This window comes from Excalfactoria chinensis, chromosome 1 (genome assembly GCF_039878825.1).
Source record: "Excalfactoria chinensis isolate bCotChi1 chromosome 1, bCotChi1.hap2, whole genome shotgun sequence".
Lineage (NCBI taxonomy): Eukaryota > Metazoa > Chordata > Aves > Galliformes > Phasianidae > Excalfactoria > Excalfactoria chinensis.
The window spans coordinates 21,513,485-21,585,573 of record NC_092825.1 but is presented as its reverse complement, the minus strand read 5'-3'; the positions used below and the strand labels follow the sequence as shown (position 1 = coordinate 21,585,573).

General features: G+C 39.5%; 2 protein-coding genes across 3 annotated transcripts in view; one reads left to right on the top strand and one right to left on the bottom strand.

The window, feature by feature from the left end:
• Positions 1 to 22,271, top strand: part of KCND2 (potassium voltage-gated channel subfamily D member 2) — a 256,522-nt gene extending 234,251 nt beyond the window's left edge. For both annotated transcript variants that reach the window (XM_072327644.1, XM_072327637.1), the window contains exons 3-7: positions 4,707 to 4,869; positions 12,407 to 12,505; positions 13,974 to 14,069; positions 17,196 to 17,443; positions 18,972 to 22,271. In XM_072327644.1, coding sequence (XP_072183745.1) covers positions 4,707 to 4,869; positions 12,407 to 12,505; positions 13,974 to 14,069; positions 17,196 to 17,443; positions 18,972 to 19,149 — 784 coding nt within the window. In that variant the 3' untranslated portion in view covers positions 19,150 to 22,271. The remainder of the gene's footprint in view (positions 1 to 4,706; positions 4,870 to 12,406; positions 12,506 to 13,973; positions 14,070 to 17,195; positions 17,444 to 18,971) is intronic.
• A 4,842-nt stretch (positions 22,272 to 27,113) lies between these two features.
• Positions 27,114 to 71,358, bottom strand: TSPAN12 (tetraspanin 12). Its single transcript, XM_072343840.1, has 8 exons — positions 71,217 to 71,358; positions 70,670 to 70,806; positions 57,639 to 57,721; positions 56,894 to 57,029; positions 41,242 to 41,316; positions 36,335 to 36,442; positions 33,029 to 33,172; positions 27,114 to 28,721 (listed from the first exon to the last, which is right to left on the bottom strand). Exons 2-8 carry the CDS (start codon positions 70,733 to 70,735, stop codon positions 28,416 to 28,418), a joined length of 918 nt encoding a protein of 305 aa, XP_072199941.1. The 5' UTR covers positions 70,736 to 70,806; positions 71,217 to 71,358; the 3' UTR covers positions 27,114 to 28,415.
• Between the last annotated feature and the right edge of the window lie 731 nt (positions 71,359 to 72,089).

The window sequence follows — 72,089 nt, the reverse complement described above, 5'->3', positions numbered from 1 at the left end:
TTCTAAATACATCTGTTTTTCCCAAGCTCCTACAGAGCTCACATTTCTGTGTGTGGTTCAGTCTGCATTTCAAGCCTCCACATCTGCCATGCAAAGCTGTAAAAAATCATGTCCCTGTTGCTCAGGTTAATACTCTGAAAGATCCAGTGTTTGTTTTCAAGATTTGCTGTGTCCACTTGCAATATGGTAACAAATATGCAGACATGTTCTATTGCCTGTTAAATACAAACAACTGGGACAAACATATGTTCCTTTAAATCCATCCATTTAGTATGTCCCTTAGTGACCAGAGAGCCACGGACTGAAGCAATAGCACATGTCTGAGCTGTCTGGACTATGTCCAGTAAAACCAATGCATTTGTTTGATCACGTCATTTCTGAGTTGTGATTTGATAAAACTTGACTGACATATCTAGTTTGTCACATCCTTTTTACTTCCTTTTTTGGGTAATGTTGAACGCCTCTGATGGATAACAGGGATAAACATGGCATCTCTTTTTCCTCACTTCATCCAGGGCTTACAATATTGTGATGACACTTTTGATGTTGCAAAATTAGATTGTCAGTAGAAATCATAAATGCCCAAAGACCAACGTGGGCTTTGGCCACAATGAGACATATATGGAACAGACTATATATAAAAGCTCTGAAAAGGTTGATTGAAAGTAGGAAGAAAAACAACACAAAACCACACTTACAGAATATGTTTGCAGTGACAGTCTGAATAGCAGGGAGACAAGGAAAGTAGTTCCACATAAAACCCTGAGATAATTCTCTTTTGAGAAGCCTCTCTGTGAATATTTCCTAAGAAAAGTCAATATTTGTTGTGTTTCCATCACCGAAGAGATCATATTTGTGGCATTTGTCTTGCAGATCAAGTGTTATTTTTCTCTCTTTAAAATACAGGAACCACAAAGCTACATCTAAAAATTGAATTATTTTTAGTGTAGATTTTTCCAAGGAAAGTTACAGATAGGGTGGAGGAGAAATTTTCCCTTTGTTTTCTGCCATTAACTTCCACTGATGATACTCACTGATATATGAAGTATGACTAAAGGTAATATTTAATCAGCAGGACGAATTTCAATAATAATTCTAATCCTACTGATGATAGACTAAAATCTGTGTCACTGTACCAAAGGAGAGCAAGGCTAGCCAGGGTAGTAAAACCTCCTTTGGTGACTGAACATATTTCACATGCAGTACAGGTAGAGTGATGTCTTGGCAGTCGTATTTTCTGAATGTAATCTTATTTAAACCACACCAAAACTGTTTATCAACAGGAGAACAACTAATTCTGTTAGGATTATTAAAGATGTGAAAAGTATTATTAGCATTAAACAGTGGACAAACAGCATTATTTTTGGAAAATGTCACAGTCGTACAATTCACTCAAGCTGAAAAAGAAATAAAAGCAAGTTATTTCAAAATAGGTGATATATCCATCTACCTTTCATCTTGCTCAGAAATGATGAAAAAACATTGCAAAATACCTTCACATATCAAACAACATTATTTTTTTGTTTGTTTGTTTAGTTCCATAACACTGAAATGCCATGAAAAGCTGTCTCCCTGTATCCCTAGGTAGGTCACACACAAACACTGAAATTTTGGAGATGTATATGCTAAAATTCCCATCACCATGCCTAAAACATCAGTTTGTGGATAATTCACATAATTATGGTGTCATGTATTCAACAGGGTGATACATCCCTGAGCAACTTCAAACCAAATTAGAGCTAGAAATGCCTTCAGTACACAGCAGCTATTGGTGGTAATGTAGGCTTATGACGGTTCACCACTTCCACGTTTCAAGTGATAATTTTACTTATCTAAATATAGGCTTAGTAATCTAGTTTGATAGGTCTGTCATAATGGTACTAGATGTGTATAAATTTTGTATTTCAAGTTCTGATAGCATCAAGTGTGTGTAAATATATCCTGCCTTCTAAATAGCTTTCTGTTGATACACTTTAATTCAATACTTGGATCATCTCCTAAAGGAAGAAGCAAAACACCGGCAGTTCCTGTAAACCAATAATATTTACCACTGGTCTGATCCTTGGCCTTCCCTTCTAAGCAAACTTCAGGCCATCCATCACACCCAGGTGCTCACAGGGCAGCATGGGGGTGCTGGGCAGACCCTCCCACCCTGCACCAGCAGCATCCCTGTGCTTCCACTCATTCACCACTGCTGAAAAAAGCAGAGTGCAGTAGTCAGGTGTCCAGGATCCTGTTCAGCAAAGGGACCTCGAAATGCTGATTATCCACCCACAGGCCCAACAGTTGGATATGTGTCACCTCTGAGAACGGTTGGTTAGAATCATAGAATCATAGAATCATAGAATTACTCAGGTTGGAAAAGACCTTGAAGATCATCAAGTCCAACCGCAGCCTAACCAGTAGCCTATCTCTTAAAAAACAACCACAAAACAATACCACAACAACAAACCTCTTCTAAGTCATATCCCTGAGTACCACATCCAAGCGGCTCTTAAACACATCCAGGGATGGCGATTCAACCACCTCCTTGGGGAGCCCATTCCAGTACCTAACCACCCTTTCTGTAAAGAAGTTCTTTCTAATATCCAACCTAAACTTGCCCTGGCGCAACTTGAGGCCATTTCCCCTCGTCCTGTCACAAGTCAGTAGTGAGAATAGACCTGCCCCACTCTCACTGTAAGAACCTTTCAGGTACTGGAAGACAGCAATAAGGTCTCCCCTCAGCCTCCTCTTCCTCAGACTAAACAGCCCCAGCTTCCTTAGTCTCTCCTCATAGGGCTGATTCTCCAAGCCCTTCACGAGCCTCGTTGCCCTTCTCTGGACCTGCTCCAGTACCTCCATGTCCTTCTTGTGCTGAGGTGCCCAAAACTGGACACAGTACTCGAGGTGAGGCCTCACCAATGCTGAGTACAGGGGCAGGATGACTTCCTTAGTCCTGCTCACCACACCATTAGCTTAGGAAGACAAGCACCAAAAATACCTTTGTTCTAAGGTGCAAATGTTAATAGCTCAGAAAAGCTCTCTTTCCAGTGTTCTTCATTTTATGCATCCTGTAACTGAGACAACCTGTATTATTAACTGAGAAGATGGTTTCTATTACCTGATGTCATTTTATCCACTCCTGCATGTCACAAAATCAGCAATTACCAACACTGAAATTCTGAGAAGGTGACTATTTTATTAGTACAAATAATAATATACCATTTTTCCTGTGAATGTTTTACACTTGGGCATGCTTTATAAAGCGGCTAAACATTTATTTTACACAACATAGGCACGGTCAATAAACTAAGACATGGCCATCTATATTATGTCTGCCTGGATGAACCTTATTTGAATCTTTGAGTTAAATACCTTCTTCTTAGAAAATTCAAGTCATTCATCTTCCCCCACAAAGTGATATATTATCTCCTTCACACACAGGCTGAGCTCTCATTGCTAGAAAGTGCTCTCTAACCATGGTTAGACAGCCCCTCTTCTCATGATTATGGGCACAATTTGGACCATGTAATTTGAAGAGTCCACTTCTCCTGCTTCTCCAGCTTTCTGCTGAACTACTTCTGTTTTCCAGATACCACTCTCCAAATATTATCCCTCCTGCAGTTTTATTTCTTACCTTTTTTCATGTTGTTGTAAACTCTGCAGTAGAACACATGCTGTGTCTCTTTACACAAGGACATGCTACAGTCTATGTTTATTAATAGTTTAAAACTCAGTTGAAACAGAATGGTACTTGCAGGTAATGTATCTCTTTATTAAACTCTGTAGTCTGTAATTACATCCTTGTCCTATAGAATATGGCAGTCTACAAAGTGCAAATAGCTGATTTCTCTTAATAAGCTTTCACTGGAATCTCTCTACATACTTCTTAGCAACGCTATAAGAAATATACACTTGCTGGAAAAAACAATATCCAGCATCATAAAGAAATGTGGTAAATTCCAGCCCTAGGAGTTCTGAACACTGGCAGGATTTGCAGTTCAAATTTCTTTAGTTGTTTGCACTTGTGGCTCAAGTTTCTGGGGTTTGCTTTTGGCTATGTGGAAAAATATTTAGACTATAGGAGGGACGTGTGGAGGTCAGATATTCTAGCCCCTCACTCAGAGAAGCCCTATCAACAACAAAAGATTAGGTCAGACATCTTTCTGTTCAGCCAAGTCTTGAAAATCTCCAAGGACAGAAAGTTAATGATCTCCTGGGCTCCCTGTTCCAAAATACACTGCCTTCCTAAAGGAAAGCTCTATATCAGTTTAGTGAGAATATAGATTATTCAGCTTGACATCTAAGTCAAGTCACATCTACCAAGTGATCTTCCTTGGATCTCACCAATGGAAAGCAATGAGTTCTTCAATCAAACAAACAGAGGAAGGACTTAGACCCTGAGAATTTTTCCATAGGCAGGTCTGTCTTCATCACAATAGAGTCAGCTTGGGAAGACTTGAGCAGCTAAAGCATAGATGCTCATAGTTGATCAACAGGATATCAAACATTACCTTAAAATTATGGGGAAAAAAAAAAAAAAAAAAAAAAAAGCATGCCCAGCACTAGGCTTGCTATGTAACAAATGAATGAGTGTAAAATATGACATCCATCAAGCGTTATTTGCAAGAGAAGTAAAATCTATTGTGCAATTAATTTATCTTAAAATTTGGTACTTAAAAAAGATTTTGCCTTTTCTAAGGGTTTTATTTTCTTCAACCCAGGTATGGTGACATGGTGCCGAAGACAATAGCTGGCAAGATTTTTGGTTCAATATGCTCCTTGAGTGGGGTCTTAGTGATTGCTCTGCCAGTTCCTGTCATTGTCTCCAACTTCAGCCGTATCTACCACCAGAACCAACGAGCAGACAAGCGCAGGGCACAGAAGGTGAGCTCTTCAATTTTTCCCCTTTTGATACTGACAGTAGCTTAAAGGTAAATTTTTATGTGTCTCAAAAGCAAGTATGATTTATTACAAAGATGACTGCTATATGTATACATTACATGCCAAGCCAGAGTTCCAGATGCAAATGCTGTGTTAATTTTAATTTAAATAAAAGTGGTTCATTTATCTTTTTTTGTCAAAATGTACAGATGTAATTACAGATGTAATTCATCCTAATTAGACCAGATCTACTGTTTTTAGGCAATAGCTGTAGTACTGCCTACTGAAAGCATTACTTTTCAGGAAGACTTTCTTTCCTCAAGAGTGATCTGAGAAAAAAAAAAAAACACAAAAAAAAAAAACACCAAAAAAACCACAAAAAACCAACACTGAAAACCTAAGCATTACTTCTAATGTCTATCTTAACAGCCAGTTTCACTAATCCACTTGTTTAATTCCCAGGTTAACTCTCTGGGGAGTTTGACTATTGGGAACTTGTTTCCTTGGCACTACTTTGCTTAAAAGGCTTCAGAAAAAGCTGAATCAGAAAAAGACAAAAACAAAAGTCTGTTGTTTTTTTTTTCAGCTTCCTTAGTGACCGATATCACTAAAATATCACCTAGCTCTATGACATTTTTTCTCCCTGGCCTACACGCACAAGGTCAAGAATCAGGAAGACCTATTTGCCAGGAAAGATGCAGCCACGACAGAGCAGCACCACTTTTTCTATCCCACATCAAAAATGCCAGATCCAATCCACTTTACTCAGCCTCCTGATGAAAAATGTCTTATATGGCTTCTCTTGACATCTGAAGCCCTGATAAGGGACTAGAGCTGTTCTGCTGTTTACTCTGTGGAAAAGGTTCATCAGCCAGTGGGCCCACAGGCTCTGAGGGGTCCAGTGAGAGTGGGATTCCTGCCCACAGAGGAGGTGTGCAGGATGGTCATGGCTGTGAAATTCACATGTTGACCAAAGGAACAGAGACTGCATCTGCTTCATATAGACAACAGCAATTACTTTAGAGACTATAACAGGAATAACACAAAATTTGTTATTCCTGGTCACCTTTTTGACTGATGACTCCATAGAAAGGAAGTGAAATAAGCAAACATGGTGATATAATTCTTGGAAAATCTTAGAATCAGGAGAAACTGAGGTACACTGCCAAAAAAGAGGTAGTCGTAGGCCTGGGATGAAGATGTTGTATCCTTTAAATAGCCACATCTTGAGAGAACTGGGAAAATGGCTACCAGAGAGAACAGCAGTATCCCAGAGACACTTAGAAACCTGATTTCAAACACAGGCTGTTTCAGTGCTCCAAGTATCATATCTCCCCTATCTACTAATTACACACATCCTTTTGCATCTTGTTTTGTCCTGTGTCCCAACTGTATACTCCCTTCTCCCACAACCAAAAAACATAGAGAGTACATAATTTTTACACTACATTGTTTTTGTAGAGAATTTTTCATTTCTATTACGTAATTGCAGTAAAGAGTGAAAGAACTGTATGTACCAGCAGAACACAGTGCTTCATTACTATGCCTCAGAGCATTGTGCCAGTCATGGATAACAGATCTGCTTGATCCCAGCAATCAATGTGCCTGTTCTGAGCTTTCATGACTGCACAGACAACCAACTTCAGATACACACAGCCTCCTACTGTATAATGTTGAATAAATTTTTCTATATCTGATTTGCACTTTACAGTGAAAAAGAGATAGAAATTGGAAAACACCTTATAAAATTAGATCAGCAGACTGGTGGATATTCCCTACAGTCTCTTCTTGAATAGAAACTGTTTAATAACCGACTTTCTCTCCTTGAAAAACAGTGAGCTCATTGTATGTCACAAACAGGAACGTGAAGTGATGAATGGCAATTCCGCAAAACCTTGTTTCCTCCAGTCCTCAAAACAATGCCAAGAGTAAGGATCGCAGATTCACTCTGACCTGGTTTATATCCTTCTTGCTATAGAAAAAAATAAATGGCTTTAAGGTCTGGTTAATGTAGCGCTGGGTATGTTTCACTCATTTATCCTATTGCAAAACTTATCTTCTCTCTCATTTTAAAATGACTGAGAGGATATGAACTGAGTATTGCTCTGAGGGACTGAAGGAAAAGTCAGCAGAAAGAACTTACTGAATACTGCACAGCCTGTATTTATCAATATTTACCTATGAAGTATAGACTTGAATTTCACAGGAGAGCTCTACTACCTCTGTATAAAGTGTCCAGGCCACCATGTTGGCTGCAAGCCATGGTCATACCCCAGCATGAGACACTGAGGTGATGGCCCTGCCTAGCCTGCCTTCCCTTACAAAGCTCCCTCCCATTTTGCCTCCCTCACTTGGCTGTTGGCTGCAGCTCAGCAGATTGCCCTGGCAGCAGAGGGGCCTGGTCTAGCAGGTAGAGATGAGCAACAACAGTGGTAAGAGAGCACCACCAACAGCACCACTGTGACTTAAACAAGCCTTTATTTTGAACTGAGAAAGAGCCAGTGCCTTATATCTGTGCAGAATCCCTACTATCTAATATCCCCTGACAATACAGTGCCATTCAAGGAACCTGAAATGACTCCCTTTAAAGGTGGCTATTATCATGGGAAAGAGTTCACGAAAACTACACAAAGCTTAGGACCCAATGTTACATTACTGCCTGACAACCATCCAGGCCTCCAGCAGGCCAGCTGTAACCCTGGACTCTTAGGTGGAGCTTTGGCAGTATTCTTTGTTAAAGTTGGGTTTGCAGTCTTTGTACATACAATCAAATATGTACTGAGAAACATAGTTGCATGAACAAGAAGAAGAAATCCAAGAGCAAATTAGAGGTAGTTTCTGAGTGAGTGAGACTCTGAGCCTCTGACTTTTGACTCTAGGATAAACTATATTTTTAGTTCATTTTGACCCAGGAAATTACAGGCCTGTCAGCCTGACCTGCATCCCTGGGAAGGTGATGGACAACATATGTTCAAAGTAAAGCATAAACCCTTGCAAGAGATGGTACCTCCTGTTTGCTTCAAGAGACTTCCATCTAGCTAAGAAAATTGGATATTGGAATTGTGGAAATTCCTTTATCAATATCTCATAGATAAATTCAATCAAGGTAACCTTTACCATGGATAAATTCAATCAAAATAGCCTTTAGAAATGACCAAACATTTGAGCTGTAAGGAAACTTGATAGAATTCAGTGAAGTGCTGAAAACTAATCCCAAGGAGACAGGAGATTTATTGAAGATCCATGTGACCACCAACATATGCATTTACTGAATTCTGCACTGTCCTTCAAGATTAGAAAATAAAATTATGCTGCACATCAATGCTTGAGAGAGGAAGGGATTTATAAACATATCATCGCATTTTAAATGCATTTTAAAGGAAAATCCTACTTTTAATTATGAAAATGCATTGTTGTAAAAGAGACCCCAATATAAACAATAAGTGAAAAAGAAAATTAAAAAAAAAAGGGGGGGTGGGGGGGGGAGACGGGACACAACAACAACAAAAACACTTTCTGTGCTTATCAGAACATTTTTTTCTATCAGCCTTTGATGTCCAAGAATCAGACCTTATCTGGCAATAGAGAGATATATAATCCTACCTACATACAGTAGTTTGCACTCAGGGCTTAACTAATTATTGTCTACAGTCTTATTTTGCTTTTACCTCAAGCAGATTTATTAGAAGTGTAGACAGTTTTGAAGAATGCTGCTTTTCTCAGCTAGAGACAACTGCAGGAGGTCAAGTTATTTTCATTTCTCATCAGTGCCTTCAAGTGGCAAATTTAATGACAGATGTGTTGTGACTGGTCCATACGGAAACAAACAGACGGAAACACAAATGGAAACACAAACAGAAACACGACAGCTAGCTCCAAAATCTGACTTAATGCACACAATTCTGATTCTTTCATATTATTATCGTCTTCTACTTTCACATTGCAAAATACTTCATGAAGATTGGCTGGGCTCGTATTTCATTATTTACTGGTTGTACAAGATGTATTTATCCGTCAAGTTATAAATAATTAAATACTAGATAAATATAAATAGCTTTAGGACAAATTATAATAACTGCTTAACAGCACCTAGCAAGCTAAATCCAAGCTCTTGCAGTAAGGAACTGTGCTACCAATGCAACTTATTTTAGCTTAGAGTATTAACCTCAGTGAAGCTGTAGAGATAATCAGTGGAATAGCTTATCTAAGACCTCTGAAATTCAGCACAAAAGCACTTGAGTCTACTGAGTTTGAATAGAGTGTGAAAGCAAGGTGCAACTCATGAACCTTTTTTAATTGCGTATCCACTAATGTACAAAGTAAACAGCGTTTTCCTTTCTACTGCATGCTGATGTTCTATAAATTATTTTCTATAATCTGAAGTTAACTATTAGCAATTACTGAAAATGAGAAAAATCAGAGCCTGATTGTTCACTTGAAAACAAGTATATGCAGTGGATTTATGAAAGACCAAACAAACAAATGACATACACAATGGGGAATAACCTTCAGATCATTCTGACTGTTGCTATAAGAGCCACAGAAAGGCTATGAAGGAATTTTCCCTTTTTAACTGTACAAGGTCATTAAAGAAATAAAACCTGTAAGGTAAGTACATTTTCAGTTTTTGATACCAAGACAATTAAGTAGTCTGTAGAGCTGCAGAAGGGAAACAAAAGGAGCTATGTAGGTACTAACTTTAAAGGGGCAGGCTACCTCAGTTCTTGCACAGCAGACAGAAGAGAGACTCTTGTCAAAAATGATTCCCAGTACCATGATAATCTGTGCCCTAAAGTATTTCTGATAAAATCTCTCTTACCACAGTTGAACAGCTGAGCGTATCTTGAGCGCTTAAAACTGGATATTGTAAATAACCCATGGCACAACGTTTAGTGCCAATTAAAACCTTGTGAAATTAAGTGTTTATCTTTTGGAAACTGACAGTCACCAAAGAAAAGTGTTATCCTTTCGGAAGATTTCAGTTATTGCAGTCATACCCACCTCTAGGTTACAAAGGACCCACCTTTAAGTTACAAAATTAGAAGATAAGAAATGAAGCAAAGCATTCAAAGGAATTCAGGGCAGTACAGGGGATGCTGTAAGAACTGAAGCTGATCATTAGTTCTGTTAGAAAGTTTCATGTTAGATTATTGTGGAATTTCATCCCAGTAAAGAAACTTTGTTTTAGCTCATGGTTTTTGCCCTAAACACCATAAAAACTACCAAAATTAAGGTTTCACATTGAGTGGGTAGCACAGAAAACCTTGTAAGACTGAAATAATTTACTTATGGCATTGCAAGTTGCACTCTGCAATAGCACCTCCAAAGCATCTCAAGCTCCTAATGAGGAACAGTACTAAGAGAGACTTTTCATATATTCTTGAACACAGCATGTGCACATATCAGCCAGATTCTAGTCATGCTTTCTATTAGCTGTCATGAATTTCTTGGCTCACTGTTGAGAAGGTCTTCTGTGAGTTTGAGCCTGTGAGTGCAAAGAAGCATGGTGTTGAGTCATTCCTCGCTGTGAATTATTAGTCATACCAGAGAGACGATCTGGTGGCTGCAGTGACTGGGCTTCTTCCCGCTATCTTAAGCACTGAGGGATTCTCAATCATTTCATGTTGACATTTAATACCAAAGAAACTGAGTGGATGGGACAAATATGCTCCCTTTGTTTTCTGGCAATACCAACTGAGGAACTGTCAGATATGGAAATCCTGATTAATATATTAAACTTAGTTTTCCAAGTTCTTCAGTTGTATCCTGTGCTTCAGCAGCCATTCAATTCCTGATGCTTTCAAAATCAGAAACCTAAGCTGGAAGGTAGGCCCAAACTCTCTATGATACATAAAAAGAACCAGCCAGAAAAATTACAGAACCAGAATATCATTCTAGAACTGCCACAAATGCTTTAATTTTGCATAATATTTGTCAAGAGGCTCTTTTCTTCACGCTTTCCTCTGCTGGAAGAATAACCCCTGCATCAGTACAGATTAGTGGCTGATCTGCTGCAATTCTCTGTAGAGAAGGACTTGGGTGGAAGACAACAGGATGGCCATGAACCAGCAGTGTGCCCTTGTGACCAAGGAGACCAGTGGAATCCTAGAGTACATTAAAAAGAGTGCAGCCAGCAGGTCAATTGGAGGTGACACTCCCCCTCTACTCTCCCCTGGTGAGACCACATCCGGAGAACTGTGCCCAGTCCTGGGTTTTTCAGTTCAAGAAAGACAGGGAACTCCTGGAAAAGATCCAGCAGAGGGCCAGAAAGATGATGAGTGGCCTGGAGAATCTCCTTTATGTGGAAAGACTTAAAGACCTGGGGCTGTTCAGCCTGGAGAAGAGGAAGCTGGGAAAGGATCTTAACAACACTTATAAACATGTAAAGGGTGAGAGCCCAGTGGATGAGACTGGCTCTTTTCAATGGCGCCTGGAGACGAGACTACTTCTCTGGAGACTATCAAAACCTGCTTGGATGCTTTCTTGCATAACCTACTCTGGGAAGCCTGCAGCAGGGAATTGGACAAGATGAACTCTCAAGGTCCCTTCCCCAGGATTCTCTTATTCTATAATGTTAGCTTCTAATTGTTCTGCAAATTAGCGAATTCAAAACATCCAATAAGACACTTTCTTTGGGATGAAGGTCACCTACATAAACAAGAAGGTTCACTCGAGTACTCTCAAATCAGATCTCTATCTCAGCAGTTGGATGACTGCTGTTTCTGAAAAACCAGATTATGGATAGACTATGATCAACAATGATGACTATTAAGTCTCATTATAAAAATACACATTAAGACACACACACAAAGTTTTAAAAGGCCTGGCAGGCATTTAGGAATATAAATGGGAGACTAAAACCAACCACTGCATTCTGTTATTCCAAAAACTCAGAAATCTCTGAGAAAGTAGCTTATGGCAGTTGCAACATTATGGTGCTCTGAGTTATTTCTTCCTATTTGAAGAGTCATTGCAGGAGCAGCCAAGATGGAAGCCATGCTCCTGATCTACAAGGCACAGACATCCAGGAAAAAAACACTAAACCAAACCAAAACAAAAAACCCCAGGACAGGAATCACTTACATGCTGATCATAGTATCATCATAGTATCATAGTATTGTGCGAGTTGGAAGGGACCTTAGAGATCATCGAGTCCAACTCCCGGGATTCGAGCCCTCTGTGTAGCAGAGCGGCACTTCTACCCCCTGCTCCACAGGGGGGGATTCGAACCCGGGCCCCCTGGTGTTGCAAACGGGAATTCTACCGCTGCGCCACCCCTCTGCACCCCTCTAATCCCCTCTGCAAAATCATTGTTCTTCTCAGCTGATGCATACAAACAACTAAAAACGTGGAGTTTTTTTTTGCATTTCTATAGCAAGATATTTGTGATTTGCTCCACCTGGAGGACAAATGCAATGCAGCCTTTCAGTGATTATGACATTGGTATTCATAAGCAGCTGGTTCCAATTAGTAGTTTTAGATAAACAGAATAATGGATACAAGTGCATGTGACACTCTCTTATTTTGTCTGTTTATGCAGAAAGCAAGACTTGCTCGAATTCGTGCAGCAAAGAGTGGGAGTGCTAATGCCTACATGCAGAGCAAACGGAATGGCTTACTGAGTAACCAGCTGCAGCAGGTAATGTGTTTGTATCCTCCACCTCCACGCTAACAGCTTAATAACAGCACAGCAGCAGTTCATTCTATTTCTCGCTAGGGCATGTCAGCTTGGGTCTTTAGGCAATGCTGTCTTTAGAGGTAGATTAAGGAAAGATAAGCTGGGCAATTATTACTGCTAAAGGTACTTTACAGGAGCTGATGATAGGGTAATTAAAAAAACAAACAAAAAACCACCAAGAGAGGAAATAGCCAGATAGAAACGCTGTGTTCAATGTAAACTGGATTTTCAGAGGGTGATCTCATAGAAAACTCTCTTTTAAGAAAGCTTAGTTCATTTGCCTTCTAGGATACATTTATCTCATTTGGCTTTATGCAGCCAGAACGTGGGTGATAATTCTCTCATGAGAGAGGTGGCTATAGGGTACTGCTGGCACAGGTGGGTGTTGCAGAGTGGCAAATGTTCCCTGGAAGTGCCTACTTTTGTTTTGTTTCTTGGGACAACCTCAGTCATTACTCCCAGGTGCAGCAGGGACCGTAGCACTGCAAGCAGCCGGAGGCAGCCGCTGGCCTGTGCAGAGCTGAGCACTGAGGGCTCAGTGTTTCTCTGTCCCTGCTACTTTCTGGCAGCTCCCTGAGGGATACAGGAAAGCTCTCATTCCTCTGTGCCCTTTCTGTTTAAGAAGTGTTATAAAAGCTAACGTTATAGCATATAGCCAGAAGAGGAAGTGACTGTGATTTAGCATAAAGGGAAGCGGTCAGAGCTTTCGATTCCTCTTCTGCTCAGAAGAATTCAAATCACTGCAAGAGACACCAAATGGCTTAATTGCCATGCAGCTTTGAAATACCCCAAAGTTGAATTGTAATCTTTCCTATTATCCCACTTCCTCCCCTATTTTATTCTTCTGGTTTCCAGTGAATAATTATGAAAGCAATTAATAAACAGTGGATGCTTTCTACTTAATTCTTCATTCTGTGTCAGTAACATCTGTTGTACGCTCTCTGTAGTCAGCAGATTGGGATCACTGACATGAGTTTTTGTGTAAGCAGCAATACCACACATTCTTCAGTGCAGTGAAATGATCCCAGGAGGACAACTCTATTTAATTTCCTTCCAATAAGGCACATTCCCAAGCAAAAAATATTTTACTGTCGCTGAAATTTATGTTAACTGTAAGTATGTATTAATACAGAATTCAACGCTTGCGTGTCGATTGCACTTGGAAATTATTTTAGTTGAGCTATACAGGCATTAAAAGACCTAAAATGGAAATATTTAGAAGGAGATGCAAGGGAAGGATAGGAAGACTTTAATTTAAAAAGAAAAAAGTAAAAGAGTAATCACGTCCAAGGTCATTTGTGTTATCCCACGTGGAGGAGGCATTACAGTTATGCTACAGTATACAATCCAGATTAGTTCTGATCAAATACTTGGATAAGAGCCCTCTTGTTCACAAATGAGACTAATACGGAGTTCTTTATATTAACAGTCCTCCAGTGAAGAAGAACAGGCCTTTGTTAGCAAATCTGGCTCTTCCTTTGAAACGCAGCACCACCACCTGCTTCACTGCCTGGAAAAAACTACGGTAAAAATAATAATAATAAAGTTTTCTTGTAAATTTCAACATTAGTCTAATTCTGAATGTTTTCACTATTTCTTCTGAGTAATATGACTTTTGTGAATATGATTAGTTGGGAAGAAAAGCCATTTTATTGTATTTTAAAGTGTGGTACCCTCTGCACTTGATAAGGAAAGAGGGGAGCAAGATGAGAGCCTTGTCTAGTGTGAAAGGTAAAGTGACATCAACCTAGCCTAGCAGCATATGTGGCCTTCAGTGTGCATTTGATGGAGCACCAGAACGGGCTGCCCAGAGGCTGTGCAGTCTCCTCCTTGGAGATCTTCGATAGCCACCTGGATGCGGCTCTGGTGCCCTGCTCTGGGTGTCCCTACTGGAGCAGGGAGTGGGCCTCCAGAGGCCTGTTCCAACCTCAACTGTTCTGTGGTTCTTTTAAATCTGTTTTGCAGCTTCTCTTTCTGGATACATAGCGGGACATTGTGTTGTTTCATCATAAAGTTACTGTCTTTTTGTGTGTGTGTGTGTGCGAAAGGACATAGTAATTCTTCTGCTATATTTAATGGAAAGTAATGTGTATTTCTTACTACTCTTTCTCAAAATAAAAATATAAAGTTTTCCCCTTCCAGTCATTGCTAAAATATTATGTATTCATATATATAAATCAATGTTCTCCTGTTGACAACTTTTTCTTGTAAATAAAATAGCCCATTTGTTATATCACTTAGCTAGTAATATGTCATCTCTCAGGTGCTTATGTTTTTCCATGCCTACCTTCAGAATATTCACTCTTATATAACGGTTTGTGGGACGCAATGTCTTGCTTCCTCTTCAGAGTATAATGTAGTTACATTGCCAATATTCAGGCTGGGTTCTTTTGGAACATTTTTGAGACATTCTGTACTAGAACCTGATAATAATAATCTGCCTTGAAATGTTCCACAGTTGAATATTACAAACATATTTTGAAAACCTAGTAGTAGCCACAGGTCTTGTTTAACTCTCATAGAAGTCATCAAAAAAATCCATTTGGTGGAATTCAACCCCAAAACGTTCACGTTTCATCTAATTATAAGGATGGAATATGGAAAGTTTATGTAAGCAACTGTCTGGCCAGATCTTGCATTCCAAAAATTTAAGATGCGAGTAGAAATTTCAGGCACCCAGATTGTGGAATCTGGAAAGCAGCTGTTTCCTGGTATACCAACAAGAACAAGATGCCTTCTTAGTCTCTCCTCCCTCTTCAGAATAACGTCTTTTGATTGGGGCATATACCAAATGCTAGGCAAAGGACTATTTTATCTTTTCCAACAAATCAAAGCCAATATAATAAAATCTTTCATACTCTATGAAACACACATGAGTAATGTTGTGGAATTCTGTGAAAGTTACATTAATAACGAAAATAATTATACCAAATGTTATATTTTATAGGCTACATTTAGCTGATGTAAGAACAGTTAATTTCTAAGTGTAATCAAATAGATTAACTGGAGCCATTATATCATTTCAAAATGTTTCCAGTCTATATTAAAAGTTCATTCAGCAGCCCTCTTTAATGGACCCTACTAATTGAATTCTGTTTGGTTGCTCCATAAAAGTTTTAGGAAGAACAAAATAATTTTTGGTGGGAAAATGAGCAGAACTGTTGGCAAATAGAATGTAAGCCCTGAAAGAGAATCTGAAGACGGCGATCAGATCTTTTTTCTCTCTGAAATTTATGTCCACTGTGTGATAGTGTTCAAAATCTTGTTTGTTGCTGACACATGCTTGAGTGTAGTTGATATTCAAGCAAATTCTTTCTTTCCATATCACTTGAAATGGGTATTCTTCAATATCAGTCAATTCCACACACATTTATGTTTGAGTGAAGGAAAAGAGAAGAAACAGAAATGATGATAAGCCTATGAAGGTGTTTCCATTTTTATCAACAGTTGGCTGCAGCTGATACGCTATTTATTTTGCTCACATATTTTGTATTTGCACTGTACCACAATTCTCCTGGGAAACATGAGCATCTTTCCAATTAGTGAGTCCCTCTTTGAGGGGAAAATAGTTTTTTCTTTTTTCAATAGATGCAGCAGGCTAACAAACCTGCCGTGAATGACACTGAGAAGAGTGTGAAACAGAGCATAACCCCTAAAAATTGCCAGGATATGCAGATAATTCCACTGGTAACTTCAAGGAGGTTAGAAAAAAGGAGGCTTTCCCAAAGTGCGTGTGAATGTGTCTTAATCTCAGTTTAGTTTGGGCTGCTGCTTTGAATACATATAAATATGTGTATATTCTTTCTTTTTTCAGTCTCCTATTATCAGCACCACTGCTTCACTATTTCAAAATGTGGAAATCACAGCTTAGTGTGAAGCAATCCCAACTCACCAAGTCAACATAAACTGCCATTTGCTTGAATTTAGATTCAGTTCTAGGACAGCCCTATGAAATTACTGAATTTCTGTCTGTGCTGAGATTAAGCACGGATTGCAAGGACAAAGACCACCTTATTAAATGAAACACTCCATCTTCAGAACTGATTTTGATATATAGATCTGCAGTAATGAGGAGCATACTGAATGGTTTTATATAACTGTTTCACCATCTCCTGCAAACAAAGGGTCTATTTATTTGATTCTTTTTCTTTTACATACATGCATACCTTGAAACAGTGCTTCAAATCCTGCTTTCTATTGTGTAATCCAACATTGACGTATTATGAAGTCATCTGAGAAACGTTTATCAATTTTACTCTAGTTTTGTACAGCAAATCCTATTTCTAAATGGCATTTAGGGCATTTACATAAGCACCACTTTTATTTTTACAAATAAACATAATCCCCCATTTTCTGGCACTTCACAGATACCAGACATTCATAGCGCAGCCTACGATATGGTTTTACAAAAGAACTTGGGTTATTTTTTCATAGCTAAGTACCTTGAGAGTTTTGTTCCAGTGTTTACATTCGTACTGGTATTCAGCTCAGGCTACTATGGGCTAAACACTGTAATCAAAACTAAGCTGTCTAACTTTACTGATTTATTCAGCGGTACTGATTTAAGCCTTTAAGCAAGCATAATTAATATGTCCATTTTAATTAACTTTCTGCATGTGCTCTGTCCCTTTGCTGGGTTCCTTTGTGCTAGAATCACGAGTTTGTGGATGAACAGCTTTATGAAGAGAGCTGCATGGAGGTTTCTACAGTCAATCGACCCCCGAGCCACAGCCCCTCGCTTTCATCCCAACAAGGCGTCACTGGCACTTGCTGCTCACGAAGACATAAAAAGACGTACCGCATCCCCAACACTGCCCTCACAGGAAGCCGCCACGGCAGCGTACAGGAGCTCAGTACCATCCAGATCAGATGTGTAGAGAGGACACCTCTGTCTAACAGGTACTTCTTAGCATCAGCACACCAGGAGCTGAAACCTATTTGTTTACTAGGAATACGCTTTGGCCTCCACAAATAGCCTGGGAGGCTGCAGATAAAACTGAAATTGTCATCTAGAATGGACAGTAGTCCTGAAATAGCCCACACTCTGCTTTCTCCTAATGTAATTCTAAGGTAAAAGAATAGTCAGTCTCTTCTCATTTCTGCCCTCTTATGTCCTCCCCATAAACCGTTGTGTGTTCTTTGCACAGAATAGCATCCAGGGACTCCAAATGATATAAAGCACCAAACAGTACAGCTCACAGACAAACACAGAATAAGAAAAAGCACAGAAAAATGTGCAGTTCTCATACACAAGACAAGCAAATAGGGAATAAAGGAAAAATTTGCTGTTTCTTTATTTAGTTCAGAAACGTAGCACAAATTACACTTCCAAATAAGGGAGAGAAAAGGGAAATAAAAGGAGATTGCCAGAGTCGTAAGCGCTATAGTAGTAATAAGAAAGTCTCTACCAAACAAGAAGTATGAAATGGGTAAGAAAAATGTATTTTGAGTAGTTATTACAAAAGTGAGGAAAGTACAGTTTAAGTCTGCAATTTATTGAAAATCTGTGTACTCTCACAAATATACTGTTTGACTTTTAGGTGTATCTGAGCACCATCCCTTGGGGACATAGCAAAGGTATCAGGGGGCTCGGAAGTGTTGAACTCAGACGTGCTGCCATTTAAAAAAGATGTGTTCTCATCATGAGTTACTAGAAAGATTCACTTTTTTGGTGATATTCTGAGTAGCTTGCTTTAAATAGTTATAAGGTTTGGATTTCAATTCTATGAATAATTCAGCAGCTTGTAGCTAATGGAGTTTTTCAGCTCTTGGTCACCACAGAGCTCCAGTCTATCTTGGATTGTCCGGACCCATCCTTTCTCTGCTGGCAGACTTTCTTGCACCACACATCCCAGCACAGAATAACTAATATAAGAAAGAGAGAAAAAACGAAAACAGAAAACAAGAAAAAAAAGCTAAATAACAACAAAGTTTGAAATGCCAGTCTCACCTTTTGTGAGTTAGCTTTAAGTTTCTTATGATGCTGAGTTTCATTAACTCAAACTCAGTGTTCGTATCACTGCATCTTACTACTGAAGGTATATAACATACAAAGGCTCTTACATAAAGATTGCGTAGGGGAGTCAGTAGGGTACGGGGAATTCCACTTAGTTTCTGCTTCCCTGCAATGTGAGGCACTTGTCAATGCTGTTTCCTCCCCAGGGAGCAGCCCAAATGCTTCCCCTGCTCAGAAGCACTTAGGTGATGAGCTGAGAAACTTTTAGAAGCGCAGAAGGTGGGAAAGAAAGTGGGAAAGACCATAGCCCTGGGCCGCCTGCTCCTGGGGTAGGTGTTGGTAGGGGCCCAGTGCCACTTTGTCCCTCTGAGCTCTGTAACAGGGCAGGGCAGAGAGGATGGCACTGAGCACACATCAGGTGTGCAGGAATATGGACTTACTTTCTTCATGGGTTCTTGTTTCTTCCTCCAGCCGATCCAGCTTAAATGCCAAAGTGGAAGAGTGCGTTAAACTAAACTGTGAGCAGCCTTACGTCACTACAGCAATAATTAGCATCCCAACACCTCCCGTCACCACGCCTGAAGGAGATGATAGGCCAGAGTCTCCCGAGTATTCAGGAGGAAACATTGTCAGAGTATCCGCTTTATAAAATAAGGAATTATTTATAAATTAGGATAAAGACCACTTATAAGCTGAGCTCAAGCAGAGAGAAAAGAGTCCTGAGGAATGAGAGAGATGACAAAGACAACACCCTCTGATGTGTGTGCCAGCAGCAACGGAGTGAGACGTTCAGGAGAACCACAACAATTTGTGGCTGTTGGTGTCACAGCGTGGGATCCAATGGAGTTTCTACATAGTGTTGGAACTGACACACAGTGGAAGTTTCTGTGACCGTCCTGATTTACTGTAGAGCACAATGAAATGTCCCCATTGATGCTTCTTCTTATCATGAGAGCTCTTTTTAGAAAAAAAAAAGAAAAAAAAGAAAAAGAAAAAGAAAAAAAAAAAAAAGAAAAAAAAAGAAAAAATACACATAAAACAAAAAAAAAAATAGAAACCTGTGTTCCTGCTGAATGCAAAACAAGAAACATTTTGATAACTTGCCTTTTTTTCCTCCTGTTAATAAACCACAAACTTGTTGAGAAACTATTAAAAATAAAAATAAATAAAAGAAAGAAAAAATGCTCATAATGAAATATGTTTGTACTGACTGACAGAAATACAACCATAATGCATGCTGAAATTATTTGGAGCTGTGATCTCAGTTTACTTTTGTTGTTTTTCAGATTAGGCATGATAAACTATTACTGTAGAAAGGGGCATTTCTGTGCACTTACAACAAGCTGATTGTTAATGTTCCATGGTAGTTGTACAAATAACTTCCCTTTGAAAAATGCAGTGTTTCTTATTCAAACACTCATTAGTGTACTAAAGGTGTTCAGTTAGTTCAATATTTACTATTGTTTTATCTTGCTTCCTAGGTACTGTTACAACTGCAATAAGTCATTGTACACCTGTTGTATCAGGAATCAGGATTTGTTTTTCTTTAAGGTATTTTACACAACTTCATCTACACTATAAACTTCTAATGGCAAATATCTACATAATCTTACAGGCAAACTGTGCACCACAAATGTGCTATCCAGTCACTGTTCTTTTTGTCCTCTGTCCTCTATTTCTATGGCAGTTCATTGTCTGCTCCACCATTACCATGCTGTTTGGGATTTCAAGGCTGCTAATGAACAGGCATAGTCCTTAGTTCTGCAGACATCTTGTCTCATCCTGTATTTTCAGAACAAACCTCTTGTCCAAATGTAGTGTTGCAGGATCACTCCTATTTAAACTGAGATTGGAACAAAGGCAGTTTGGAGATCAACTAACATTGCTCTCTAAGCTTTCCCCATGGATGTTCTGCAGCATACAGAGTGTTGGCTGCAGTGGAAGATGCTGAACGACATTCAGTAAAAACAATGGCAAAATTATTCTTGCAGTTATCTACTAAAATGCATCGTAAAATTTGTTTGAGGATTTATATTGTGTCAAGGTATGCAGTTATCTAAGAACACGGATAAATAATGGTTTGGGTCTCAAAGCTATAAAAATGTGACTGATTTCTATTGGAATTTGCCAGTGGGCTGGTCTAACAGGTACTATGAAGGCTCTCTTAGTTAAGGTTTTTTGGCTTCATTTTTAGAAGACATTGATGTTAGAGAAACCTTTCTGATAAAAAATGACACTTTTTCTTCATGAGAGTGCATTAGGTGATGTATCATAATGCTTCATAGGAATGTACACAAACTACCATACATCCTATACATCAAATATACATGGAATATTTGCATATCAGTGCGTACATATATACATCAAAAACACTGGATCAGAAATAATTGCATGTCTGCAAAATAAAATATGCATATAAATCAAAAGGCTCGGTACATTAGAGGCCATTACAATAAATGATTAACACAGTTATTTAATAGTTTGAGTAGTATATATTTCAATATAGTATTTGTTAGCATTCTACTGACCTTAAATTTTACATTAGGAGATGACACCCACTAAAAACTGAAACTTGCTGATAGGACACTTTTTACTGCACACACATAATTCTCTGTACCTGTCAACAGAGACTGAAGAGTAGATGATGGACTATCATGCTACAGTATATACACCAAAATATAACAATGTCACCTATTAGAACTGAATTGCAATTAAAAGGCGCATATTATGTAATACATTATGCTTTTTTTCCTACTGTTTGCTTATTCAGAAGCTTGGTTAATTTGCAGTTATCAACTCGCTTTTTGTTCCAATCAGAAAAACTTACTGTAAACCGAGCTTCTAAATTTCATTCAGATTGTAACAGGTAGCAGAAGCACAGATTGTCCTCTGACAGAAGAACACTCACTTTGAGTAATTCTGATGTCAGCTATGCTGTGTTGCACGCCTCTCTTTTACCCTGTTAGAAAACTGTGGTATATCTGCTGAAGCTGGTGAGATACCTAAGTTTTAAGGGGGTTAACATGAGAGCTAGAACAGACCTTGAGCTTATGCTTACATCCTCCATCTACCCATGGTCACTCATAAAAAACTTGCTTGGTCCCCACCTTGTGCTAAAAGAACTATTGACATAAAACTGCCTTTACACTAGCAATCTGCAACAGCAGCTTAATGCCATATGGTACTTCTTGAGTAGGAACATCGTTAAATAATGTTAAAAGGCAGTTACCAAACCCAGTTTGGGACAGATTACGTACAACCCAAGAAACCTACTGACTCCATCAGTTCATGTGTCTCTTAAAACTCTTTATTCTTCTTTTTGCATGGACTAAAAGAATTGCACTAGAGCAATACACTTGCATAACAGTTAGTTATATCCCAGAACCAACCTGTAACTTCATTCTTAAATTGCAGTTTAGGGAATAATTTAGTATGATTTTGCAGAATTCTAGTCTTGTCTCATATCTCCACATGCCACATGCGAGATCATTGCGTTATTCTGAATTTGGAAAATACACATTCTTTTGGTGTTTTAGGTGATTTAAATGCTGTTTTGGTAGTGAATGACTGTTGATGACTGTGTAAAATGCATCTGTACTGTACATGAAATGTAATTATTTCTGTGTATCATACAAAGAAACCGAAGCTGTTGTTTTTGACAATTTTGTTTGACAGTCATATATCGTATTTCAGAAGGCAGCATAATACATGTGTTATGCTGAATAAATAGACATTTGAGGAGTACTTAAATAAAACATCTGCATGCTTGAATGGGTCAGCCTAGTTTTGCAATAACTTATTCATGGAACTTGTTTTTCTTTTTCTTTTCCTAACGTGATTCAAAGAGCACTGAATCTGGGGGCAAGGACCCCCAGTACCAGTTCCAGGCAAGCACATCTGAGCTCATCTAAACCATAAGAGTCACCAAGACCACTCTGCCACAGCTGCACCACAGAGCTGCCCAGCTCAGTGGGGGCAGCTACCATGTTTCCCTTCCACACCCCCTTTGCTAACAGAGCTGCTAAAAGAACACTTTGCTATTTCCTGCCCAGCCTGCAGCAGCATCAGAGAAAATTGGGGCACTGAATTCAGTAATATGAAATCTACCACTCTGTCTTTACTTATTAGAAAATGAACATATCCAGTCACTGTCGGGATGCATATCCTAGGTGACAAAATCACCTCAAGACTGATATCAAATTCCCTTGATAAAATGTTAGTGCACGTGCACATCAAACTCCTTTTGTAGCATGGAAGCAGCTAAAAACACACTGCGGATCATTCTGCAGAGGGCAACTGATGATGCAGGTGATGCCATACACCATAGCAATAAGAGGGATAAACTTTATCAGGAGCTGAGCCAACCCAGGACATTTTTAACAAGAATGACGGCCTTCCCATAAAATGTCTACAGAGGATAAAGGTTTTTGAGGGCTTAAATGTACTCACCGTGGAAACACAGGCACTGTTAAATGCCTTTGCAGTGAGAGCTGAACTTGCTCCTTGGGAAAGGGTGACATTCAAGGAGGAAATTGGTCTGGAGGAGGATAGACTAGTAAAGTGACAGGATAATAAAGGTTTGGACAGGGAGGGTACTCAGGAAGTAATGTGCTCACTTGCCTGTATCTGGGGCCCACCACAGTTTCATTTTGACATTGACCATGGAAATATCCGAGGACGTTCAGGTATTCTGCAAAAGCAATTAGCAGTAACTATACAGCAAAAATGACACTGGATATGTAAATGGAGAACAGCAGTCAGGAGTGAACAACACCCACGTACTGAACTGTAAGATATACCTAATTACCTAGTGTTTTTAATTTCTCACTTAACCGTATTATGTATCAATTTACTTTTCAAGTACTCATTTTCTTGGTATCGAGGCACAAGGAGCAAAGAAAAGGAGGGAGCAATGAATAAAAGCAAGCAAATGAATAAAAATTTTGATGTATTTAGGATATCTCGAGCTTTTAAAGAAATGTAGTAGATCGTACCTGGATTTTGAAGTTTTAGATGCAATCTCATTTTACGTGAATTAAACATTAATTAAATTTAGTGGTAAAAGCTTTAAAAACTATTTTTAAAATCCCTCCCTGTATCATAATTTAACTGAGTAGTCACTGTCATCAACAGCGTCTCTTTTTACTAATCATTCTTTATAATCTTCCCTTAGATTTACAGAGTAGTATTACAAAATCCACAGTTACAAAGAGAAGACAGTTACATTTCCTCCAGAAAGCCTTGTCACATGCTCTGTTGGCAGACACAGCAAGATCTTGTCCAAAGCCCAGGAACAGCAAATTTTGCCTCCTAAGAAGAATCCCCATTCTCCCAAGTTAAAACTGTGCAAACCTCGCTCAACTCACAGCTGAAGATTTCCCTCAACTCAGTGTGACTCACAGGGCTGCATGGAAGCTCCTGATGTGGGGAGGGGGTGAATCCATTTCCTAACACAGCTGTTGGCCTTTACATTAAGTGATCTGTGAGAAACATTAAGTAACAGTTCTGTAGTTGCTTCCCGTAACAAGAAAGATTTGGTTAATTACAGCGTATACTGAACAGAAGAATGAACACATCACCATTCTCTTCTAGATACCCCTCCAAAACTTAAAAGAAAAAGTTTGAATTAGTTCTACTGCCACAAGTATCTCTAAATATTAACATCTTGCCAAGCAGCCTCTCTCCTACTTATATCCTGAAGCTCTAAAGGAAAAGAATGGACTTACAGTCACTCAAGCAGTTTTAAGGCCTTCTGAACAAGCCCTAGGAAAACAGACACCTCCAAGCACGAGCAAAGAAAAATGGAAGTTTGAAAGTGTTCCAAATTACAGCTGAGACCTAGATTGACAAATGGGGCTAGGTACCCAGAATGGATGTTTTCTTTCATGTAATACACATCAGTAATTCTTACTAAGAAAAGGAATACCTTCATCAATCTTGATGTGTAATTCTTTCAGCGAACTAAGCTAACTCCATTCTGAATGTAGACTAGTGCAGGATTTGGGTACCAGGTTCAAGTAAAGTTACCAGACCACTGACTTTCGTCATCATGCAAGTCCAAAAGCATTGGTCTGGGAGACTGGTCCTGTATCAAAGGAGCCCTTCCCCAGATAATCCTAGGATGAAGCCCCCACCAAATCATTTATTCAAATTAATTCAAATTCATCACCAAAGTGGATGACCTCAGGAATAGATTTGCCTCTGTGCAGTTCTGGTCTCCTCTGTCGAGCTGACACCTGGGGTAAATAAATACACCCCCTCAGTCCCTAGGAAGAGGATCACTGCAAGTCAGTGTCAAACCACTATGTATTTATATGTAGTACAACTCCTAATGCTGTAGTTATATATGGAGAGAGAGTTCACACAAGCATAATTTAGGCAGATCAACAATATAGACATCTCACAAACTGAGCTCAGGTGCCCTAATCCATATATAAGGAGACCCTACAAGTTACCATATGTACATATCTGAGGATGGAAGGAGCCTTTACTCCTATCCCAATAAGCATGCTCTGGCTCATCCTTTTCATATAGCTGCACTCTTGACCTAACTATACCTACTGGCAGTGTTTCCTAAGCATCTGGAAACCTGAAAACAAATGACCTGGACTGTCAGTTTCTCTGCTTCAAGCTCTGGACTTCTCCAATGCATCTCCCTATCCTGGCTTGCCTGTCACAGAATTGCAAGAGATCACCAAGTCCAACCCCATTGCTAAAGCATGTTCCCTGTAGTAGGTTGCACAGGTAGTTGTCCAGCTCATTTCCTGAAGAGCAACACCATAGCTGAAGCATGGCTAAGAGAGCTTTTACATACACTGCTTGTGTAAAGCTTCAATTATTAGGATTTCTTGGATGAATGAAGAAGTCCTGTCCTCTTAGGGTGAGATTCTCCACATTTGGTTGTAATTGCATTAGTGTTCAGGACAACAGTGGTATCTGCACACAGTAGAAACGTGTGGGCTTAAGTTATGGTTACTCAAACCTTAAGGTACTGGAAAGAACCGACCTTTCATTTGATGGTGCTTCCTACTGTCCATTCACAGCCTCTCTGACCTATTAGGCAAGTATGCAGCAGGTTTTTCCAGCTGAGGGCTGGAGGCAGAGTTTTATTTAGAAAGATCAGAAACTTAGAATTGGGGCCTAGTAGGGTTATGTGGCCTAGTGTTTAATTTAGTAAATGGAATGTCCCACAAACTCATAAAACTTCCATATTAACAAAGGAGTTCCTGAGGTTAGGGATCACAAATTAGTCTTACTACAGTATTAGTGTTTTTATAGTGTCCTCGGCTGAACATGAGCCAGCAGTGTACCCAGGTGGCCAAGAAGGCCAGTAGTATCCTGGCTTGTATCAGAAATAGTGTTGCTAGCAGTGCAGAAGTGATCATCTCTCTGTACTCAGCACTGGTGAGCCCACATCTTAAGTACTATGTTCAGTTTTGGGCCTTTCACTTCAAGGAAGACAATGAGGTCCTGTAGCATGTCCAGAGAAGGGCAGCAAAGCTGGTGAGGGGTCTGGAGCACAAGTCATGAGTTGCAGCTGAGGGAACTGGGATTGTTCAGTATGAAGAAGAAGAGGCAACTGTAAGGATGTTGTGGCGAGATTCTGCCACGTAACAAGCAATAGAAGACTAGAGGGAATGGCTTCAAGTTACGCCAGGAGAGATTCAAGCTGGACACTTGGAAAAAATTTTCCTCCAAAAGAGTGGTCAGGCACTGGAACAGGCTGCCCAGGGAGATGGTCCCCATCCTTGGAGGCGTCCAAGAAATGCTTAGATGTTTTACAGAGGGACTTGTTTTAGTGTACAAATGTTGCTGGTAGGTGAACAGTTGGACTGGATGATATTGCATGGCTCTTCCAAACTGGGTGACTCTATGGTTCTATGATTCCTCAACCACAACAGTGAGGGGCAAAAATGCACAAAATCCCAATCCAACAAACTGCAATCCACCACACAGTTTGTGGTCTGACTTTCTTTCTTTTGGCTGATGTGATCTTGTTAATTTTGGTTTTGAGGAGGAATGAAAATCAAGCAGCACTGGCCCAAGCCACTGAATGACTGTTGGTCACCCTATCTTGGACACGTTTTTTTTTTCCTACATGGAATCTTGTCTGTAGCTACAGAAATGCCACTCTGCTAACTGGAAGCAGAGGGGGACACAGAAATCTGGATATTTGCAGTAATTTTGAGCATATGAATTTCTGAAAGGTGAATAAAGGTGTATTTCTTAGAAGTCATTTTAAGCAAAAAAAAAATGGGAAGCTCTATCCTTTATCTTTTTTCTAATCTCCCAAAATAAATATTAGCATCTCTGTAGGGGAGGTACAAAAGCAAGAGGTAATCTTGCTTGCAACAGTACCTGTGAAGTAATTACACCCACAAGTAGACTGCTGAAAAACAAACATCCCACACAATTGAAGAGCTTAATTTCACCATCCATTGGAAGCTTTTGTAGAAGCAATAAAAAAGCAACTGAAATTCACAGTTCAGTTTCTTCATGACAGAATAAGTGGAATGGGTAAAGACGCATCAAATTAAATCACATTAGCAGGAAAACCTTCTCAAATGTCACCAAAGCATTCACGCAGTGTCTTCATAATAAAAAAGCCATTATGGAATTTAAGACAATAGTGATTTTATTGTCTATCAAATCACACCTTGATTTTCTTTTCTTTTACAAATTTCAAAAACAAAGCCAGTATTTCTAAAACGTAGCATGTAAAAACCCATTTGCCACAAACTACTGTACTCAGTGGAACAAATATATATTTCTGGAGCGTGGCCGAATGTAAAAATAATCCTATGAAATAAACATTGTTCATAAAAATACAGTAAAACGCACTTTCCCCACCTCAATAAATACATTTTAATGCTGTTTCCAGTTGGCATTTTAAGCCACTAGAGATCTCTTAATGAAGTACAAGCCGAAGTATAATTTCTCCTTATGTACTTATACAATTACTGCAATAGCATCTGGAATTGTAAGCATTTCCCTTGTAGTCTTTTGTTTCTATCTCCATGGGAATCACAGACAGAATAAAAGATTTATTTATAAAAATGTGCTACTCCATATTGATCCCCATTTTGGAGAGAATGCTTAGGTTTGTTCTTTTCTTTTTACTAAGAAGCAGTCCACAGAACAAACTGTTTGAAATGAGAATTCTCTAGTACTCAGAAAATTAAAGTCTATTGTCCAGAATCATATTTTTGCTTTTAATCCCTCTTTAATACATTTAGACTTAAAAATTAGTCACATAGTTACATAAAAATATAAGTTTTAGATCATCTTTAACAATAATAACTAAGATAGAGGTTTTGTTAGAAAAAGAAAATCTTGTCCTTTTTACAGATCTTGCAAATTTTTTAAATCCAAGTATTTACTTGAATTATAGTTCTGTCATCCATGCACACACAAAAACACACAATTCTATATACACAGATCCCTGATTATTTTAACACATTTTCCAAATGGCTTATTAAAAATGCACAAGTCAATTTCAGTAAAGTCACATTTTGTTTGTCCAGAAGACAAGTAGAAGACAAGTATCTGGATGCTTCCTTAGAGGTTCTGTCCATCTACGTGTGAATGCATCAGTATTTGACACATCTTGTAACAATAAGTCACTGTTACTGTGCCCTGTGAATGAATGCCTTAAAAAAAACCAAACAAACAAGAAAACAAACCAATTCTGTTTCATGGCTCTTTTAAGAGGCTGAAAGGCAGACACATGCTTATTTGTCTTACTACAGAGGCCTCTTTATCAATCATTAACTGGTATTGGAAGCACAGGAAGACTGGTCTATTTTGCATACTTAATAGAACGGAATAAAAAATTAAAACAAAACAAACCAAAACAAAAAACCAACACAATTAAAACCCTGGTAACTTTTTACATTAATTGTATCACCTACAATTCTACAATTCTTCCATTTCAAAGTGTGTATTAAAGCTATTTGCCGTGGATGTATGTTCAAAGATTCCTGTTAGGCTTGGTTTCAGTAGCTCCACAGAATGGCATGACAGTTGCTGTGAGGTATCGTTCTTCAGGGACATTATTTGATCTGCCCCAGGATCTCTTCTGTCATAGTAGAGAGCCCACAGTAAAGTAATAGTGAGGATCATAGCCAAAATCTGTGTTACTCCAATAGAGATTCCAAGAAATCTCAGTACTTGCAATTGCTTCGTCCCCCTCAAAAAAGTGTACATTTTTTTACCGCATCCCTATGAAACAAAAATAGACAGAAAGAGATTAGTCAGTATTATTTGACTTGCAGTTCCCAAGGCTTAACTCACCCTGCCTAGTGCTGCCTTAATTCTGGCTCCCCAAAATTCATTTTCTTCAAACAACACTCTGAAAACTATTTTGCCTACTTTTTAATCAATTCCACAATGCCATACTTCAGTTTTCCCATACACTGAGAATTTACTGCATATAACAAACTGCTAGAGATCCATGCTGCTCTTCAATGAAGCCAATATTGTGAAGACTGACAGAGAAATTTGCCACTTCAAAATGAACTCACACACTGTAGAATATCCACAAGGATCATCAAGTCCAAATCCTAGATCTGCACAACAGCACCCAAAATTCAATCCCTATGTCTGAGAGCACTGTGCAAATGCTTCTTGAACTCTGGCAGTTTGGGACCATGACCCCCGAGATCACTGCCCTGGGCTGCCTGTTCCAATGCCCAGCCACCCTCTGGTGACGAACTTTTCCTAACCCCCAGCTGCCCAAGGGAGCCTGGCACAGCTCCATGCCGTTCACTCAGGCCCTGTGGCTGTCACACAGAGCAGAGCTCAGAGCTGCCCCTCCACTCCCCATGAGTACCTGCAGACGCCATGAGGCCTCCCCTCAACTCCTCTGCTCCGTGCTGAGCAAACCAATGGACCTCATACATCTTGCCCTCTAGACCCTTCCTCATCTTCGTAGCCCTCCTTTGGACACTATATCCTTCTCATATTGTGCACCAAATCTGCACTCAGTGGCCATGCTGGGCCTGGTGCACTCCAGGACGCAGTTGACTCTTTTGGCTGCTGGAGCACACTGTGACTCATGTTCAACTTGCTGCCAGACAGATCCCACAGATCCCTCTCTGCAGGTCTGCTCTACAGCCTCCTGTGCACCATTCTGTACATATATCCAGGGCTGTCTTGTCCCAGGTACAGAATCTAGCACTTGTTGAATTTCATGAAGTTTGCTATTGCCCAGTCTTCTAACTTGTTAAGATCTCTATTCCCTCAAGGGAGTCAACAGCTCCCCCTAATGTAGTGTCCTATGCAAACTTACTATGTATACATTTGAGTCCTGCATTGAAGTTATTGATGACAACATTAAAGAGAACTGGCAGTAAAATGGAGCCCTAGAGATCCCTACTAGAGAATGGCTGCCAGCCTGAGGTAACCCCATTTAATGTAACCCTTTAAGCCCAACCCATCAAATGCCAACTATTTACCCATCATGTTACTATCTTCACATTATTATCTGTCTATGCTAGATGTAGCGGTAAACCTTACAGGACTTCAGAGTACAGAAATTAATGGAATACAGCCAGCAAGGGAAAATTCAGAGCTATAATTAATCATGATAATAGTCAAGATAGGATAATACAATTGAGGCATTAGTCCCACCGGAAGACCTCCTAGAACCATCACAACAGTTTTGTGTTTACATCCATCTTACAGCTTTTCTATGAAAAGAAAGCAATTGATCAAAATGACAGAATCTGAAGACAGCACGTGATAATTAATACTTTTCAATCACACTGACATTCCCAAAAGCCTGTTGTTTCAAATACTGCAGTCATCAATTTATTTGATGAAAGGTCCGATTCTTGCCTTAAACACAGAATTCATAGTGCAGTCAACAGTTTCTCATTTTGGATATATGTACTACATAATAATTGTACCTAAGATAACTGTACCTAAGGATCTTAATGTCTTTGTACTGTTTCACCATTTTTGGTTGTTTTTTTTATTTCAATTAACACAGTTTAGAGACAGAACAAGGAGAAAAATTGGATTCTTTGAAATCTGTGAAGAAAAAACTGTAACGAAAGCTATGTAACTGATAAAGAACAAAATTCATCATGCTGGCGTCTTTTTTTCTTTCTTGGATAAAAGAGTGTTTTAATTATGTTACTTTCCAAATTTGTTTTTAATTACAGAGAAACTGGCTGCATTTTAATACTTTGATAACTTTAAAGGATTAAGGTACAAGCTGGTCACAGCTTAAAAATGTTCAACCACAGCAGTATTCAAATTCAGTTCATTTGTTGCCTAGAGGAAACATCCATTAACAAACAGCAATAACATTAGCGCTGGCATCTTCTGCAGAACAGACACATAACTGAGACAAATTATACTTAATCTAGATAGACTGTCTCCCTCCGTTTAATGATGTTGTTACAGTTCCGCTCTAATACATGTTCAAAATCAGCTTCAAAACTGAGAAATATCCAGTCACCCATTATCCTCACACGCATGCATTTTATTTCTGCTTATACAACACATTCATACTTGGTAGTCTGCATTTAAAGATAACGTAAATATACTTTGTTAAGCAGAAGCCTGTCATTAAGCTCAAAGCTCTTGTTTACACCTCAAAAATACTATAAAATTTTGTAGTGAACATTCAGAGGAATATTAGCTGCAAACTCTTATGGAGCTACAGATTAAAGGTCTGATTCACATTTACTCTACAGATCATTTGATATTTTTAGTGCTAAAATGGAAACAAAGCACATTTTTATGACTTACTGAAACACCGTAGCACCAATAGAACAATGACCAGATCTTTAATAAGCCACTTCTCAGAGCAGAAGAGAACAGATAAATCATCAGTATCACATTCAACAGATCTGTTATATATTTGAATTTCGAGCACACAGAAAATTATGCTAGAAAACATGCAATTTTGACTTTGTTTTTTCTGAAGATATCAACTTCTACCAATTGTTTTATTTAAGCTACAGATTCTTATCACAAAACTAGTACACACCCTCTTGCCCTCAGACAAAAACCTCTGAGGCTACTCTGTTCTCTCATGCACTTCCCTCACAACTACTATCTAAGGTCCATTTCTTCTACAAATTACACAAAGGAGAAGTTTATCAGAATAAAAGCAGTTTAAGAAGAGTAACATTTTTTTAAAATACTTTTCAAAGTCCATCAGCAGAAACACAACTGTGTCAAAAATACTCTCAGGCAGAACTTGAAGTAGGCCACCTTTCCTTCCTCAAGAATTTTACTTTAAAGGACTTCAATTTAGACCACAAAGAGCTCAGAGACCCTAGCAGAAAATTATAGCACAGATGCAACAAAACAATTTTATCCATTACAGGAAACAAAGCAAACTTTGGTTTCCTGAAATACTAAAAAGGACTCCACACCATCATCTTTCACTATTAATTTTCACTTCTTCTCAGATCCTGATAACTACTTGACTGAGATGAATTTGTCATTTTACTTCTACTGAATCTCTGATTCTCTTTCTGTAGCCATCTTTTTACTATAGGACTTCACATTGAATCTAGCAGCTTTAATGTTTGGCAGTTTGGAATGTGCTGGATGATTTCAGGATCTGAATGATTTGTACAGAATAATCACTTCCTCTTTCCTCACAGCTGCCATCTCTACCTTCCAAAACTGACAAAGAAAATTATTACATTATACGTTCAAATCTTGACCTATGTGGTCTACAACTTGGGAAAAATCATGAATGGCAACTTGTGAGCATCACAGAAGTCCATCTTCAAAGACTGGGCTTGTCCTACTATTAATCTCCATTCAGATTTCACACGAAAAAATCAGTATGCTGTTCCAGGCATGGTTCAGGACTCATTATCAATTTTACACCCACAAGAGCTGAGTTGTGCATTGCTATTCATCTTCCATTCTCAAGTCAAAGAAAGAAAAAGATCTCACAACATCTTTGGCTCAGAAATTACCTAAGCTATACTGGTGGCCACCCGAAGAAGTAGAAGAGTGCTGGCCTACTACTAAACTGCATGTTGATGTGCCTGAGTCAGCCTGAAATGTTTGTGTTCCGTTTCTCTTCTCTCACTACTCAGAAGTTGGCCAGCTTGTAAGATCATAATTGTTTTATGAGAAAGTTAGCCCATCAGGTCGTGTAACTCAGTCAACTGGACATTCTTGCAGTCTGGTAGACACACAGATCATCTTCCCCCAGGTTTTATCATTACCATTAGCTAAAGTTTATTCACTAAACTAAAGAACTGAGGTTTCCATTCACTACATTAAGAATCTTGTAGAAGTGTTTTCTGTTAATACAGACAGAGGAACTGTCAGGTTTTTTTTTCTCTCATCTTACTCTAGATTTTTGAGAGAGTTGATTGAGTTTTCCTACACAGAAAAGGTTTTAAAAGTACTGAGAAATATCCCATGTATTTTATGATCTAGGATACAGCAGAATTTGTACAAATAATCCATTCTGCTGCACTGCATAAGGTAAAATGCATCAGAAGAACGCATAAAGCTTTTTGAAAAGTCCTCATTTTAAATCTTACCTCCTGATAAAGGTCACTGAGATCCTCATGATGTGCCTGCTTAGAGCATCCTGGGAACTCTCTGACACAACAGGAGTCAGGCGGCCAGTCCATCTCTGTCATTTCCAGCCAGTCTGTGAAGTACACCACCCCACAACATTTAAACTGCAAAGGAAAGATTAGCCAAGATCAGCAATAATGATACTACTTCTTCATAAAAGTAAGTCATCAAACAAGCTAAATAAATTCCTACTAAAATCTTCTGAAATATTTAAATAGGACCAAAATATTCACAAGAACTTTCTTATGCATTCCTCTTCTGTACTTTGCCAGAAAAATGATGTGAAAGAAATAATGCAGTGACCAATGTGCATCTTAGAAACAGCCAGTAATACTGCTGTCCTTTACAACCCTACCATTTCCTATAAGGACATTCCACAGAAACTGTCCTACTCTGAAGTTTTGCTATTTAAATTAGAGCGAGGAACACATGATAATTTCATGTGAAAGAATGACTGTAATGAACAGTGAATATAAATTGTAGGAAAAGATTATTAGCGTTTTTGTAGTAAGGACAATTCCTGCCAGGCTACAGCTGTGGGCATACCTGTTGAAAAACAGATGAGAAAAAACATACAGAAGATTTATCTGAAAACAGAGGAAAAAAAAGGTACAGAAGTCACAAATACTGAAAGGAAAAACAGAAGAAGAGGGTATCATGCTAAAATAAACACTGCAACAGAATCGAGCATAAAAGTAGGGACTCTGGCTGCAAAGCAGATGAGCCATAATTGGCTGTAAAAAACCATCAGGACTAACAACCTGTCATCTTCTCTGAAAAGCACACCAGGAGATTTAAAGCCGAATGTCTGGCCTACCACATTCTCAGCTGCATTCACATAAAAAATGGCTGAAACAGCTGTATCAGATTGTTTTTTTGGCATCAGATAGGGAGTTGATATGACTGAGAAAAGGCCTCGCTGGAGGAATGAAATGGTGCTGTCTGTCTGAATGTTCTCCTCACCTCCTCTTTATTTGCACTTCATCACCTGGTAATAACCCAGATAATCAACATCTTTCCACCTCAGAGTCAGACTCCTGTACATTACTTCACTTCTCAGTCACAATCACACAGTGCCCAGACATGACGCTTGCACACCAGTCCTCTTACAAATCTCACTTCTTCCCTTTTCTGACTTTCACCACAGATTCAATGTCTGCTTTATCGATTCTTTAGTCAGCCAAAATCCTCCCTGAATTCCAACACAGGACTTTCTAAATGAAAGCTCAAGCCCTGTCTCCTCGTTGCAACTGTATAGAAGATCTCATTGAACACCCTCTTCTTAAATCTCTCTTTTCCCCTGACAGTTCTCCCTTCCTGACTTGAAATAACCTTTCCTATCTTCGTTAGCATAGCTAAAGCTTTGATATTAGACCATCAAGGGACATGATGGTGGTGTGGGTGAGGGAATACAATTTCCATCTTAGAAAAAGATGCAGAAGAAAAAAAAACGAGAGACAATCAGAGCTGACTCTTTAGGAACTGGAAAAATGATAATGCTGACTAGAGATGGGCCTCATGCAGTGTGATCATTCAAGCATAAAATACATATCATGCTCACACATTCTGTATCTGAGTTATGAATAAACAAAACAAAAATTAGACTCCATCAGTTCGCTAGGAGTGGTGGAGGAGCCTTTCCAGACCACTTCAAACTTTCTCAAAATCATTCCTCTGCTCACAGATGGAAAACAGGGAATTTAACTTGTAAAATAAGTTCTTCTCCCCCAGAAGAATTAAGGCACAGCTTCTTTGGCAAAGAAGCAGAAGCTTTAATACTAGCACTCACTTTAAAAACAGCTGTTATTATGACACTATAACAACCAGAAGCATAAAAAGCAGCTTTTTATTTCAGAAACCTACACATTTAAACCAAGATACAGCACCCCAGGTACACAAACACCCTATTTGCATATGAAGGATTACTCAGTTTCACATAGCACTTGAATAACCAGGGCAGGGATGGCGTAGGGATGTTAAACTCATGTAGTCCTCATTTTTTCTTTCAGGTTTTAGTATAAATATAGACTAACCAAGTGTAGCCAGGAAATGTTTAAATAAACAGGAAATCTGTGCTACAATGATAGATTTAAACAATTCACCAAGGCAGCACAATGACAGGCATTTAAAGAGTTCTCTTCCTGCATGTGCGTTGCATTTGGAGTTAATGGCTTTTACCTCAGGAAATTTCATGTTTCTGCAACATAATACTTTGTTCTTTAAAAATAGTTCTGAATTTTAGTAGGCTATCAGGTAAACCAGTGAATAAATGAGGCAGCTTTTTGGTGTGGTTTGTTTTTACCCACCATGGTCAAACAAAATAAAATTCTGATCCCTTTCTCTAACCTCAACCAAAGAGACAGTGTTGGCAGCTTTTAATAAACTTCCTTCCCCACTCAATTGCAGGTAACCACATATATTGGACATGGCCACTCCATTAGAGGAAGCCAACAGAGTATACAGGAAGATTGTTTAATATTACAATAGCATACTTTACCTGAAGAATTTCAATTCTATATACACCATATTCTTAATGTTTGCAGTAATCCTAAAAGGTGTTGGTGTCCCAATATTACTGGCAAAAGAGAAGACAGTGCTAGCAATTTAACTGAATTTAACACCATTCTTATTTTTGCAAGTGCAAACAGAATGTTACTATCTTTTAAGTATTATTTTTAATTAGGCTTCACGACTATGTACAGTAACTAGATTTAGGCATTCTGACTCCTTTGACTTGTACTGCTAGATCATAGAATCATATCATAGAATATGATACAAGGTTGGAAAGGACCTACAAGATCACCTAGTCCAACTGTCCAGATACATTAACAATATTAAGAATTAAACATGTGACTGAACAGAAAGAAGCTATTTGGGTTGTCGTGACTGTCCTCTATTCCACTACCAACCAGTAATCATTTTTTACATTTTTTTTTTTTCTGTGTGTGTGGCAGGTCTTTAAAATGTATTGATTTTAAACACAAGAAAACCTATAACCACTTACCTGCATTAGATAAAGCTACAGCACGTCCTGCGAATAATACATATAATTTCTAAGAAAATGGGAAATCAAGTTGTAAAAGGTGCATAATAGCATCTTTAGGGCCTACAAAAAGCTGAATAGCAAGTGATGTAAAAGACACTATCGCTATACATGGTTTTATTCAACTTCCATTCGCCTACTGACTAAAAAAAAAGAAATAAATCCTTTTCCTTTAGCAGATAAATAAGTGTGTATTCTGTTCACAAATTAGCTGTCTTCTTACCTCCCTCTGAAAGAAGTTCCAAGCGTGTGTCAACCACTGGTACCTAGGTAGGCCATAGTTGGTCATCCTGGCTTTCAGAGTGATCATATCAGACCACTGTACTGGAACCTGAAGCAGATAAAGAACAGAGATTGGCACAACAGAAAACTGATGAATGGGCCAATTGTGCTTCTGGCCCCAAACACTGATCTTTCATCTATTCTGTGGTCTTTCAAGTGCAATGACCAAAGTAACTTTGTATTTAAATAAAACAGGTAAGTAAATGCTTCAATTTATGCAAACACTGAATCTTTACGAGCCTTCATTATAGCAGCAGGAAACAGATATTTGTATATTTTGCTGGTGGTACATTGTATGATGGAAAAGAAGCTGTTGTGTTTCAGAGAGATTCAGAGATTGCGCATACAGTCTGATTATATTATTTCCAGATGTTATCTGGCATAAAATTTGAACCAAGCTCCAACCCAGTCATCAGAGACAGAATTCATCTGCCCCAATTTAGTTACCTCTGCTATCATCTTAGTCAGTAGGATGAAACAGGCAGCTGTCCAGCACAATTTATCTCATCTCTAGATAAATATTTTACTCTAGGCAGAAGTATCCCTTGAAGTCTCAAATCCAATTCACAGTCTAAGGTGACAAACTCAGATTTAAATGTCTATCTTCTAAATATATGCAATTAATTGAGATGAATTCTACCCTGAGAGCATTGCCAGTAGCTTTCAGGCTTTGACTGAAGTCTGCCTCTGTAAGTTTTCTTCTCACGTGTCCTCTCTGCTTCTAAAAGAAGAATTCTTAAAATGCTACTTAGAAGTGAGGAGCTGGTGCTCTCTTTTCAGACGATGATCCCCAACAACCAATTTGTCAGAAACCAAGCAAATAAGTGCTCTGGCATTGGATATGCAGTGCAGTTAAGAGGCAAGGTAAGAAACTGGCTTCTGTTCAAGCACCATAAATTTCAGTGTACGAGACTAAAATACGGAGCTGAAGACTTCACAGTGCTCTTCCAGGCATGCATACCACTCATGCTGAGTAGTGCCTTGTTCCCATTAGCCACAGTAGTCATGGTGAAAGCAATCACAATTGCAATATGGGCTTTCATTTGGACGGCTGAGGAGCCAAGCTACTCTAATGGCTATGACTGAGCTCTACAGTTCAATTTGGAGCAAACAGTAACAGCACTCTGTGAATAGTAATAAAAACAACCTTAGGAGAAAAAAAAATAGTCAGAATACTTCCCAAGAAGCCCAGACCTTGTTATGCCAGACGCTCTACAAAAATATAGGTACGTTCACTGGCTGATAGACCCCATAATCCAAATAAGGGCATTTGAGAAACTTTTAAATTACGCTACAATTTTGAATATGAATATATTGAAAAGGGGAGCAGTGAGCAAATGACTGTGTAGTGCACAGCCACCTGCCAGGTCAAATCACAACAATAACCCAGAAATTTAACACAACTTTCAATTTGCAGAATTTTTATTTCTTATGCTATAAAACTTTGAACTCACAATTGTCTACATAAAATATATATATATATATACAATAGCAATATAGTACTAAAAATACTTATGAAAAGAATATCACGGAATGTTTCCATTGCAAACATTTATACTGGTAAATATAATAAAAAATTTGCTTTTGTACTCAATGAATTTCTTTTTACACTGCAATGGAAATCAGTATTCTGCTTTCTTTGGATAGTACTTGATACCACAGCAATTAAGTTAATATTTGCTAGGCTATTTTATTATCTTATTTGAGTTGAATACAGTCCAAGATTACGCATGTAACACAAGGCATTCAACTTCTTTATGAAAACAGTGAGAAATGGGGAGAAAAAATCCAAAAGTGAGAGAAAAAAATTAAAAATAAAGCAATCTAAAACCCACTGTAGGAAGGCAATTTGAATTCTGGAACTAAGGAAAGACACTGGAATCCGTGTGATTGACTGCTACCACAACGTCAAGATGTCACACTAGGGCCTCCAATGTATCTATTAAATAGTTTTCTAGCAGATCATGTGTGCAGTACTGCATAAAAATTCAGAATCTTGAGATGCATTTATTTGACTGTATTCCATTTGTTTGATTTGTCCACCACTAGCTTCGTGCAGTGTGTAGATAAAGAAAAATTAGATACTGGTTTCAATTTAGCATAAGTGCTACAAAACTCAGTTTGCTGTTCAGATCTTCTTGCTCGTTGTTTTTCTAATGAGTATCTAGGCTTGACCAATGCACAAGTAAGCTGAGAACCCATACTGGCTTTTCAATTTTGTGGGTGGAAAAATCAGTCACAAGGCATGCTTCATGCTGAGAGCTATCATAAGTTGGAAGGAAAATTGTTTGTATAAGAGCTCTAAGAGCAGACTTGACCACAAGCCAAAGAAAGACCATTTTGGATTAGCAGATGTGGCTATGCCTCACTGACATTTTTGACAACATCACACACCCACCTACACTAATGCTAACTGATTCTCTGAAATCCACAAGAGGTTATTGTGACTTCACGCTGTGCTGAAACCAACACGACAGTGAGTCACTCCCTTGGGATACAAGGGACTCTTCTTATCTCTGTGTAGCATAGAAGTGTAGAAGAAATCTCCAGGAAAGTGACATGAACAGGTATGAAAAAAATCACTGAGAAACTGCTGTGCTCTTCCACCAGATTTCCTCAGCACACAAGCAGCTGGAAACCTGAGTCTGGCCCATCTCATTACATGAGGAGAACCGGTGTTACAACAAAGAAGGAGAAGGAAAGATAATCAGATGGAAAGAGAAAACAGAGCACAATGTTTAGGAGGGTAAAGAGAAAAAGCATAAAAGGAAGGAAGAAGAGAAACAGAAAAGCAGTTTCTGAACTTTCTGTTTTGAATTTTCTGTTATATTTGCATGTCCAATGTTCATACTCTCTTTGGAGAGACAGAAAGACCTGGAGGAGCACGGAATAACTGGGTTCACTGTGCCCCACTGCCAAAGGTGAAAACGCTGAGCTCAGTACTGTTTTTTGGGGGGATAAGGGCTGAGGGAAAGGTTTTTCTGAAAGGAAGTAGTATGACCTTTTATATAAGCAGTGCTTTAATATACATAATAAGACTAACTGGGCTTTTATTAAAATGTTCTGGGTTGAGGTTTCAATAGCATAGCAGATAACTGAAAGCTTGGAGGCCACACTAAAACCTATAAGTTTAGGTTTCCTGAATGTCATGGTTTTGCAATTTTGTAATTTTGCTATCAGTATTCCACATCATAACATCATGTAAAGCATGGATAATTTTGACGAATGTGCTGCTCACAGAAAGAAGACTGAATGTCCCAGAGAACATCACGGTCAGTCATATGACACAGACTCTATATAATCTCACTTCAGTGCTGGACTCGCGCTCTTGAATCCTGCCAGCCATTGGGGAGTGTGTGGAAGCATTCCAGCCGTTTCACCTAGAGTTACAGTAGGCCTCTCGGTTTCGGGACTCACTCTCTCCTATTTTACTTGATTCGTTAGCCTTAATTCCAATTATATTGTATTATATTGTGTTATTCTGTATTCCGATATAGTATTTAGTAAATAAGTGTGCCTCCTTAGATCGTTGCCGCTGCATTTATTTTCCTTTTCCCTTTTTCCCTTTTCCTTTTGGGATAGCGGCCCTGCAGGCCGTCTATACCCCTGTCATGGATGCAAGTAGATTTTAGGTTAACCCATGACAAGTAAAGGCATGTACTGATGCACTGAAGGTTACTATTTCAGGCACCTTCTAATGACACACTTTCTTTAAAAAGATGCTAGTTATAATGATCACCTTTGACAAAACTCTGGAGAGGGCAGCTGTACCTGTAAGAGGAAGCATACCTTCCATGCAGATTCCCAGTTTTAAAATAAGTCATAGGTTAACATTTAAAGTAAAGGGACAGCCTTAACTATAATTACATTAGAGCATCCTGTTAGGATCTGTATAGCAAGGGAATGAATTCATATTCAAAATGCTGCCACCTAACTTCAAAGTTCAAATCCGCCAATAATTCCTTTGAAGTGTATAAGTACCAAGAATGCTCCCTCGCTTCTTACTGCAATGTAACGCTACACACTGCTAAGAAGACCAGTCTGTTGAGTGTATTTTGGGCAGCTCAGAGAATACTCATTACTCATGCAAATGTATGAGTGCAAATGAATACAAGACAAAAAGATATAAAAACAGACAGCATAATAATATTTCAGTTCAGTTTTTCTCAACGCCTACCCATTTTCTTGAATGATGGTTACAACGCTTCAAGCAAGAAAACTAGAGACAGGTACAGCTATAAAAACTAGACATCGATTAAAACCTCTTCATGAGTTTACAGAAGTGTGTCTTACAGCTAAGACATGTTTAGCTTAAAACTGGCATTTATAGCTTGTGGAGCCAGTGCAAAAATTTCAGAAGGTAGCAAGTCCTTTGTTGAACACATTGTCTATTTACAATACAGAACACTGTGCCACAGCTCTTTAAAACATGAAGAATTTTTTGAAACAAAAGACTTACAAATTCTCACATCCCCTTCTCAAAATACTTTTCTTTAAAACTGAAGTTCATATCTAATACCTAAAATTTCCACTGGCTTCATTGACAACTCATCTAAGCAAGGAATAACTAGAAATACACAGTTCTTAAAATAATCTGGGGCTGCGGGATTTGGTTCTCAAATACGTAATGGGTGGTGAGAAACCCAGGGAGGACCTTCCAGATAGATGTGCCTTCCCAGAAGAATTCACTGTTTAAGAAAAAATAAAAAAGACAATCACAAGAAATTAGAAAATTAGATGGTCAGTATCATGAAGAAAGAGAAATGCTAGAGTAATTAGAAAACAGCTAACTAATGGAAATCTTTTGTTTTCTTCCACTGAAATATGCAGCCTTCTTTTCTGACTCACCGTTATTTCCTGCTCATAGGTCCAAACACCACAGGCCAGTTCAACACAGAATATTACAAGCAAGCTTCCAAAGTACTGCAGAAAACAGAATGGCCTCAGTTACTTTAGAAATTCAGGTTAACTTTGAAAAAAGACCTGAAAATATTTAAGAAAAAAAAACACAAAAACAAACAACAACAACAAAAAACATCATTGATATTTCACGATTGCAGAGATGAAATCTGAAAAATATTTCTTGTAATCAAAATATGTATTCAAGATTCACAACACAAACTTCCTAAGGATTTAAGTAATCTAGCTTTTCTTATTGACTTAAACACGAATTATATGCAATATTATGGGAAAACAAACTCATTTGCTTGATGCTTAAAAGCACACTGGCTAGCTATCATGACACACTATGCTGAAACAGCCATAAGGAGAATAATCTTATTTCCTTACATAAAAGTAAAAAAACACTATTTTTTTTTCCTGGTTTTATTTATTTAAGCAATGTTCTTAGGCTAGTAGCCAAAAAGGAGGGAAATAAAATAAAAAGCAAAGATTGACAAGATAGAAAAAAAAAAAAAAAAAAGGCTCTTGAAAGCTATATTCCTAACAAAGTAACTGATCAAATTACCTTGAGATCAGGCATAAATGTGCAAATAGTTATTAACACGGACTGACATTTATCCATCCCAAGATCTAACCCTTGAACTATTTAAAATTAGAAGACATTTCTCTAAATGAAGAAGCTGTACAGGTCTTGTTAAATACAGTTAAGAAAAGTGGAATAAAACTGACTTCTTATATAGTATTAGGAAAGCCCTTCTGAACTGAAGGGTAAAGTAGCATGGAAACAAAGACCTCTCCTAAGTGTAACTCATCTCTTTTATTTAAAGGTCCCATTTCTTCCATGTCATTGGACTGAGGTCCCACTTGTTCTCAGTACACAGGTCTTGATTAGTCTTGATTTTATTGAAAACTTAATTTTTGTTTAAATAAAGCACCTATGATTTTAAATTTATTTGATGAATGTTTCTGTTGTTTCTAATTTACAGTTTTCCTAGGTCTCTCTCTATATTATTTTGGCCAGAACAGAGACAGAAGTGTAGAGACTTCAAACTCCAGAAGTTCCAGTGCTCCATGTTAGCTTCCTCATCATCATTTTTGAGAGGTATGGAATTAGTACATGCATACCATGAAGCACCATCAGAATATAAAGCAGAATAGAATGTAATTTCTTTAGTAGGGCACACATAATTTAATCAAGGAATATATTAAGGAAGGCATAAAAGAAACACAAATATTTAATGAGCTTAAATATTGTGGGGATTTTTTTCCCTATTAAAAGGTCAACGTGCTGTATTGCTTAAAATCATCATATCATAGTATCATAGTATCATAGTATCGTGCGAGTTGGAAGGGACCTTAGAGATCATCGAGTCCAACTCCCGGGATTCGAGCCCTCTAGTGTAGCAGAGCGGCAGTTTTACCCCTTGCGCCACAAGGGGGATTCGAACCCGGGCCCTCTGGTGTTGCAAGCGGCGGTTCTAACACCGTGCGCCACCAGGGGCACACAAAATGGAGAACATAAGATCAGATCCATAAGTGTTAGGATCTGATGGCCATCTACATAGGATCTTTTTCTTTCACCCAGTTTGAAACTAGGAAATTCTGGAATAGTATCTTGACTTTACTTCTACTTCCCAGTGAAATCTAACTACCTGAACAGCGTTGGTAGAAGCAAATAGATTGTGCATGTAAAAATATCCATGTGAATTTTCAAAACAATCCTTCACCAATCCTCCACCTGCAGAGGAGATGGCAATGAATGAAGAAATCCTGTTTTACCAGGCTCTTGCACGAAACTCTACATTTTCATAGCTATTATAACTGAGTAACACAACTGTGCATATTTACAAATCAACACTATAAGCGCAAGCAGAGCTCCAGTATATGCCTTCATCAGCTATTATGTTCATCCTCTAAAGGTTCAGAAGAAAACTCAGCATAGTACTCGAGGTGAGGCCTCACCAATGCTGAGTGCAGGGGCAGGATGACTTCCCTAGTCCTGCTCACCACACCGTTCCTGACACAAGCCAGGATGCCACTGGCCTTCTTGGCCACCTGGGCACACTGTTGGCTCATATTCAGCCAACTGTCTATCAGTAATCCAAGGTCGCTTTCCATCAGGCAACTTTCCAGCCACTCCCCCTCAAGCCTTTAGGGTTACCTGGGGTTGTTGTGACCAAAATGCAGGACCTGACATTTGTCCCTATTGAAACTCATACAGTTCATCCTGACCTATTGATCCAGTCTATCCAGGTCCCTTTGCAGTGCCCTTCTCCACTCTAGCAGATCAACATTCCCTCCCAACTTGTGCTGCCTGCAAACTTACTGAGGGTGTACTCAATCTATCCACTGCCACTCTAGTGATTGCAATTTATGCAAGTATGTTATTCTTTGTTTTCAATTAGAAAACCACTTTACAAAGCAATCTCTTTGAAAAAAGGAAACAATGTCACCTGCTTTAGCTTTTAGTTCATAGGAAAAAGTGCTTAAGGGCATCATGGGTAATATTAAGTTTTTGTGAGGGAAAGCAACTAAATGCTTAGGTGAAAAATGAATTTGAGTTCTCAATTGTCAAAGAAAATTTCAGTCTGAATTATGAGTCCGGGACTGCCAACAATCCCCAAATGTCATGTAAAATTCACTGATCAGAATGCAAATGACAGACCAGGGGTATATGTGTGGAATACTCTGGACAATTTTTAATTTTCAGTACCTTGCAACAATTCATTCAGTCACAAACCTTAGTATGTGATATTTCCTTCATTTTGTCAACATAGAGTTAAAAGAATTTCTGGTAGCAGTTGGAAATAGAAGAGCCAAAACACATGATTTTCTCCAGTTATTCAATATAATATGGGATAGGACACTGTTTGTCCCAGGTCACTCATAAAGCATTTCTGGGTCTGCCAGGAATTGAGAGCTCGTGACTCCAGCAACATTTGGACACATCACAGCACTGTAGAATGAAGCCTTCTGTTCTGAGAAAGCCCATCTTGTGTCCATAAAGGACAACAAAAGACACGAGGAATTTACACATATGAAAGCATACTCTAGGAAATGAGCAACTGCAAGCACACCAAGTTCTCCTACATGAGCTTCAGTTTCAGTCTGCTGTTGAAGGAGAATATTATAACTCTCTAAATGTAATGGTTTGTAGAGTAATTCTTACAGAAGTTGTGAGGAATAAAAAAAAAAAAAAAAAAAAGAAGCCTCTGGAGCCATTATAGAATATTACTTCTAATTTCTATCTTCCGAATACATCAATTATTGGCATCAATTCTTATTTCTCATCTCCAGTTGAGTTCCCACAGGAGTCTGACTGTTAAATGCCTCTTCCTCCATTTATAGACTCCTACTTTTTGCCAGATACACAGATTTGGTTTCAAACCAAGGTTTAATATTTCTTCCTTGCTTCTATGGGCTAAGCAGCTACACTAAGACGACTAACCCACTGAAGAATTCCACTGTGCTCTACACTCAAAACTGCATCCCACATCCCTGATACTTCTACATGCCACCTCCCTCATAGCACTCTTGACCACTGCCAAGGTATAGATATTTTTTACCTTTTTTTTTTTTTTTTTTTTTCTTTTTTCTTTTTTTCTTTTTTTTTCTCCTTATCTAGAAGATGGCAAGAAAGGAAGGCAAGGGCCTCCAGAAAACGCATTACTCTGAAAGAAATCATAAACACTTCGCTCTTCCTCCCACTCTAGTCCCAATTTAAAATAACCTTCTCCAAAGTATTTCCAAGAACGTGGAATTTTTCTGAGATTACTGAAGTATTATCACATGGCTTTTTGTTTTGTCACAGCTGGGTTTGGTATTTTTTTTTTTTTTCCAATTACCTACATAATGCCTCAGCAACATTCAACTACTACGACCTGTAAAACTGGTGGTCTGTTATCCCAAGCAGTCTGGAAGTGTAATGTGGAACCAGAAGTCTAGGCAACTCATGAAAACAGAGACACGGCTCTGTGATTGCCTAAACCTCATCAGAACTAGAAAGGCCTAAGAGTGGCTTAATTCACCTTTTTCCTTCCTCAGACCTTTTGGGTTGCACATCACAAGATGCATCTTTTTACTGGAACCAGGACCCTATTTCACCTTTTCTTAAAGCCTCCTGGCTAGCTTCTGCTTTTCCAGAAAACCTTCATAAACTACTAAATTCTTCCCTAAAGAATGATTATATCCCATCAGACAACATACTTAAAGTATTGGCTTCTTCTGAAGTCCTTTTCCAGACAGCGAGAAAGAAAGAGCATTCTGTACATGAAAGCAAATGGAAACTGCAGACAGGCACAAATGACTGGAGTCAGAAATTGCAATATGGTAAAGAAAAATGAGAGCACGGGATATTCGAGTTGCTGGCAATTCTGGTCTATGATACTGCAAAGTTTTTCAGTTTTTAAGGAAATTTAGCTTTATTTGAAGAATTGGTATAGTCATTAATGAATCATCACTCGTGCTTTTTTATTCCATTTAATAAACAAATATTTTAAAGATTTACCCCTCTCCTCCCAAATGCTTTACTTTATTCCCAGAAGATACAACACTTTTTTTTTTTTTTTTTTTTTTTTTTTTTTTTTTTTTTCCCCAGACTCAAGAAATACCATATTCCTCATGTCAGAGCAAACAAAATGTAACTGATCAACAAGTCCAGCCTCAGACTTGCTTACCAGGGTTCACAGGATCTTTTTAGGCAATGTGGTCCAAATGGCAAGAGAGGCAAGGGAAGATTTGACAGAGAAAGGCAGGGGCTGAGAGAGATTTCAAGGGTGAGCAGCTGCAAAATAAAACTGTATGGGAATCTCCGAAAGACCAGAGATAAGGTATGTGAAAAAGATGCCAAAAGATTTTAAAAGGGTTATGCAAAGCATTTCCCAATGGCTAACAGCCTGAGAAGATCAGCAGTACTCTTTTGAGACACAAGACATCCAAACATCTGTCTGCACCCTAAGAAACATCAGATGGCCACCACCACAGAGCCTGATTACCAACGAGAATCAGACATTTTCCATGAAAAAAATGATTAATTCCTTCCTTCCTTCCTTAGTAAGTTACAAACTTTAGTTCCCTATACCTGCTAGTTGGAGAAGAATGGATTTGATGGATGGACCACATGCTGGATAAGGAATTGGCCAGATGGTTGCACTCAGAGCTGCAGTCAACAGCTCAATGTCCAAGTGAAGGCCAGAGACAATTGGTGTTCCTCAAGAATCAGTGCTGGAACTGGTGCTATTTAACATCTTTATGACACAGACAGCAGGACTGAGTACACTCTCAGCAAGTTCGCAGATGACACCAAGCTGAATGGTGCAGTTGAAATGCTAGAGAGAAGAGATGCTATCCAGAAGGACCTGGACAAGCTGGAGAGGCAGGCCCATGCCAACTTCATGAAGTTCAGTATGCCAAGTGCAAGGTCCTGCATCTGGCTCAGGGCACTCTCAAACACAGATACAGGTTGGACAGAGAACGGCTTGAAAGCAGCCATGAGGAGAAGGATTTGAGAGTGCTGACTGATGAAAAATTCAACAGGAGTTGGCAGGGTGCACTCACAAACCAGAAGGCAAACTGTATCCTGGACTGCATCAAGAGAAGCGTGACCAGCAGGTCAATGGAAGAGATTCTGCCCCTCTACACTGCTCTTGTGAGACCCCACCTGGAGTACTGTGTCTAGTTCTGGAATCCCCAACACAAGGAGGTCATGGAGCTTTTGGAGTAGGTCCAGAGGAGGGCCATGAAAATTATTAGATGGCTGGAGCACCTCCCCTACAAGGACCGACTGAGAGAGTTAGGGCTCTTCAGCCTGGAGAAGAGAAAGCTCCAAGGAGACCTTATAGCAGCCTTCCAGTACTTGAAGAGGCCTACAGGAAAGCTGGGGAGGGACTTTTTGTAAGGGCATGTACTGACAGGACAAAGGGACATGGTTTTAAACTGGAAGTGGTTAGATTCAGACTAGATTATAGGAGGAAATTCTTTACTGTGAGGGTGATGAGATATCGGAACAGGTTGCCCAGTGAGGTTGGTTGTGAATGCCCCCTTCCTGAAAGCATTCAAGGCCAGGCTGGATGAGGCTTTGGGCAGCCTGGTCTAGAGGGGTGTCCCTGCTCACAGGAGGGGGGTTGGAACTAGATGACCTTAAAAGATCCTTCCAACTGAAACCATTCTATGATATCTTTGTCATAGTCTAAGAACTAATGAGTCTATTTTAATGATACAGAATGGCTTAGATTGGAAGGGACTTTAAAGATCATGTAGTTCCAAGCCCCCTGCTGTGAGCAGGGTTGCCAACCACTAGATCAGGCTGCCCAGAGCCCCAGCTATACTTTTGAAAAGTGAGTAAACGATCACTAGAGCCAGACAAGCTGCAAAGAAAACTGAAATTCTCTCTCTTTCCACTCCTGCAGTGCAAAAATTCACCCACTCTCCCTCTTCCTCAGCTCTCAGCCCTGCCATGAAGGAATTAACAATTTATTTGTTATTCTAATTTAAAATACTGACTCAACAATGTTGAAATTTATGAGGGATGCAGTCACAAGTCAACAAGGAAATGGGCTGAAGCCACCAATTTACATTAGCTACTGAACACCATATAGTCCTTCAAAATACATTCCACAGCTAATTGATCACGTTTTACATTTCAGTATCCCAGATCATCCAATTTAATCAACCTGTACAAAGTGTCTTAAAGCCTGTGACCTTTGCAAAGTCCACATTTTATACAAATAATGATCACTTTTTTTCCAAAATCTTTATAACAAATTTTCTGAATCAAACAGTTGGCTTTTTTATGTATGGAAATTAATGTTTTGATTTTTTTTAAGGTATGCATTCAAGTTTGCTCTTGAACTAGACAATATGACATGAATACTAAAGACACTGTTCACAGTCTTCACTCTTCTATACGATATTAATGATCAGTATTACATTTTTTTACTTGACCATAATCTTTGCTTATGTAAGGAAATGACTATTACTTTGACGATAAGCAAATGTGCATTTCAGACATATTAGAATTTATTTGCTTCAGGTTCAATTACATCAAGTCAACAAACTCCAAGGAATAAGGGTCACTGCAAGGTCATGGTAAAGTACTTAACAGGACACTGGTAAAACAGACATTAGGCAATCATTTCCTCAGGGCTTAAAATATTCCAGTCCTTTTTCTTCTCCCTGTAATTCACAGGATTTATATTAAAAAAATAAAGCTTCCTGTTCTGTATGGATTTTTGAAAAACAGCCCTCTTCATCACTTTTTCCTCTTTCTATTTCCCTTTTTCCTTATAAAATAAAGTCATAGAACCTTAAGTTTGGAAAAGACTGCTAAGATCACCTAGTCCAACCATCAACTCACCAACACCATGCCCCACTAAACCACCTTCCTCAGCACCACTTTTGTTAGAATGGGTAGATGACTCCACAAAGGCTGTTCTACCACCTCCCTGTGCAGTTTGTTCCATTACCTCACCACTCTTCCTGAAAATAAATTTTCCCTAATATCAAACCTGATTCTCCTCTGGAGCAAGTTGAAGCCATTACCTCTTGCCCTATCACTGTTACCTGGGAAAAGAGGTCCACCCCCACCTCACTAGAACCTTTCAGGCAGCTGTAGAAAGCAATAAGGTCCCCCTGAGCCTTCTCAAGACTAAACAATTCCAGCTCCCTCAGCTGCTCCAGATCCCTCACCAGCTTCATTGCCCTTCTCTGGACATGCTCCATGGTGTCAATGTCCTCCTTATAGTGAGAGGCCAACTGCAGTAAGCCTGCCTCGGTAGGCCCAAAAACACATCCAACATTCACCTGTGCCTTGTGGGTCTGTTTACTCATTAATAAATTCCTCTCTGGCACTCACCTGTTCCCCATTTCTTTCAGTGAACAAAAAACCAGAAGCAATGCAAATAAGCCATCAGAGCAGAGGATCTAGAAAAGACAGAGGGGGAAAAAAAAGCCCCAGAGCAACAAGACCACATATTATCTCAGCAGTTCCCCATCTTCTCAGCGAGGATACACCTCTGACTCTCATACTGGCGTCACTGTCAGGTTCCTTGCCTCAGCAACCTCAACCCACTGTACCAACTGCCATGTTAGTCTTCATGCTTCAATGTACAGACTTCCATTATTTCAATTCAACTATTACTATCTTTCTTCCTCCCTTCATCAGCTTTGGTGATATTTCAGTTTGTAATGCTGCCCTGGAAATTAATAACTTCCAAGAACTTGGAAGAAGAAAACAGCACTAACAGCATAATGAAAATGGGAATAAGGAGAAAGAAAAAAAAAGGAAAAAGATTTGCACAAAAACTTCTGAATCATGATACCAGACACAGTGACACCAAGCAAAATTGATACTCAGGACACACATCACAGAGAGCAGGCAAAATATTTATGCTTATCAGGCTGTCCTAGAAGCATAGCGTGCAGAGCAAAATGTGACACAGACATACAGGCATCACGCTTCAGGCTGAAAATATAGTGGAACCATAAAATGACTACTTTCAATAGATATTTGTTTACCTTTAGGCATAGCACTATGCTGTTTTTCCAAAAGGATGAGGAAGTGAGTCTTTGCTATTGAAGAAATACATGAAAAAGCCCATTTTAATTGACAGCATCATAATCATGCTGTCAAACCTTCCTGTCATAAATCAAATATATTTTTCTGAATTGAGGTGCTGAGTAAATGCACTGAACTGTGCTGTGCTGCCCCTGTATTACAAGCTGCTTAGCAGTGTGTGAGCATCAGCCACACACGAGCATTCACAAGACAACATGGATACTCTCACAAGCTCAATTCCTGTCACTTTCTTCCACCCTAACACTCCGTGCTGTTCAAACACAGATCTGTTTGTCTGCTGTTTGTTGAACCAACAGCACTCTCAATCTCTAAATATGAGGGCTGCTCCAAAAGTAATACCTCCTATTTTATTATATCGGTCTATGACAGAGGCAGATATTTGTAGAACAGCAAGAGAGTTTGAGCCTTCCCACCAGTATTCTGTTACATGTTGTTGCCATGGGACAGATGGCAGCAGAAGAGCAGTTTGACAAAACCAGCATCTGACTGGGAAGTGGATATGACTGCAGGTGCTGTAATTCTTCCACGTGGAAAAAATGGAACCCATCAACATTCATTGATGCTCGCTTTACAGAGTCCAAACAGTGGATGTGAGCACAGTGAGGCAGTATGTAATGCATTTCAGCAGTGGCAACAGCAACATGACAGATAAGCCACGTTTCAGCTGGTCATACATAGCTGTCACAAAATGAAGAGCATGTCAATCACTTTATCTATGCAAACTTGCAGCTTACCACCTGGTAACTGCATACAGAGAGGACTACCGGCTTCAATGCTGCTTGAAAAGATGGCATCAGCATAGGAATATCAAAGTCTGCAGCAGCTGAGCCCCATAAATACACAGGAACAGAAAGAACACATCATGCAAGTTTGTCAGGACCTTCAACCTCACATTGGTTCAATAGGTGATAGTTCCCCAAATTACCAGTGATGAGATATGGTGTCACCATTACAAACCAAAGTCAAAACTGCAGTTCATGAAGTGATGACGTGAATTCCCCTTCAAAGAATAAGTTCAAGAGAAGAAGTCAACCTTTCTCCTGCAACACAGTAACATCAGGCCCCGTACCAGTTTGAAGACTATGGAACGCATTGCCAAGGTTAGCTGGACTGTTCTACCACACCAACGTGTAGTTTAGATTTGGTGCTTTCTGACTTCCATTTGTTCAAGGCAATGAAAGATGGACTGTCTGGGCAACATTGTTCTAGCAGTGATGCTGTCATAGCATCTGTTAGACAGTAGGTCACCTGAACTGGAGCAGATTTTTATGAGAGTGTCATGCAGGGTCTCTTACTCATTGCAGGAGAAAATGCACAGCTAACAGTAGTGACTATGTTAAAAAAAATAAATAAATAGCATTTTGTAGCTGAGAATTTGTTCTATCAGTTACTGTGCCCTTTGTATCTGTTGCAGTTTCCATGAAAATAAATAAGAAATATCACTTTTGGAGCAACCTACATATATCCCAACAAAGGATGGCAATTCTAGGCAACTTGTATCTCTTGCCTGTAAGCTGTTTCTTCCAACTAAGAAAATTATGTATAGTTTCAAAGCACTTGCCTTTGAAAAAGTCCTTTAAGTGCATATACATCATGTCTGTTTGTGTTAGAGAAGACTGAATCAACAAAGTGCACTTCCTTCATAGACAGGCAGACAGAGAGACTGGTGCTAGACTCCAAGACCAACATAATCCACTCTCTTGTTCTTGGAGCCCTAAAGAATGAACCCTCTCCAGCAAAACTAAACTTCATTCTACCAATGCAGCCAATACCATTCTCAAAATGTAACAATTTATTTGAATCTTTAAGCCCTGGTCTGCACAGGAAAGAGATTTGCCCTCTATCCAACTTCCAAAGATATCTAACAATGTAGAAACATCAGACAGCTCAGCTTGAGAGTGAAAATCAGAAATATATAAAATAAATAGCTCTATTTTTACTTTCTTCACAAAGTTGCTTATATCAAACTTACTGGCCTATAATAAAAACTGGTAAGCTTAAAACTGACTTAAAACCATCTTTCAAAAAGGCAGGCTAACCTGTCTTCTGAATCTATTTTCCTCCAAGTCTCGCTACCTTTATAAAAGATTTGTTTACAAAGCACAAAAGGCAAAAATGACAAATTCCAGTCTCTGCTCTAATTCTAAACTGCATGGGATTACAGTAAATGTGTCTTATGTCTTCCCTTTCAATGCTTAGTAGTTTAATAATGATGAAATAATTCTGGTTAGTACATAATTCCAGTGCCAAAAGGTTGCACAAAATGCTGGAGTATCTGTGACTGTGTTAACATAGGTCAGAACAAATATGCTGCAGAACTACAGAAATAAATACTGACAAAAAAAAGAGACAAAAATTTAATTATCACTAGATTCTTGTACTAATCCATGCTGACAGTAGCCAGATGCCTTGAAAAACAGGTGGTGGTATAGTACTGTAGCACAGCTACATTTCATAGGGAATAAGGATCCCTTCTAGAAAGACATTAGCAATTAGAATTGATATTCCACAATATAGTGGACGTTCAAATTTAATCACATCTATCACCTGTGCATCCACGTGTTTAAATGAGTACAGAATAATCTGTTCCAAGTGGTGACACAGTCAGTGGTTCCCACTCATTTTTCATATGGATTTACTAAAACCACTTTGAAAAACACTGTGCTTAACCAGCTGAGAATTACTGACAAGAAACAAGCACACTCATGTCACACTTGTCAAATGATTATACCCTACATTTGCATGTTCAACTGAAATGTGAATAGTCTGTAATTTTTTTCTCTGTATAACATACTGATATACTTTTAAAGAAAAGGTCGATTCAGTTTTATAATATTTACCTGGTTGTGTTTCAGCTCCATTAACACACAATTCTGCCTGCCAAGTTCCAATTTGTAACCAGGTTCTGCCATAACTGATTTAACAAACCAACAGGGCCTATGAACACTTAGCTCTGAACAACATTTAACTGACAATTTTATGATAAAAAACAGTAAAAAGATTTGCCTTGTTGACCAAATATTTCTAATAGCTTTTCTTTTTGTGTAAGCATAGTCAGATAAATTTGAGTTCTGTACTGTTTGAAAGCTGTAATTACAGAAAACTCGTAGTTACAAATGCCAGAACTTGCAATACAAACTCCAGCCAGGAAAATATGTTCCAGTGGGATTTTCATGAAGAGCTTTCAGCCAAGCAATAGAGTTTACTCTTGTTGTCTTAATGCAACAAAAACTTCATCAAGTTCACACACTCCAAAGATTACTATTCTATTCAGAATAGGCCACTAGGCTCATTTTTTATATACAGAAGTGGGCTATGATGACAGCCTGAATTGGAGCATCTGGATCCCTCAATTTCATCCCCAAACTTCCAACCACAAGCAACTTAGCTTTCCTCAACTCCTTTCTATGCTATGCTACTGCATAACTTACTCCCCACACTGACCAGCCTGCCACTGAATCAGCAACAAAACAACCCTTTAGTAAATGAGAATGAATTTGATGCTACTGTATTCCATAGCTGTAACAAAAAAATAAGGCCACTCTCCAAGGTCAAGATGAGCAAAGGGACATTCATTGAATCAATTTCAAAGCCATAATTATGGAGGCTCAAGTTAACATGCTGGAGATAACAAAAGTCTAACTAAAAAGTGTTTCTGGTTTTGTAAGGCATCCCTATTAGTGAACTAGGAAACTCTTGAGGATAGTTTATAATAAATCTTAACTGGGATGAATAAGGTTCCAGCTCTAAACAGAAGAATTTAGGGATGGAATCCCTAGAACTATTTAACCTGATGTAGTTTTTTGCTGTGCTAGATGTACTAAATTTGCCTGTTAAACAGCTTTCTCCTTTAGAAGAAAGTTACTGTTAACTTAGAATTAACTTGAATGATGAAGTCTTATTTTAGAAAAGGCATCAGTTCTAAAGGCAAATTTCTAGATTGAAGAAAAAAAAAACATAAAAAAATCATGTTACACTGTTGAATACTGGTAGGCATCAGCTATATCCATTTAGTAAACAGAACACTTACGAAACAAAATCCAAACATACTGAAAAGCATCTCACACAAAACGCAACACATAACAACCCGCAGACCATCTCTCACTAAACCTACAAAGTCTACAACTTTAGTAACTTCAGTTAGATCCTAAGAAGTATGAAATACATAAGCTGCAAACTATAGTTCTAAATCAAAATGAGCAGGTGTAATTCATGTTCCAGCAACTTTCTTTCTTTAAATATTCATGCAATGAAAACTTTTGTTGTTGTTTTGGTTGTTCTTTTTTTTTTTGAAGTATTTACCATGGGTGCTCCATAAAACAGGAAGCAGCAGATTTGGGAGTATGAAGTACTATGATGAAAATTTATCATACGAACAATGATCAAACCCACCCATCTTTGATGATTCATCCTATTATTAAATCGTCAACACTGCAAAATGGGGCAAGACAACTTCACAATAATTTAGAGCAATTCTTCCACACCTGAAATATTAATTTCTTTATGAGGATGAGGGTCATTTGCAAGACACAAAAATTACATTATAGGCACTGTACAGCCATGGATTATTTATACCAATAGTCTTTAGGATTATGTATTCCTAAGGCAATTAAAATTCAATGATTAGAGCTTAAAATTGCTTAGTTCTACAAACAATCCAGAGCATAAACCTCAGAAGGCTGAATTATTACACTTCCTTACTATTAAGCAGAGCAAACATTAACTCAGCCACCATTTATGCCCCAAGTGAAGCTGGAAAGGTTCATTTTATTTCAAGGCAAAATTTCAAAAGTAAATTAATATAATTGAGTATTCAGTTGTATTAAAAATATCTACTATGCAGACCTTATGCTTTATTAGATTTTCCACAAATCCTGTTCAATTAACAATATCAGCACTAGCAATTAGTACACTGCTAGGAACATCAATAATTGGATCCAAATATCTTTGTACACTGTCGTGATGGCGGCTCATGGACTTCAAAATGATTAAAAGCATGACTGAAAAGGTTGTTAATGTTTAACATGAAGATTCTTCTGTTTGAGTTCATCCGGTTTTACAAAAGCTCATTTTGTTGATCCATCATTTTTTGATCAGACTGAAGAACAAAGCATTGACTTATGTCTGCATATGTCTGCAGTAGAACAGGACTGTATTAGCTGAACAATTAATCAAAGACAGTGATATGATTAAGAAGATATCATTTACTTATGCTTATCGGTTTGGTTAGCAAGAGCAAATTCTGTCACTCCCAAGAATGAAATATTGCAAGTTAAACTATAGAAATGTCTTGGTTTGATTTAGTATAATTTAAATGCCTAAACACAGTTCACATAACTTATTTCCAGATGTCCCTGAAGGTTATGCATGATTTGGTCTCTTCACTGGGAGCTTAAATAAAATGGGGAAAACAACAGTTTTAACTTCTTTTTCTTAGTGTTTCTTTGTAATCAATTATGATTTTTTGAAGGCTTGTAGCAAACAATGACTATTACCAGGTACTATACAAAACTGGTATTTATAATGCAGTTGCTTCTGCCTTTTAGTTCATTTTACTTCAAAAGCTATCACCATAAACAAAACTCTTAATAAAAGTAATCTTAGAACCTTAACAAAAATCTAAGGGCTTAATGCAGTTTTTAAACATTAATGCATCTCTTAAAATTTTCACTTTATAAAACAAAAGTACATGCAAGACCCTTCTACAATGTAAGGTTACTAGATAAATAATTATGATGTATAAAATTACATTAACCTGCTATTTTTATGCAAGCACTCATAACTAAGTCACAGAACTTGTTTTCACTGATTTGCATGGAGAAGATCTAGAAATAAAAGATGCAAGACTCGTATTACCGTAAATTTTTCAGATTTAAATTATAGTTTTCCTTGCTACATAACTTTGAAACAATAATCTTCTTAATGTATTATGTGTTTAATATCCAAAAGCAAGAACAGTATTTGCCATCTAGCAGTTAGTTAAGGGACATTTGTACTGCAGACCTCCAGCTGGAAATCTCAAATATAACTTATTCCAACTTCCTCTCAAAAAAAGTAATTTTAGTACAAGTCCTTATTAGAGTTTCCTGATTGTTTATAATATTTTCAATTTGATATAAGCAAAGGTTGGGTAAATCTCAGCTTGCTTTTCCACTATCCTTATGTTAAAAGATAAAGACCAGATCTGCAGAGAACAAACAGCTAGATTGAAATAAGGCTGCAGGTAGATGCAGACATCGATCTCAGTGCTGCCAAGGGCCCAAATGTATTTAAAATCTAAATATTTAAAATATGTTCAAGGGTTGTTATTTATTTATTTATACAATAGAAAAACCCAACAATTATCCTCAAAGTCACTGAATTCCAAATGAACTAAAAGGTATCTGACTCCCATTGCAGTCAGAGCCTCACTCCACTGAGATTTTACGTAAAGCCTTGTACAGGAAAGCCTATTAGGAATTAGCTGCTCTTGTGTCAGTGCCCAAACAAAAGAAAAAGAGTGATTACTTGTAATTTAGTTTCGAATTTGCTCACAAGCAAATGCAAGTGCAAAACTTCACCTCCAAGTAAAAGATGTTCTGAATGCACTCAGACTCAATTTTCATTAGGTACAAATACTATCATTTTGCTTTATTTCTAGAGTCAACTGTGAATATAGTTTATCTAGCCACAGAACACTCAAGAGTGAGAAGGGTAGCATAAGGGTTTATTTCCAAGCACTCAGACTCATTTTCCTGTAATTAGTACTTAAGAGTGAGTTATTTTTCCCTTCAGCAGCTCCTCTACTTAATGAAGTAGAATTTAAAAAATGAAACATTGCTTGTCTTTCAGCCATAGCATAATTCCATCTAAGCAATAAATTCTTTCCCACTGTGCTTAGCAATTACAATTCCTCACTGATAGCATAACTCAACATGCTAATAAAAAATAATCAGTATTTATCTAATGCCAGAGGAATAGAACTTTTCTTACATTGTTGAAGTGATGCAAAAGTTAACTGTTGTTAGAGATTAAGAAACATACCCAGACAAGGAGCAACAGATTTCTTTTCACTGTTCCACAGTAACCCAACATTCCAACTAGGATAAGGAAACAGCAGACTGCAATCATGACTGGATGGACCACAGGAAAGTAAGTCAAAATGACAGCCTCCTCCACCCTGGAACCAATCAGGACCATAATCAAAATGGTATAATTACACAATACCTATACAGTAGAAAAATGTAAGTTAGCCACAAAAATGACAAGCACAGATTGACAGATGTGTAATTTCCAGTACCTTAAAAATTTTACTGAAACCTTTTCTATGTGGTTTTGAATTCAAATACTGCATTCAAGTAGCAGAAGGCAATGTGTAATCTGAAATCTCTTTGGGACAAAGGCAATGTACCTGCCCCGCACTTGCAGAGCATGCAGCACAGAGGTCCTGTTCCACAAACAGGGTACACTGTAAGAATAAAACTAACAGCATTCTTAAATCTCTGTACAGAACAAAGTATTCAAAACAAAAATGGTTACTTGTTGGGAAGTGACCAAAATCGATCCCTGTCAAAAGAAAGACACAGGAGCAAAACAAGATTAAATTCAGATCTCCCCCAGCTCTAATGACAATCTGTGCCAGAAAAGTTTACAGAAATACACCTTTCGGCAATACAATAATTACCTTAACTAAAGGTTTCTAGAAATCCTAATTAGGAAACTTGCCATACAGAACAAACAACAAACACTATAATCATTCACAGATTAATAGGTTTAAGGAAAACTTTACCTTGTTTCTGCAGTTAAAGTGAGAACATTATTCAGGTAGTCTCTGATCCAAGCAGAAACACCTAATACACTGATGGACATCAACTAGAAAGAAAAGATTAGAAAAGAAAGGTTATTTATCACATATTTTAACAAGCTGCAATATCATTTTTAGTTAAGTAAAGGATTAATCATCAGTAACATCCATCATACAATCATTTATCTATCAAGGCAAAGTGCTGGACATCACACTGTAAAAAAATTGTACTTCTATATGCCTGGAGTTGGTTTGTTGCTCACTTTTAAGCAGCTACTGACAATGATTTTCTCTACCAGTATGGACAATTAATGCCTGGAATACCTTCTGTTACACTCTGTGGAGTAATGCCAGTGCTGGCTCAAGTCCCACCACTGCACAAGCTACAACAAAAACAAAAAGGGAGGATGTATGCTGCTAAAACCAGTGACTCTTTCAAGGCTCAGAGATGGCATCCATCTGTTTGTACGACACCAGGAGGCCACCTTTATGTAAAGAAGTAAAGAATAATTTCAAGCAACATTCAGTATATAATAGTACCGATAAGGAGAAGAGAAAAATACTGTGGTTAAATTTGAAGAGTTCAGTTATCTCTTTCAGGTAAAGCCATAGTGTGACCACTATGCCTTAGTCTCCTGAGCTGTAAAATGACAATAGAATTCTTGCTTTTAGCTTACATTATAAAACCTGGGTCAATTCAGCGTTCAGTGCCTGACTGTCACATTCTCAGGAGCCATAAAGCTACAACACATCATCAGCACTGCTCCTAAAGGAAAGACTGAATCTACCCAGAAAAGCCACCACATTGACAGCACCGAGTTTCTGTCAGATAATGCCATCTTGCACCCAGCACACTCTGGATCTACCAGTAGATGTTCCTGCCTCTTATTTTTGTTCAACAACCACACCTGAAGGATATGGTCAGAGCACACCTTGCCAGCACTGTTGCTTGTGCTCTGTTCTTAAAGCAGAGGTTCTGCTGGAAGACAACATGGCATTCTTCACCGTACTTGTCCCTGTACTTTGCACTGGGTAATACTATCTTAGGTCTGGAAACAGCAGCTAGGTAAGTCAGGGCACCTTTCCTCCTAGAGGAGGGACACCACAGCAACGTTTCTGTGTTTACGAGCACCCTCTGGTCCTCAGAACACTGCATTTGCTCCTTCATGCAGCAAACAGGCACAGTACTGCTCTTCAAATATAGTGATGCTGCTATGAATCCCTTCAAGGAAAGGAGGGATCCACTAGGCTTTTCTACAAAACTGAGCGAATTTAGAGTTACTAATAACACTACTGTCTACTTCTCGAACTGTTTCAGATAATTCTGCTGGTTTATTCTACTCAAAGGAGAATCTGGACACAGAAGGCACAAATATCACTCTCACACTGGCACTTAACTGAACATTAGTTCAGGGACTGAAGCTGGCAGAATCAAGATTTCACTGCCTAGATGAGGGATGGAGATCTGAGCATGCTGGCTCTCCTTAATGCTGCTTTCAGGCATTGTATAGGTGAATGCTTGGAAACCTCAGCAGTGTGTCTAGGTGGCCAAGAGAGCCAATGGCATCAGGAATAGTGTTGCCAGAAGGAGCAGGGAAGTGATCATCCCTCTGTACTCAGCACTGGTAAGGCCACACCTCGAGTACTGTGCTCAGTTTCAGACCCCTCACTGTAAGAATGACACTGGGGTTCTGGAGTGTATCCAGAGAAGGGCAGTGAAGCTCGTGATGGGTCTGGAACACAAGTCTTATGAGAAGCAGCTAAGGGAGCTGCGACTATTTAATCTGGAGAAGAGTAGCCTCAGGGGTGACCTTATCACACTCTACAGCTACCTGAAAGGATGTTGTGGTGAGGTGGGGATCAGCTTCTTCTCCCATGTAACTAGCAGTAAGAAGAGAAGGAATGGCCTCAAGTTGTGCCAGGGGAGATTCAAGTTGGACATTAAGAAATACCTCTCCGAGAGAGTGGTCACACACTGGAACAGGCTGCCCAGGGAGTTGCTGTGCCTGGAGGCAGTCAAGAAAAATTTAGATGCTGTACTGAGGGACATGGTTTAGTGGGAAATATTGATGACAGGTGGATGGTTGGACTGAATGATCTTAGAGGTCTTTTCCAACCTTGGTCATTCTAAGATTACTGGGTTTACTTAATGCTTCTAAAAACAATGAGAAGTGCCAATCTCCCCTGTTACCTTCAATGGTTACTGCTAGCTTTCCACATGCCTTCAAACTTCTGTAACGTTGTCATAAAGAACTAGCTAGCAGGCACAAGACTAATGAATAAGGAAAGTTTTTCTGAGTCCTTACCGGCTCTTTGCAATGCTTTGCCTTCGCCTGCAGCATGCTCACAGCAGACTACTTCTGCCTTGAATATTTCATGTGAAGTCCCACTTGCTACTGCATGCTGCTTCAGCCCACTTTGTAGAACTGATGCATGAAGTACAGGCACTGCCAGTGAGAACCCCAGCTGCTCAGTGTGCTTCTAGCACAGTCAGGAAAGCTTGCTGCAAATCTACTACATAGATGCGTGTCAGGGCCCATTTCCTTTAAGCTCCATGGAATCTATTTTGGTTGTTAAAACAGTAGGAGTAAAGAGCATTTCTGTTCTGTTTAATTGATAACGCAGGAAGCTGCAAGAGGAGATAAATAATGACCATCATTCCCTTCTAGATTAACTCCTAGACAACAACTGCCTTCTTGGAAGAAAGCAACAAGCAAGTATTATACAAGCAATACAGATCATATTTCTAACACAAAGAGAGGTAAGGAAGACCACAAGCATATAGCACTTTTTCTTATGGTTACAAAGCAATAGAAAACATTTTATACCCTCCCTACAAAGTCTGCCAATACTTCCACAGAATGATGAAATTAATTTGGTACAAAGCAATACCAGCCAAACTAAACTGTTGGATGTAAATTAAACACAAGAAAATTCCTCCTGTAACCACAGTGGGAACCAAGCTATAGGTCACCTTTCCTATGTTTGGAACAATCACACTACTTCTTCAGGCATTACTGACTTCTGCTACTCTTACAATGCATGTGTGGTTTAGCTAGTTCAGCATCACTCAAAATGCCTTACCACACTGCTATACTGATGTTACACATGCGTTTCCTGGCCAGCACCTTTCTGCCAAATGGACACAGTCCAGGGGATGCAACTTTGGGACTTCTTCAAAGGAAGGTACAAGCTGCCTTATTACTCTGAATAATCTGAAAGACAGATTTCTTGGATACATTGGATTCACATCCATGAAAGTCAGTGGCACCATCAAACTGGGGTAGCAATTTGACATGGCTCAGAGACAATATGCAAATACTTGGGAAGCTTCTATATAAATAAGGAGTCACGCAGTTGAGTAAACCACAAGAACACATAAAAGCAATTCAGGCATAGACATTACAAAAGGTGTGTTTTACTGCACATAATCCAGCAACTGTTTGTAAGCTTGTAACTACAAGAAGGACAAAAAAAGTCACATCCTTTCTAATCAGTTAAGTCAGCCTCTGGGCAGGAAAACCATGCAGTATGAAAGGTGTGTTTGCAACACCAGACTGCCCCACAGTAGTGAGTGATGTCGATGTTTAGTTTAAGGACAAAAGCTTATCAAGCATTAGCTCATACTCATCAATTGACTTGACAGCTCACTAGCTCCAGAGTCACAAGAGAATGACAACAGAAGCATGACATACATCCCCAAATCCCACAGCCTTCTACTTGTGACTCAACATGTTGCCTCACAGCACGGATGCTGCCCTGTAAAGATGCTAAGCATCTTCAAGTGCCATCTGAAATCAGCCAAGCTCAAAGCACCAGCTACTTTACAAAAACTAAGCCACAGACAGATATTCAGCTGAAAACACAGGGAATCATAGAATGGCCTGGGTTGAAAAGACCCACAATGATCATCTAGTTTCAGTCCCCCCACTATGTGCAGGGTCGCCAAGCATCAGACCAGGCTGCCCAGAGCCACATCCAGCCCAGTCCTAGAATGCATGGACATCAGCAGTGCAACTCAGCCCATGTGCTTAACACAGGGAGGAACAACACCACTGCCCTGAGTGAGCACCCAAACCTACCAGTAATTCTCTGCAACACTGCTTTCAAGGAGTCATGGGCAGAGGCAAGGTTCTCATTATAGCTTTCGTTGGTTCATCTGGAGGCAGAACAAAAGGTGGCCTATAAAACTGGCAGCTGCTTCATAACTAACTTAGAAGCAAAATACAGACCAGTCAGAAAGTTGTACCAAGCAATCATATTAAAGGGCAAAAGTTTATGAGAAGCAGAACTACCAAAATAATTTTCACCACATTAACAGCAGTTACATCATTTAATCAAAAAGTTTTCATCTGAGCTTCTCTGATGACAGCCAGTCTGCTGTGCTGTAAACACAATATGAGAATAGGCAGTAAAACATTTTTATTTGTTGCAGCTGGCTGCATAGGTCACAAGGGGCTTCATTCTAAACCATCCCAATATGTTACATAGCCATCAGCACAACACTAAAGGGTTTATGAAATTGTCTGCCATCATACCCTATTTTAAATATATTTTCATCCTTAGTAAACAAAGCTAATAAAGTATATTTTAATATATGTGCAATATGAGGATCACACAATGAAATATTACATTTCCAAACCAGTTCATAATCCAAAGTTTTCAAAGCTCCTAAATGTTATAAAATCAATCTACATTTGCAATTCATAAACAAACAGGCATTTCAGTCTTTGGGGGAGCAAGACACATCGCTATAGCTATTTGCACACCTGTTTTTATTCTCTCATCACCTTTTTACATTGAAATATTCTAATGCCATAATTTTTGCCAATGGAACTTGCTGTGCTCAATGGAGAGCAGGGTTTTTCAATCACATTATTAAACCAGAGGAAAGGTTAAAATTATCTTCCACAATAAAAATCACACAGCTCTTTGTATCAAAACAGATGGGGAAAACAACTTCAGGCCAGGCTCTGGGATCGGTACAAAATGCTGAGCAGTGGCACTATAAAGAAATTAAATCTTAAGATTTTAGTTAATCTTAAGAAAGACTTGCAGCTCCAGGGAAATCAATTCCCAGATATGGCAGCATTCAGCAAAAGAAGTCTTTTAATTTTAATGAAGAAGTAACTCTTGAGAAATTTTTCCAGTTAGAATTGATTTGGGTAACCTGAGCTGTGACTTTTACCCATGGGGGCAGGGAGGAATCGCTACAAGGTCATGAACAGAACATGTTGCAATGTTTTCACAGGATTTTCACAATTAAGTTCAATACTCAGATCCCTGGACAAACACAGATGACTCAGATCCCTGGACAAACAAGCAACCACATTTTTCAGGGAAGGAAGGGTGTAAGAGCGGGGGTCAGAGGGACAAGAGATCTCGGGATTTTTTTCTGTATTACCTGGCAAAAGCATTCAAATGTTTACAGAAAGAATCGTGGCCTATAAAAAAAGAAAAAAAAAATCCCAATTCCCCACTAATGCACCTTTTATTTTAAGGATATGCCAGCATTTAGTTTTAGCCAAGGTCCCTGCAGAGGGTTTTTGGTCCCCTCCCACTTGCAAACAGCTGAAGCATGTGCTTATTTGCACTTTGAATGCAGGTTTGCTTGCACAGCTGCAGCTGTGAGTTAACAACATGATCCAGGCTTGGCATGAGCTGGAACTTGCACACTTTGCAATCAGGCAACTGCTGGAGCACAGACAGCCTGCTAAAGGGTTGCTCTTCCAAGGAAAGCAAGCGAGCTCTCCAACAACTGACTGCATGAGGACCCTACAGCACCATGGCAAAAAGAAACATGAAATAAGAGCTCAGATATGTGAACAGGTTTAGGTACAGCTAATCTAAAAGCAGGCTACTCCACCATCAAAACAATATGCCTTCACATTTACACAACACACTCTTAATTTTATTGCTGTAAGTGCTTGCTTCAGTTCATGGACAGCAGTCCATCTCTGTTGGGCAATCAATGTTTAAACTCAGAGTATATAAATGGAAAGCTAATGTATGAATGACCATGCATATTTCCTGCAATCCATACGATTTGCTTATCAGATGGTTGCAGGAACATCACCTAATTTCTTTGTTTTATACACAAATACCCACCAGCACATGAATTACTCAAATGAGCCTGTACTTTTTACTTAAATCACAGATTCCTATGACAGTACATTAAATTAAATTGTTCCTTATTCCTTTGGATTCCCCAGCTGATTCCTGAATGTCCATAAAGAAACATTAACGTCATTTCTAACATTAAGATGAAGTCTGGGTGTATTTTTTCCTTTTCATCACCATGTCAAGCCACTCTGTTTTAAGGGACTGTATTGCTGAAACTCATCCACTGACTCAGCGTTCATGAGGAATGAGCCCTTTCCCCTATGAAAACAGGTGGGATAAAAGGTTACACAGAAGCAGATACAAAGTTGAGCAGTGGCTGAACTCTGCTTTACCTCTTTAGAACACAGACTGGTAATGTATTGCTGTCAGCACTTCTCCCACCAAACTCCAGACCTTAAGAGACATTCCTGGACCATCAAAATCCACAGTCTCCCCAGAACCTACGGATGTTATATAAATAATACAGCTCAAAGACATCAGAAAGTAGAAGATTTCTCAAAGACCAACATTAAAAGCATTTGTGGTTCTTTGGAGCTTCTCCTATAGCTTGCTCTGCCATTAAAAGACAATATGCTCCCACAGAAGCGGGAGTTATTCTTGAATGGCCTTTTAAGTATTTTCTTTATGCAAGAATGCTAAGGAACCAGGTTTCAGTTAGCACACGTACGCAGCAGTCTCTAAAAGCAGACTATAATGGTCCAGCACAAACACCATGTTTTCATTGGTAAACACAGGTACCCAGCTTGGCCAGTGTTCATTTCAATGGGTATTATTAGTCACTCAAATGCTTTGAAAATTTGACCCTTATTCACTCAAAGCATCTTCAGATGCAACTGGCAGGAGAGGCAGTTGGACAGCAACAGAAACACAACCCCTACTCAGTATCTGGATCCAAGGAAGGGAAGATAGATCAGTGTCTTTGTTGTGCTGCAGCAAATGCAAAAAAGGAAGTAAAAATAATTACAAGATTGAACACATACATTTGAGGTAGGAAAAAGATACATTTGAGGTTAGAAAAAGAAGGAAACAATCCCTCTGCTTCCAGTCATTTTCAATGCTTCTATGCACAGTGTTAATATTCCCCTGCTTTATTTTCTCAGGTGAAACACATAACCAAAACTAGACAATACAAGTGTGAAAAATATTCATAACAAAGGGAAAGCTAACTGAAAGCTTGCTTCTCTTTTATGTTACCTGATTTCTGGTTCACAAGCACAAATTCAAGGTAGATGTAAAATGATTTACACTGTCGGCCAGGAGGGTTTACTGGCTGCAGTCACATAGTCTAAATTAGATGGTACTTCTACATAGTAGGAGCTAGCAGCATGAAGGAAAGTTCAGGCACAGTTCAACAGAAACAGCATTTCCTCAGGCAGATGAACCTCATGGGGTGAAGAAGATGGCAACATATCCGACTCTGCTCAACACCCAGTGACACTGTGAATCATCTGCTAAAGAGAAGCCTACCACCTATAATACAGTCACCTGCAGCTTACAACCCTGATTTGCCCAAGCCACGGTCACTCTCAATTACAATGGACACAACAGCAGCTGTTCTTTCTTTCCACACATACTCACCAAAGAAAAAACAGAAAAAGAAAAAGCTGACAGTTTTCTCAAGACAGAAAGCCCATACAGATGTTTTCCTGCATTTCAGATATATTTGGCTTTTTTAAAAAATATGAGAAAACACGAGAAATTCGATAAAACAATTGTGCTGCTTTTATTTGCATTTAGTAGCACTACCTAGTTCACCAATTTGGACTATAGTTTTTCAAAGGAACCCAAGTGTCTGAGCTGCCAAGAAAAGTAAAACAAATCTGTACCTCCGAGCTGTTGCTTTGTTTAATCTTCTACTACTTTAGACAGTCAGAACACTGAATTTTTCCAGTACTCAGCACTGTTTTCTATTTTCTGTTCTAGCACAACCATGAAAACCACTGCCCATAGACAATGTCCTGTGTTCACAAGCGTGCCTTTACTACTGGCTGGCCATTTTCTGTGACTGATGCCTGCCTTTAATGCCAAGGTAAGGTCTCTCCACCATAAAGGACTGCAAAGAAAGCTAAAGGGGGAAGAAACTGTAGTAAAGTCCAGAACAGCTGGCATTATTACAAAACATGGTGAAGAGGATTTACATCAGGACAGGTTATGAAGATTTCAAAACAAACAAGGATGCTCACATTAAATCCGTGTCTGCTACTAAGCTGGAATGGTGTCAGGAGTTTGCTAGAAAAGTCCCAGAAGCACAGACCCTTGTAGTCTCATAGACTGCATAAAACATATTTGTAGAACTATTAAATTAAGGCTTTCCAAGTAAACTAGAATCTCAGTAAAAACTAAATCTCACTAAAACATGTTATCTTGAGATAAAGACTAGTACTGTCTCTAAAAACTGAAATCTAAGAAGCAGTAGCAGCATGGCTTCTCTCAAACACCAGCAAGATAATTTGTTTAAGACAAAAGTCTTGGGCTAAAAAATGCCAAACAGTACATTTCTGTAGATCATAATATGCTGCAAATAGCAACATTAAAAAGAAAAGACATCTGCAGAAACCAAGTTGCATCTGTGAGTCTAAATTCCTTGAAGTGATGCTCATTTACACATTCAGATGACAGAAGAATCAAACCCAATGTAAAACGCAGGCTTCAGTCTGAAGGATGTTCCTTTCCAAAGTGCTACTAAAAAAAAACCCCAATGAACCAAAGAGAGAGAAGCTCCTAAAGCCACAATTCCCATTACTTTGAAAAAGACATGCTGCAGTCAGATGCATGATTCAGTTGACCTTAGGATCATCTTCCAGAAGGATCATAGATCTACTACCACATTCAGTCACTTAACAGTAATTAGAACACTGGCAACACTCTTATTCCCACTTCAGAAGAAAATCCCTACTGCAAGTCGCAGCTTAGGAAATACCAATCCATTCACATCCAGACAACGCTCCTTTCATCCCACTCACGCACATGTGTTATCATCAACCTGCTGACTCTTCCAAATCACTGCTCATTAGGTAAACCCTATAAAAAATGCTCTTTCCAAATACAAAGCATGCAGCTGTACACTAGTAAGTTACGCTTTGGAGAAGCTACAAGTGTCACAGCACATTGATTGATGAAGTTCTCTCGCTTCACTGCAGAGGGCTTTGACAGTAATCAAATTACGAAGACACTAGTGTGCTACAGCAGCCATCCACACAGAAAGATTTTCTGCAAGATTGATGGTCAGACTAGTCAGCTTTATTATGCATAAAGCTTCCTCAAGGAGCTTCACATGCGCTTGTATGTCCTCAACTGGCTGGCAAGGTCAAAAGCTGGAATGCCTTACACAAGTGCTGCAACAGTTGCACACAGGACACATCTGAAAATTACTCTAAATGTTCCCTCCTCAGAGGCAGATAATCAAACTGCATCAGACACAGCGTCTGCTGGGTGTCTTACAGCTTTCTTCAGGGCTTCAAATATTAGAGGTCAGCAGAGCTGAAGCTCTGTTTTCTTCCTCTCCTGGGAGAAACCAAGCCTGTCCGCACAATACGTGGTTCAACTGGCCACTGGACAACACCAGAAACAAACAATGAGAGAAGGTCACTGCATTCTGGTTAGGACCCTTAATCAAGCCATGACTTTAAAAAGTCAACACATTCTGTTTGTACATCTTCAGTGTTTTCAGACACATACTGATAACCAACACAGCAAACAGACACAGTAACAACTGACTTGCTGTTTGGAGGCCACAGCCCTTCAGAAGGAATGAAGCAGAAGTTGTTGTAAAATACTCCAAGAACAAGTTTTAGGAGTATAACATACATGCTCCCAAAACTGTGAGCTCTCTGCACACTCCAGTAACACACATTGCTCTCATCTATTTTAAGTATGCTGCTATTGTGTTTATCTGTTAAGGCAGAGCATACCACACTCACAGCTCAGGAGGAATGCAGCTGCATTTCCAGGAGCTGATCTAATCTAAACTCCCTGCCATCCAGTCCATAGTGTGAGCTGGTATTTATCAAACTAAATGCTAACATAAGCAACATTACAAGCTAAAGCTTTCCAAATGGAAGACTGGTGGTGAAGAGAAACAGCTCCCACCCACCCACAGGCAAGTAAGCACCTGCTGCCCACAGAACTTTTCCATGAGAACTTTTTACCCAGCGGGGTCATACTCTTATACTCAGAAAAGCCAGTGGTAGCACTCCTACTGATCCCAATGGGAGAAAATTCAGCTCTGATAAAGGGAGAGATATGAGACATTTCACTACAATAAGCAATGAGAAGCAGATCTGTATTTAGTTGTTAAACACACAGCCAAACAGCATCAGATAGGAAGCAAAAAGAGCTTTTTACATGCACACGCCTCCAAAGAATATGATTTAACTGAAATTGCCCACCTACCATTCAACCTGTTCCTCACTACACAATTATGGCAATCACTTTTTGCTTGTTTGTTTTATTCTGAGTCAAACAGTTGCATACATTTACTTTTCAAAATGCAGGGAACCAGCTCCAAACAGACTGGCCAATTTTTCTCTTTAATTCTAACACCTATCATACTATACACATTACAGAAAACAGCTTTATTCTACTTAGCATCTGTAATGCAAGATACCTGCTGATACTGGCATTTACTATTCAATTACATATTCACATACTTTGACACATGTTTTGTGAATACAGATCTTGCTTAGCTGCTTGAGTGTTATTTCCAGCATCCTGCCATCAGCTATGAAGATTAAATTTAGGTATTTTTCACATTCTTGTCTTGAAGATGATAATGAAAAATTGCTGTTTTCTTCCCTAGGACTTCTTGTCATATTGGCATAGACTCATAAGACCCCCTTTCCTATATGATTATGAAAGAAAAGGAAAAGTCATACTTGTTATTCAGGGGTGACCTGAGACATCATTATTCAAAAGGCAAACAAAAAAAAATCTGAAGAATGAGAAATTATTTCTAGCCAAATGCTTTAAAGGTAATATTGAATGATGGCTGGACAAAGCTAACAGCAGCATACTATGGATGTAGTTGCTGTTAATCCACTGCCAAGCTGCAAAAAGCTCTGCAGCTCTGTGCTTTAGCTCTGCAACAGAAAAACACAAGAACAAAACAATGAAAATCTGGAAGGAGCAATCTGACATGAAATATGGATCAGAACTTAATTGAAGCAAAGAGGGCAAATGCTTGAATCTCCCAAGTGAGCCAGCGTGCACCCTCCCACATAAGTACACCTACACACATACACCTACATGCGTCTCCCATCTCCACTTATGCTTGTTTCTCTCTACACCTGTTCCCTGCTCACTGCCTCTACATTTGTCCAACCTCAGCCTCCTTACAATCCTTGATCTCCCTAGAGAGGAGCTGTGATGCAATGCACCGGTCCCCTCCAAAGATATGGGCAAACTTCACTCAGGAGGGGAAATGGAGCACTCAACTCCAGCACCAAGGCCCTCACCAGCAAAGAATGGGGTCATAACCACGTGAGGTTATCACCTAGGGACTACACAAAGGGCTGATTTCATCTACAAAGATGCCCCTAAATACTAAATCTGATGAAACGCGATAAGCACAGAGCAGGGAGGGAAAGAGAGAAAAGTGAAATAATCTTAAGGGTACAAGCTGCTTTAGGAGGTGAGTTAAGGGTGTGAGTGAAAACTGACAAGAATGGCTCAAGGCAGCAATTTGGAACCCAAACAAAGGCAACAAGAATGCCAACTGAAGGACAGGATGTTCCCAGACATATAGATGTACATTCACTCAACTCTAGCAGCATATGCCTAAAAATCAGGAATTGAATCCAGGCAGCAATGAATGAAATTTATGAATGAATGAAATTAATGAAATGCAAGTTCTAGGATTTTGTGTGAATGAATATCATGTATAATGTGATAAATAATTACATATTGTTAAAACAAACAAGCAAGCAAACAAAACAGAGATGTCCTCATCTTCTGTTTACAGGGCTTTAGTCCTACCTTTGCTGGAGGAATGAAATACTTTGGTTTTACCACGGTCAAACACGACACTTTCAACAGAATCGCATTTTGCCCCAATGCATTTTAATAATCCTCTCATTCATATTCTGCTCTCCACTTCATTTTCAGTAATCTTCATTTTTACCTCAATATAAAATATACTTGGTGACAGCCTATGTATGCTGCCTGCATCACACAAACATGCAGCACCTCTCAAATCAGTACTTGCCAATGGGTGTGGGATGTCATGCCTCTTACACTCGTTCTTTTTCCTATACTTAGCCAGTACAAATCTCAGTTACACAGGCGATACAGGCTTCATTTGGTGTGTGTGATCTGTGAGAAATCTGCATCATACAGTTTGTGTGGAGATGTGAAAAGTTTAGGAGCCAGAGCTGATCACACCTACTTACGTTTGAGAGCTGCAAGCACTACTGCTGTAATTACAGCTTTGACTGAAATGCTGAAAGCAAAATAAAGAAATCACTCTAGGCCTTGTCTGCCAGCTTGGATCCAGTCCCCAAAAGCACGATGAGCTGGATAAAGCCTCCACAGGGCAGCTCACTGCTCAGATACCTCAGCGAGCTGAGTTCAGACCAGGTCACAGGATGCTCTGACACTCACAGAGTGAGGAATCCACAACACCCCTAAGTATTTCCCTCTCTGAACACATGCATATATTACGGGTGCACACATTCCCATGTGCATTTATAACATGATGCCAGCACCACGATAATTTCACTTACAACAAGTTTCCAAACGTTTTTCTTTAAGGCATTTCATGATAAGCCCCGCCTGGCCAGGGGTGCACATCAGAGACACCCAAGATGCCGCTTTCCCTCCCCGGTTCCCACACCACTGATGCCGGGACACCACCGAGGCCGTGACGCGCGCCACGGTCGCCACTTGCTCGGACTCACCCAGAAGAGGAGGTTGAGGGCGTAGAGCAGGCAGCGCAGGCACCTCACCGAGTCCTCCCTGGCCATGGCGAGCCCCCGCGAGAGACAGCCCCATTCCCTCACCACATCCTCGCTGCCGAGGCCGGGCAGCCAGCGTTCTGCGGGGAAAGGCAGATAGGGCCGGGGGAGCCCGGTGAGCCGCGCGTCGAGGCGCAGGTGGCGGCACAGCGGCGCGGTTCCCTCCGCCCAGCCTGACCCGGCCCGGCCCGGCCCGTTCTCGCAGAGCAGCGGCGGCTCCGTAGGTACAGGGCCGGCTCACCGCCGCGGGCAGCACCGCACCTCCCCTCCGCCCGCCGCTCTCAGAGACTGTGCTTAAAATTAACAACCAGAATCGCCCCGAAAGGCGACAACCCGCGCGGTACCCCGGGCTGCCTCGCGGGACGAGCGGCGCTGGAAGAGCGGGGCGGGCGCCGGCCCCCTCCCCGACCGGGAGGGACGCGCTGTCCCGGGGAGGGCGGGCGGACGGGCGTGCAGACGAGGACAGCAGCGCTCAGCGCCTCTCACTCACTTGCTCCGGCGAGGACTCATCGGGGCCGGGCAGCGCAGCGCGGAGCCGCGGCGCCCATCCACGCCGGGCGCTGACGGAAAGCTCCCGCCGGTCACCCCCCAACAGTCCTTCCCCGCCCGCAGTGCTCCGCCGAGCCCGGCGGCCGCCAGCGCCACCGCGCATGCGCGCCCGCCCGTTCCTGCGCCCGCAGGGTCCTAGCGCCGCCGCCGGCTGCGGACCGCTTGGGGTGCGCGGCTGCAGGCCCTGAGAGCGGGCTGCGCAACGGGCCGGGGCTCCTCAGGTTTGGGAGTGCTGTGCGCCCAAGCGATAAGGCAGCAGAGCAGTAACGGAGTTGTCACTGAGTCTACGCGTTGTGGAAACCTACCTGGGGCCAAAATGGAAGCGGCAGTTCGGAGTGCGTCCAAATCTTCCGTGGGAAAGAGCTTGGGTTTCACTCGGCAGATTGCTGCCCGCCTGGGCAGGTCTGGATCTCAGGCTGCCAGGCGAACCCCAGAAGGTGCATCCCCAAAGTGCCCTCCCTTCCCCAGCTGGAAGTCCAAATTTGCCAGGCCTGGGGCTGCCTCCCTTCTGCAGGGGAGAGGGGAGATTTTGAGCAATTGCCTTAGGCCAGCTGAAATACACCAAAACCTCCTCCTGTGGTATTTTGGCCCAGAGTGACAAATCAGCTCACAAAACAGCTGTGGCTTTTTTCATAGGGTTTTTTTTTGTTTTGTTTATCTTTTTTTTTTTTTTTTTTTTTTTTTTCCCCCAAGTTTTAACAGACATTTCACAAGATTTCAGCACTATTACGTCAGAAATGAAACTTGGCTGAAATCAAACCCGAATGTGACAACTTGCAACCCGGTGCCCCATCCCCACACAGCAGAAAACTCT

Bases quoted from the DNA above. Each gene is read 5' to 3' on its own strand.
- TSPAN12 (XM_072343840.1), bottom strand. From the start codon at position 70,735: ATGGCCAGGGAGGACTCGGTGAGGTGCCTGCGCTGCCTGCTCTACGCC. The intron at 57,030-57,638 runs GTAAAGTTTTCC...GATTGGTTCCAG, and splicing joins ACTTTAACTGCAGAAACAAG to GGTGGAGGAGGCTGTCATTT. The intron at 33,173-36,334 runs GTAAGAAGACAG...TTTCCTTTGCAG, and splicing joins GGAACTTCTTTCAGAGGGAG to TTTAAATGTTGTGGGGTGGT.